General features: G+C 32.0%; 1 protein-coding gene across 4 annotated transcripts; it reads left to right on the forward strand.

The window, feature by feature from the left end:
• Window positions 1-49127: 49127 nt before the first annotated feature.
• On the forward strand, window positions 49128-59694 carry LOC145267719 (protein GVQW3-like). Of its 4 annotated transcripts, none has more exons than XM_080123320.1 (2): window positions 49277-49516; window positions 53222-59694. In XM_080123320.1, the coding sequence occupies exon 2, from the start codon at window positions 53358-53360 to the stop codon at window positions 54591-54593; it is 1236 nt and encodes a 411-aa protein (XP_079979446.1). In that variant the 5' UTR covers window positions 49277-49516; window positions 53222-53357; the 3' UTR covers window positions 54594-59694. The 4 variants fall into 3 exon arrangements, with proteins under 4 accessions (XP_079979447.1, XP_079979446.1, XP_079979448.1 ...); XM_080123321.1 differs by lacking the exon at window positions 49277-49516 and adding an exon at window positions 49128-49265; XM_080123323.1 differs by having other exon boundaries at window positions 56329-59694.
• Window positions 59695-65169: the final 5475 nt, after the last annotated feature.

Below are 65169 nucleotides of genomic sequence, written 5' to 3' on the forward strand. Positions count from 1 at the left end.
AAATAATAAAATAAATAAAAATACTTAACGTTTTTGCACTAGAGATTCCGCCAGCGGGTTTTTTATCAACTGTTAGCTAGCATATGGCTTACTAGAGTGACAGGAGATTTCTATTTCCGGATGACTTGATCGAGTGCCTATCTACAGAATAAAAGTCGTAACGTTTCTATGTGTAAACAATATGTAATTTACATTTTTTTTTTGTTAAAAAAAAGAAGAAAAAAATTCTAGCTTTTTTTTTTTAATAAAGTCCTAAGTTTATCTACTCTAGAGAATAATTTCCGGCATTTTTTTTTTTTTATCGTTAGTTGCCGGCATTTTGTTTGTTTTAAAACGTTCAGCTTTGTAGCAGGAGGGCTGGACGGATAATACGGAATACAGACAAAAAGACAGGAGAAATACAGACAAAATACATAAAACACGAAAAGCAAATTTAAAACAATGTAACAAAACATTTAGGATTAGTTTAGAAAAAAAAAATAAATAAATAAATAAAAATACTTAACGTTTTTGCACTAGAGATTCCGCCAGCGGTTTTTTTTATCAACTGTTAGCTAGCATATGGCTTACTAGAGTGACAGGAGATTTCTATTTCCGGATGACTTGATCGAGTGCCTATCTACAGAATAAAAGTCGTAACGTTTCTATGTGTAAACAATATCTAATTTCCATTTTTTTTTGTTAAAAAAAAAAAAAAAAATTCTAGCTTTTTTTTTTATAAAGTCCTAAGTTTATCTACTCTAGAGAATAATTTCCGGCATTTTTTTTTTATCGTTAGTTGCCGGCATTTTGTTTGTTTTAAAACGTTCAGCTTTGTAGCAGGAGGGCTGTACGGATAATACGGAATACAGACAAAAAGACAGGAGAAATACAGACAAAATACATAAAACACGAAAAGCAAATTTAAAACAATGTAACAAAACATTTAGGATTAGTTTAGAAAAAAAAATAAAATAAATAAAAATACTTAACGTTTTTGCACTAGAGATTCCGCCAGCGGTTTTTTTATCAAATGTTAGCTAGCATATGGCTTACTAGAGTGACAGGAGATTTCTATTTCCGGATGACTTTATCGAGTGCCTATCTACAGAATAAAAGTCGTAACGTTTCTATGTGTAAACAATATCTAATTTACATTTTTTTTTGTTAAAAAAAAAAAAAAAATTCTAGCTTTTTTTTTTTTTTATAAAGTCCTAAGTTTATCTACTCTAGAGAATAATTTCCGGCATTTTTTTTTTTTTTTTAATCGTTAGTTGCCGGCATTTTGTTTGTTTTAAAACGTTCAGCTTTGTAGCAGGAGGGCTGGACGGATAATACGGAATACAGACAAAAAGACAGGAGAAATACAGACAAAATACATAAAACACGAAAAGCAAATTTAAAACAATGTAACAAAACATTTAGGATTAGTTTAGAAAAAAAAAAAAAATAAATAAAAATACTTAACGTTTTTGCACTAGAGATTCCGCCAGCGGTTTTTTTTATCAACTGTTAGCTAGCATATGGCTTACTAGAGTGACAGGAGATTTCTATTTCCGGATGACTTGATCGAGTGCCTATCTACAGAATAAAAGTCGTAACGTTTCTATGTGTAAACAATATCTAATTTACATTTTTTTTTGTTAAAAAAAAAAAAAAAATTCTAGCTTTTTTTTTTTTTTATAAAGTCCTAAGTTTATCTACTCTAGAGAATAATTTCCGGCATTTTTTTTTTATCGTTAGTTGCCGGCATTTTGTTTGTTTTAAAACGTTCAGCTTTGTAGCAGGAGGGCTGGACGGATAATACGGAATACAGACAAAAAGACAGGAGAAATACAGACAAAATACATAAAACACGAAAAGCAAATTTAAAACAATGTAACAAAACATTTAGGATTAGTTTAGAAAAAAAAATAATAAAATAAATAAAAATACTTAACGTTTTTGCACTAGAGATTCCGCCAGCGGTTTTTTTATCAACTGTTAGCTAGCATATGGCTTACTAGAGTGACAGGAGATTTCTATTTCCGGATGACTTGATCGAGTGCCTATCTACAGAATAAAAGTCGTAACGTTTCTATGTGTAAACAATATCTAATTCACATTTTTTTTTGTTAAAAAAAAAAAAAAAAAAATTCTAGCTTTTTTTTTTATAAAGTCCTAAGTTTATCTACTCTAGAGAATAATTTCCGGCATTTTTTTTTTTTATCGTTAGTTGCCTGCATTTTGTTTGTTTTAAAACGTTCAGCTTTTTAGCAGGAGGGCTGGACGGATAATACGGAATACAGACAAAAAGACAGGAGAAATACAGACAAAATACATAAAACACGAAAAGCAAATTTAAAACAATGTAACAAAACATTTAGGATTAGTTTAGAAAAAAAAAATAAAATAAATAAAAATACTTAACGTTTTTGCACTAGAGATTCCGCCAGCGGTTTTTTCTATCAACTGTTAGCTAGCATATGGCTTACTAGAGTGACAGGAGATTTCTATTTCCGGATGACTTGATCGAGTGCCTATCTACAGAATAAAAGTCGTAACGTTTCTATGTGTAAACAATATCTAATTTACATTTTTTTTTTTGTTAAAAAAAAAAAAAAAAAAATTCTAGCTTTTTTTTTTTTATAAAGTCCTAAGTTTATCTACTCTAGAGAATAATTTCCGGCATTTTTTTTTTTTATCGTTAGTTGCCGGCATTTTGTTTGTTTTAAAACGTTCAGCTTTGTAGCAGGAGGGCTGGACGGATAATACGGAATACAGACAAAAAGACAGGAGAAATACAGACAAAATACATAAAACACGAAAAGCAAATTTAAAACAATGTAACAAAACATTTAGGATTAGTTTAGAAAAAAAAAATAAAATAAATAAAAATACTTAACGTTTTTGCACTAGAGATTCCGCCAGCGGTTTTTTTTGTTCAACTGTTAGCTAGCATATGGCTTACTAGAGTGACAGGAGATTTCTATTTCCGGATGACTTGATCGAGTGCCTATCTACAGAATAAAAGTCGTAACGTTTCTATGTGTAAACAATATCTAATTTACATTTTTTTTTGTTAAAAAAAAAAAAAATTCTAGCTTTTTTTTTTTTTTATAAAGTCCTAAGTTTATCTACTCTAGAGAATAATTTCCGGCATTTTTTTTTTTTATCGTTAGTTGCCGGCATTTTGTTTGTTTTAAAACGTTCAGCTTTGTAGCAGGAGGGCTGGACGGATAATACGGAATACAGACAAAAAGACAGGAGAAATACAGACAAAATACATAAAACACGAAAAGCAAATTTAAAACAATGTAACAAAACATTTAGGATTAGTTTAGATAAAATAAAATAAAATAAAAAATACTTAACGTTTTTGCACTAGAGATTCCGCCAGCGGTTTTTTTTATCAACTGTTAGCTAGCATATGGCTTACTAGAGTGACAGGAGATTTCTATTTCCGGATGACTTGATCGAGTGCCTATCTACAGAATAAAAGTCGTAACGTTTCTATGTGTAAACAATATCTAATTTACATTTTTTTTTTGTTAAAAAAAAAAAAAAAAAAAAATTCTAGCTTTTTTTTTTTATAAAGTCCTAAGTTTATCTACTCTAGAGAATAATTTCCGGCATTTTTTTTTTATCGTTAGTTGCCGGCATTTTGTTTGTTTTAAAACGTTCAGCTTTGTAGCAGGAGGGCTGGACGGATAATACGGAATACAGACAAAAAGACAGGAGAAATACAGACAAAATACATAAAACACGAAAAGCAAATTTAAAACAATGTAACAAAACATTTAGGATTAGTTTAGAAAAAAAAAAATAAAATAAATAAAAATACTTAACGTTTTTGCACTAGAGATTCCGCCAGCGGTTTTTTTATCAAATGTTAGCTAGCATATGGCTTACTAGAGTGACAGGAGATTTCTATTTCCGGATGACTTGATCGAGTGCCTATCTACAGAATAAAAGTCGTAACGTTTCTATGTGTAAACAATATCTAATTTACATTTTTTTTTGTTAAAAAAAAAAAAATTCTAGCTTTTTTTTTTTTTATAAAGTCCTAAGTTTATCTACTCTAGAGAATAATTTCCGGCATTTTTTTTTTTTATCGTTAGTTGCCGGCATTTTGTTTGTTTTAAAACGTTCAGCTTTGTAGCAGGAGGGCTGGACGGATAATACGGAATACAGACAAAAAGACAGGAGAAATACAGACAAAATACATAAAACACGAAAAGCAAATTTAAAACAATGTAACAAAACATTTAGGATTAGTTTAGAAAAAAAAAAAATAAATAAAAATACTTAACGTTTTTGCACTAGAGATTCCGCCAGCGGTTTTTTTTATCAACTGTTAGCTAGCATATGGCTTACTAGAGTGACAGGAGATTTCTATTTCCGGATGACTTGATCGAGTGCCTATCTACAGAATAAAAGTCGTAACGTTTCTATGTGTAAACAATATCTAATTTACATTTTTTTTTTGTTAAAAAAAAAAAAAAAAAAAAAATTCTAGCTTTTTTTTTTTTTATAAAGTCCTAAGTTTATCTACTCTAGAGAATAATTTCCGGCATTTTTTTTTTTTATCGTTAGTTGCCGGCATTTTGTTTGTTTTAAAACGTTCAGCTTTGTAGCAGGAGGGCTGGACGGATAATACGGAATACAGACAAAAAGACAGGAGAAATACAGACAAAATACATAAAACACGAAAAGCAAATTTAAAACAATGTAACAAAACATTTAGGATTAGTTTAGAAAAAATAAAATAAAATAAAAAAATACTTAACGTTTTTGCACTAGAGATTCCGCCAGCGGTTTTTTTTATCAACTGTTAGCTAGCATATGGCTTACTAGAGTGACAGGAGATTTCTATTTCCGGATGACTTGATCGAGTGCCTATCTACAGAATAAAAGTCGTAACGTTTCTATGTGTAAACAATATCTAATTTACATTTTTTTTTGTTAAAAAAAAAAAAAAAAATTCTAGCTTTTTTTTTTTTATAAAGTCCTAAGTTTATCTACTCTAGAGAATAATTTCCGGCATTTTTTTTTTTTTATCGTTAGTTGCCGGCATTTTGTTTGTTTTAAAACGTTCAGCTTTGTAGCAGGAGGGCTGGACGGATAATACGGAATACAGACAAAAAGACAGGAGAAATACAGACAAAATACATAAAACACGAAAAGCAAATTTAAAACAATGTAACAAAAAATTTAGGATTAGTTTAGAAAAAAATAAATAAAATAAAAAATACTTAACGTTTTTGCACTAGAGATTCCGCCAGCGGTTTTTTTTATCAACTGTTAGCTAGCATATGGCTTACTAGAGTGACAGGAGATTTCTATTTCCGGATGACTTGATCGAGTGCCTATCTACAGAATAAAAGTCGTAACGTTTCTATGTGTAAACAATATCTAATTTACATTTTTTTTTGTTAAAAAAAAAAAAAAAAAATTCTAGCTTTTTTTTTTTTATAAAGTCCTAAGTTTATCTACTCTAGAGAATAATTTCCGGCATTTTATTTTTTATCGTTAGTTGCCGGCATTTTGTTTGTTTTAAAACGTTCAGCTTTGTAGCAGGAGGGCTGGACGGATAATACGGAATACAGACAAAAAGACAGGAGAAATACAGACAAAATACATAAAACACGAAAAGCAAATTTAAAACAATGTAACAAAACATTTAGGATTAGTTTAGAAAAAAAAAAATAAAATAAATAAAAATACTTAACGTTTTTGCACTAGAGATTCCGCCAGCGGTTTTTTTATCAAATGTTAGCTAGCATATGGCTTACTAGAGTGACAGGAGATTTCTATTTCCGGATGACTTGATCGAGTGCCTATCTACAGAATAAAAGTCGTAACGTTTCTATGTGTAAACAATATCTAATTTACATTTTTTTTTGTTAAAAAAAAAAAAAAAAATTCTAGCTTTTTTTTTTTTTATAAAGTCCTAAGTTTATCTACTCTAGAGAATAATTTCCGGCATTTTTTTTTTTTTATCGTTAGTTGCCGGCATTTTGTTTGTTTTAAAACGTTCAGCTTTGTAGCAGCAGGGCTGGACGGATAATACGGAATACAGACAAAAAGACAGGAGAAATACAGACAAAATACATAAAACACGAAAAGCAAATTTAAAACAATGTAACAAAACATTTAGGATTAGTTTAGAAAAAAAAAAAAAATAAATAAAAATACTTAACGTTTTTGCACTAGAGATTCCGCCAGCGGTTTTTTTTATCAACTGTTAGCTAGCATATGGCTTACTAGAGTGACAGGAGATTTCTATTTCCGGATGACTTGATCGAGTGCCTATCTACAGAATAAAAGTCGTAACGTTTCTATGTGTAAACAAAATCTAATTTACATTTTTTTTTTGTTAAAAAAAAAAAAAAAAATTCTAGCTTTTTTTTTTTTTATAAAGTCCTAAGTTTATCTACTCTAGAGAATAATTTCCGGCATTTTTTTTTTTTTATCGTTAGTTGCCGGCATTTTGTTTGTTTTAAAACGTTCAGCTTTGTAGCAGGAGGGCTGGACGGATAATACGGAATACAGACAAAAAGACAGGAGAAATACAGACAAAATACATAAAACACGAAAAGCAAATTTAAAACAATGTAATAAAACATTTAGGATTAGTTTAGAAAAAAAAATAAATAAATAAAAATACTTAACGTTTTTGCACTAGAGATTCCGCCAGCGGTTTTTTTTGTTCAACTGTTAGCTAGCATATGGCTTACTAGAGTGACAGGAGATTTCTATTTCCGGATGACTTGATCGAGTGCCTATCTACAGAATAAAAGTCGTAACGTTTCTATGTGTAAACAATATCTAATTTACATTTTTTTTTGTTAAAAAAAAAAAAAATTCTAGCTTTTTTTTTTTTTATAAAGTCCTAAGTTTATCTACTCTAGAGAATAATTTCCGGCATTTTTTTTTTTTATCGTTAGTTGCCTGCATTTTGTTTGTTTTAAAACGTTCAGCTTTGTAGCAGGAGGGCTGGACGGATAATACGGAATACAGACAAAAAGACAGGAGAAATACAGACAAAATACATAAAACACGAAAAGCAAATTTAAAACAATGTAACAAAACATTTAGGATTAGTTTAAATAAAATAAAATAAAATAAAAAATACTTAACGTTTTTGCACTAGAGATTCCGCCAGCGGTTTTTTTTATCAACTGTTAGCTAGCATATGGCTTACTAGAGTGACAGGAGATTTCTATTTCCGGATGACTTGATCGAGTGCCTATCTACAGAATAAAAGTCGTAACGTTTCTATGTGTAAACAATATCTAATTTACATTTTTTTTTGTTAAAAAAAAAAAAAAAAAAAATTCTAGCTTTTTTTTTTTTATAAAGTCCTAAGTTTATCTACTCTAGAGAATAATTTCCGGCATTTTTTTTTTTTATCGTTAGTTGCCGGCATTTTGTTTGTTTTAAAACGTTCAGCTTTGTAGCAGCAGGGCTGGACGGATAATACGGAATACAGACAAAAAGACAGGAGAAATACAGACAAAATACATAAAACACGAAAAGCAAATTTAAAACAATGTAACAAAACATTTAGGATTAGTTTAGAAAAAAAAAAAAAAATAAATAAAAATACTTAACGTTTTTGCACTAGAGATTCCGCCAGCGGTTTTTTTTATCAACTGTTAGCTAGCATATGGCTTACTAGAGTGACAGGAGATTTCTATTTCCGGATGACTTGATCGAGTGCCTATCTACAGAATAAAAGTCGTAACGTTTCTATGTGTAAACAATATCTAATTTACATTTTTTTTGTTAAAAAAAAAAAAAAAAAAAATTCTAGCTTTTTTTTTTTTTTATAAAGTCCTAAGTTTATCTACTCTAGAGAATAATTTCCGGCATTTTTTTTTTTTTATCGTTAGTTGCCGGCATTTTGTTTGTTTTAAAACGTTCAGCTTTGTAGCAGGAGGGCTGGACGGATAATACGGAATACAGACAAAAAGACAGGAGAAATACAGACAAAATACATAAAACACGAAAAGCAAATTTAAAACAATGTAATAAAACATTTAGGATTAGTTTAGAAAAAATAAAATAAAATAAATAAAAATACTTAACGTTTTTGCACTAGAGATTCCGCCAGCGGTTTTTTTTATCAACTGTAAGCTAGCATATGGCTTACTAGAGTGACAGGAGATTTCTATTTCCGGATGACTTGATCGAGTGCCTATCTACAGAATAAAAGTCGTAACGTTTCTATGTGTAAACAATATCTAATTTACATTTTTTTTTGTTAAAAAAAAAAAAAAAATTCTAGCTTTTTTTTTTTATAAAGTCCTAAGTTTATCTACTCTAGAGAATAATTTCCGGCATTTTTTTTTTTTTATCGTTAGTTGCCTGCATTTTGTTTGTTTTAAAACGTTCAGCTTTGTAGCAGGAGGGCTGGACGGATAATACGGAATACAGACAAAAAGACAGGAGAAATACAGACAAAATACATAAAACACGAAAAGCAAATTTAAAACAATGTAACAAAACATTTAGGATTAGTTTAGATAAAATAAAATAAAATAAAAAATACTTAACGTTTTTGCACTAGAGAATCCGCCAGCGGGTTTTTTTATCAACTGTTAGCTAGCATATGGCTTACTAGAGTGACAGGAGATTTCTATTTCCGGATGACTTGATCGAGTGCCTATCTACAGAATAAAAGTCGTAACGTTTCTATGTGTAAACAATATCTAATTTACATTTTTTTTTTTGTTAAAAAAAAAAAAAAAATTCTAGCTTTTTTTTTTTTCATAAAGTCCTAAGTTTATCTACTCTAGAGAATAATTTCCGGCATTTTTTTTTTATCGTTAGTTGCCGGCATTTTGTTTGTTTTAAAACGTTCAGCTTTGTAGCAGCAGGGCTGGACGGATAATACGGAATACAGACAAAAAGACAGGAGAAATACAGACAAAATACATAAAACACGAAAAGCAAATTTAAAACAATGTAACAAAACATTTAGGATTAGTTTAGAAAAAAAAAATAATAAAATAAACTAAAATACTTAACGTTTTTGCACTAGAGATTCCGCCAGCGGTTTTTTTATCAACTGTTAGCTAGCATATGGCTTACTAGAGTGACAGGAGATTTCTATTTCCGGATGACTTGATCGAGTGCCTATCTACAGAATAAAAGTCGTAACGTTTCTATGTGTAAACAATATCTAATTTACATTTTTTTTTTGTTAAAAAAAAAAAAAAAATTCTAGCTTTTTTTTTTTTTTATAAAGTCCTAAGTTTATCTACTCTAGAGAATAATTTCCGGCATTTTTTTTTTTTTATCGTTAGTTGCCGGCATTTTGTTTGTTTTAAAACGTTCAGCTTTGTAGCAGGAGGGCTGGACGGATAATACGGAATACAGACAAAAAGACAGGAGAAATACAGACAAAATACATAAAACACGAAAAGCAAATTTAAAACAATGTAACAAAACATTTAGGATTAGTTTAGAAAAAAAAAAAAAAATAAATAAAAATACTTAACGTTTTTGCACTAGAGATTCCGCCAGCGGTTTTTTTTATCAACTGTTAGCTAGCATATGGCTTACTAGAGTGACAGGAGATTTCTATTTCCGGATGACTTGATCGAGTGCCTATCTACAGAATAAAAGTCGTAACGTTTCTATGTGTAAACAATATCTAATTTACATTTTTTTTGTTAAAAAAAAAAAAAAAAAAAAATTCTAGCTTTTTTTTTTTTTTATAAAGTCCTAAGTTTATCTACTCTAGAGAATAATTTCCGGCATTTTTTTTTTTTTATCGTTAGTTGCCGGCATTTTGTTTGTTTTAAAACGTTCAGCTTTGTAGCAGGAGGGCTGGACGGATAATACGGAATACAGACAAAAAGACAGGAGAAATACAGACAAAATACATAAAACACGAAAAGCAAATTTAAAACAATGTAATAAAACATTTAGGATTAGTTTAGAAAAAATAAAATAAAATAAATAAAAATACTTAACGTTTTTGCACTAGAGATTCCGCCAGCGGTTTTTTTTATCAACTGTAAGCTAGCATATGGCTTACTAGAGTGACAGGAGATTTCTATTTCCGGATGACTTGATCGAGTGCCTATCTACAGAATAAAAGTCGTAACGTTTCTATGTGTAAACAATATCTAATTTACATTTTTTTTTGTTAAAAAAAAAAAAAAATTCTAGCTTTTTTTTTTTATAAAGTCCTAAGTTTATCTACTCTAGAGAATAATTTCCGGCATTTTTTTTTTTTTATCGTTAGTTGCCTGCATTTTGTTTGTTTTAAAACGTTCAGCTTTGTAGCAGGAGGGCTGGACGGATAATACGGAATACAGACAAAAAGACAGGAGAAATACAGACAAAATACATAAAACACGAAAAGCAAATTTAAAACAATGTAACAAAACATTTAGGATTAGTTTAGATAAAATAAAATAAAATAAAAAATACTTAACGTTTTTGCACTAGAGAATCCGCCAGCGGGTTTTTTTATCAACTGTTAGCTAGCATATGGCTTACTAGAGTGACAGGAGATTTCTATTTCCGGATGACTTGATCGAGTGCCTATCTACAGAATAAAAGTCGTAACGTTTCTATGTGTAAACAATATCTAATTTACATTTTTTTTTTTGTTAAAAAAAAAAAAAAAATTCTAGCTTTTTTTTTTTTCATAAAGTCCTAAGTTTATCTACTCTAGAGAATAATTTCCGGCATTTTTTTTTATCGTTAGTTGCCGGCATTTTGTTTGTTTTAAAACGTTCAGCTTTGTAGCAGCAGGGCTGGACGGATAATACGGAATACAGACAAAAAGACAGGAGAAATACAGACAAAATACATAAAACACGAAAAGCAAATTTAAAACAATGTAACAAAACATTTAGGATTAGTTTAGAAAAAAAAAATAATAAAATAAACTAAAATACTTAACGTTTTTGCACTAGAGATTCCGCCAGCGGTTTTTTTATCAACTGTTAGCTAGCATATGGCTTACTAGAGTGACAGGAGATTTCTATTTCCGGATGACTTGATCGAGTGCCTATCTACAGAATAAAAGTCGTAACGTTTCTATGTGTAAACAATATCTAATTTACATTTTTTTTTTGTTAAAAAAAAAAAAAAAATTCTAGCTTTTTTTTTTTTTTATAAAGTCCTAAGTTTATCTACTCTAGAGAATAATTTCCGGCATTTTTTTTTTTTTAATCGTTAGTTGCCGGCATTTTGTTTGTTTTAAAACGTTCAGCTTTGTAGCAGGAGGGCTGGACGGATAATACGGAATACAGACAAAAAGACAGGAGAAATACAGACAAAATACATAAAACACGAAAAGCAAATTTAAAACAATGTAACAAAACATTTAGGATTAGTTTAGATAAAATAAAATAAAATAAAAAATACTTAACGTTTTTGCACTAGAGATTCCGCCAGCGGTTTTTTTTATCAACTGTTAGCTAGCATATGGCTTACTAGAGTGACAGGAGATTTCTATTTCCGGATGACTTGATCGAGTGCCTATCTACAGAATAAAAGTCGTAACGTTTCTATGTGTAAACAATATCTAATTTACATTTTTTTTTGTTAAAAAAAAAAAAAAAAAAAAATTCTAGCTTTTTTTTTTATAAAGTCCTAAGTTTATCTACTCTAGAGAATAATTTCCGGCATTTTTTTTTTTTTATCGTTAGTTGCCGGCATTTTGTTTGTTTTAAAACGTTCAGCTTTGTAGCAGCAGGGCTGGACGGATAATACGGAATACAGACAAAAAGACAGGAGAAATACAGACAAAATACATAAAACACGAAAAGCAAATTTAAAACAATGTAACAAAACATTTAGGATTAGTTTAGAAAAACAAAAAATAAAATAAATAAAAATACTTAACGTTTTTGCACTAGAGATTCCTCCAGCGGTTTTTTTTATCAACTGTTAGCTAGCATATGGCTTACTAGAGTGACAGGAGATTTCTATTTCCGGATGACTTGATCGAGTGCCTATCTACAGAATAAAAGTCGTAACGTTTCTATGTGTAAACAAAATCTAATTTACATTTTTTTTTTGTTAAAAAAAAAAAAAAAATTCTAGCTTTTTTTTTTTTTTATAAAGTCCTAAGTTTATCTACTCTAAAGAATAATTTCCGGCATTTTTTTTTTTTTTATCGTTAGTTGCCGGCATTTTGTTTGTTTTAAAACGTTCAGCTTTGTAGCAGCAGGGCTGGACGGATAATACGGAATACAGACAAAAAGACAGGAGAAATACAGACAAAATACATAAAACACGAAAAGCAAATTTAAAACAATGTAACAAAACATTTAGGATTAGTTTAGAAAAAAAAATAAAATAAATAAAAATACTTAACGTTTTTGCACTAGAGATTCCGCCAGCGGTTTTTTTTATCAACTGTTAGCTAGCATATGGCTTACTAGAGTGACAGGAGATTTCTATTTCCGGATGACTTGATCGAGTGCCTATCTACAGAATAAAAGTCGTAACGTTTCTATGTGTAAACAATATCTAATTTACATTTTTTTTTGTTAAAAAAAAAAAAAAAAAAAATTCTAGCTTTTTTTTTTTTTTATAAAGTCCTAAGTTTATCTACTCTAGAGAATAATTTCCGGCATTTTTTTTTTTATCGTTAGTTGCCGGCATTTTGTTTGTTTTAAAACGTTCAGCTTTGTAGCAGGAGGGCTGGACGGATAATACGGAATACAGACAAAAAGACAGGAGAAATACAGACAAAATACATAAAACACGAAAAGCAAATTTAAAACAATGTAACAAAACATTTAGGATTAGTTTAGAAAAAAAAAATAATAAAATAAACTAAAATACTTAACGTTTTTGCACTAGAGATTCCGCCAGCGGTTTTTTTATCAACTGTTAGCTAGCATATGGCTTACTAGAGTGACAGGAGATTTCTATTTCCGGATGACTTGATCGAGTGCCTATCTACAGAATAAAAGTCGTAACGTTTCTATGTGTAAACAATATCTAATTTACATTTTTTTTTTGTTAAAAAAAAAAAAAAAATTCTAGCTTTTTTTTTTTTTATAAAGTCCTAAGTTTATCTACTCTAGAGAATAATTTCCGGCATTTTTTTTTTTTTATCGTTAGTTGCCGGCATTTTGTTTGTTTTAAAACGTTCAGCTTTGTAGCAGGAGGGCTGGACGGATAATACGGAATACAGACAAAAAGACAGGAGAAATACAGACAAAATACATAAAACACGAAAAGCAAATTTAAAACAATGTAACAAAACATTTAGGATTAGTTTAGAAAAAAAAAATAATAAAATAAATAAAAATACTTAACGTTTTTGCACTAGAGATTCCGCCAGCGGTTTTTTTATCAACTGTTAGCTAGCATATGGCTTACTAGAGTGACAGGAGATTTCTATTTCCGGATGACTTGATCGAGTGCCTATCTACAGAATAAAAGTCGTAACGTTTCTATGTGTAAACAATATCTAATTTACATTTTTTTTTGTTCAAAAAAAAAAAAAAAAAATTCTAGCTTTTTTTTTTTTATAAAGTCCTAAGTTTATCTACTCTAGAGAATAATTTCCGGCATTTTTTTTTTATCGTTAGTTGCCGGCATTTTGTTTGTTTTAAAACGTTCAGCTTTGTAGCAGGAGGGCTGGACGGATAATACGGAATACAGACAAAAAGACAGGAGAAATACAGACAAAATACATAAAACACGAAAAGCAAATTTAAAACAATGTAACAAAACATTTAGGATTAGTTTAGAAAAAAAAAAATAAATAAATAAAAATACTTAACGTTTTTGCACTAGAGATTCCGCCAGCGGTTTTTTTTATCAACTGTTAGCTAGCATATGGCTTACTAGAGTGACAGGAGATTTCTATTTCCGGATGACTTGATCGAGTGCCTATCTACAGAATAAAAGTCGTAACGTTTCTATGTGTAAACAATATCTAATTTACATTTTTTTTTTGTTAAAAAAAAAAAAAAAATTCTAGCTTTTTTTTTTTATAAAGTCCTAAGTTTATCTACTCTAGAGAATAATTTCCGGCATTTTTTTTTTTATCGTTAGTTGCCGGCATTTTGTTTGTTTTAAAACGTTCAGCTTTGTAGCAGGAGGGCTGGACGGATAATACGGAATACAGACAAAAAGACAGGAGAAATACAGACAAAATACATAAAACACGAAAAGCAAATTTAAAACAATGTAACAAAACATTTAGGATTAGTTTAGAAAAAAAAATAATAAAATAAATAAAAATACTTAACGTTTTTGCACTAGAGATTCCGCCAGCGGTTTTTTTATCAACTGTTAGCTAGCATATGGCTTACTAGGGTGACAGGAGATTTCTATTTCCGGATGACTTGATCGAGTGCCTATCTACAGAATAAAAGTCGTAACGTTTCTATGTGTGAACAATATGTAATTTACATTTTTTTTTGTTAAAAAAAAAAAGAAAAAAATTCTTGCTTTTTTTTTTTTATAAAGTCCTAAGTTTATCTACTCTAGAGAATAATTTCCGGCATTTTTTTTTTTTATTGTTAGTTGCCGGCATTTTGTTTGTTTTAAAACGTTCAGCTTTGTAGCAGGAGGGCTGGACGGATAATACGGAATACAGACAAAAAGACAGGAGAAATACAGACAAAATACATAAAACACGAAAAGCAAATTTAAAACAATGTAACAAAACATTTAGGATTAGTTTAGAAAAAAAAAAATAAAATAAATAAAAATACTTAACGTTTTTGCACTAGAGATTCCGCCAGCGGTTTTTTTTATCAACTGTTAGCTAGCATATGGCTTACTAGAGTGACAGGAGATTTCTATTTCCGGATGACTTGATCGAGTGCCTATCTACAGAATAAAAGTCGTAACGTTTCTATGTGTAAACAATATCTAATTTACATTTTTTTTTGTTAAAAAAAAAAAAAAAAAAATTCTAGCTTTTTTTTTTTTATAAAGTCCTAAGTTTATCTACTCTAGAGAATAATTTCCGGCATTTTTTTTTTATCGTTAGTTGCCGGCATTTTGTTTGTTTTAAAACGTTCAGCTTTGTAGCAGGAGGGCTGGACGGATAATACGGAATACAGACAAAAAGACAGGAGAAATACAGACAAAATACATAAAACACGAAAAGCAAATTTAAAACAATGTAACAAAACATTTAGGATTAGTTTAGAAAAAAAAATAAAATAAATAAAAATACTTAACGTTTTTGCACTAGAGATTCCGCCAGCGGTTTTTTATCAACTGTTAGCTAGCATATGGCTTACTAGAGTGACAGGAGATTTCTATTTCCGGATGACTTGATCGAGTGCCTATCTACAGAATAAAAGTCGTAACGTTTCTATGTGTAAACAATATCTAATTTACATTTTTTTTTGTTAAAAAAAAAAAAAAAATTCTAGCTTTTTTTTTTATAAAGTCCTAAGTTTATCTACTCTAGAGAATAATTTCCGGCATTTTTTTTTTTTTATCGTTAGTTGCCGGCATTTTGTTTGTTTTAAAACGTTCAGCTTAGTAGCAGGAGGGCTGGACGGATAATACGGAATACAGACAAAAAGACAGGAGAAATACAGACAAAATACATAAAACACGAAAAGCAAATTTAAAACAATGTAACAAAACATTTAGGATTAGTTTAGAAAAAAAAATAAAATAAATAAAAATACTTAACGTTTTTGCACTAGAGATTCCGCCAGCGGTTTTTTTATCAAATGTTAGCTAGCATATGGCTTACTAGAGTGACAGGAGATTTCTATTTCCGGATGACTTGATCGAGTGCCTATCTACAGAATAAAAGTCGTAACGTTTCTATGTGTGAACAATATGTAATTTACATTTTTTTTTGTTAAAAAAAAAAAGAAAAAAATTCTTGCTTTTTTTTTTTTATAAAGTCCTAAGTTTATCTACTCTAGAGAATAATTTCCGGCATTTTTTTTTTTTTATTGTTAGTTGCCGGCATTTTGTTTGTTTTAAAACGTTCAGCTTTGTAGCAGGAGGGCTGGACGGATAATACGGAATACAGACAAAAAGACAGGAGAAATACAGACAAAATACATAAAACACGAAAAGCAAATTTAAAACAATGTAACAAAACATTTAGGATTAGTTTAGAAAAAAAAAATAAAATAAATAAAAATACTTAACGTTTTTGCACTAGAGATTCCGCCAGCGGTTTTTTTTATCAACTGTTAGCTAGCATATGGCTTACTAGAGTGACAGGAGATTTCTATTTCCGGATGACTTGATCGAGTGCCTATCTACAGAATAAAAGTCGTAACGTTTCTATGTGTAAACAATATCTAATTTACATTTTTTTTTGTTAAAAAAAAAAAAAAAAAAATTCTAGCTTTTTTTTTTTTTTATAAAGTCCTAAGTTTATCTACTCTAGAGAATAATTTCCGGCATTTTTTTTTTTATCGTTAGTTGCCGGCATTTTGTTTGTTTTAAAACGTTCAGCTTTGTAGCAGGAGGGCTGGACGGATAATACGGAATACAGACAAAAAGACAGGAGAAATACAGACAAAATACATAAAACACGAAAAGCAAATTTAAAACAATGTAACAAAACATTTAGGATTAGTTTAGAAAAAAAAAATAAAATAAATAAAAATACTTAACGTTTTTGCACTAGAGATTCCGCCAGCGGTTTTTTATCAACTGTTAGCTAGCATATGGCTTACTAGAGTGACAGGAGATTTCTATTTCCGGATGACTTGATCGAGTGCCTATCTACAGAATAAAAGTCGTAACGTTTCTATGTGTAAACAATATCTAATTTACATTTTTTTTTGTTAAAAAAAAAAAAAAAAAAAAATTCTAGCTTTTTTTTTTATAAAGTCCTAAGTTTATCTACTCTAGAGAATAATTTCCGGCATTTTTTTTTTTTATCGTTAGTTGCCGGCATTTTGTTTGTTTTAAAACGTTCAGCTTAGTAGCAGGAGGGCTGGACGGATAATACGGAATACAGACAAAAAGACAGGAGAAATACAGACAAAATACATAAAACACGAAAAGCAAATTTAAAACAATGTAACAAAACATTTAGGATTAGTTTAGAAAAAAAAATAAAATAAATAAAAATACTTAACGTTTTTGCACTAGAGATTCCGCCAGCGGTTTTTTTATCAAATGTTAGCTAGCATATGGCTTACTAGAGTGACAGGAGATTTCTATTTCCGGATGACTTGATCGAGTGCCTATCTACAGAATAAAAGTCGTAACGTTTCTATGTGTAAACAATATCTAATTTACATTTTTTTTTGTTAAAAAAAAAAAAAAATTCTAGCTTTTTTTTTTTTATAAAGCCCTAAGTTTATCTACTCTAGAGAATAATTTCCGGCATTTTTTTTTTTATCGTTAGTTGCCGGCATTTTGTTTGTTTTAAAACGTTCAGCTTTGTAGCAGGAGGGCTGGACGGATAATACGGAATACAGACAAAAAGACAGGAGAAATACAGACAAAATACATAAAACACGAAAAGCAAATTTAAAACAATGTAACAAAACATTTAGGATTAGTTTAGAAAAAAAAAATAAAATAAATAAAAATACTTAACGTTTTTGCACTAGAGATTCCGCCAGCGGTTTTTTTATCAACTGTTAGCTAGCATATGGCTTACTAGAGTGACAGGAGATTTCTATTTCCGGATGACTTGATCGAGTGCCTATCTACAGAATAAAAGTCGTAACGTTTCTATGTGTAAACAATATCTAATTTACATTTTTTTTTGTTAAAAAAAAAAAAAAAAAATTCTAGCTTTTTTTTTTTTTATAAAGTCCTAAGTTTATCTACTCTAGAGAATAATTTCCGGCATTTTTTTTTTTTATCGTTAGTTGCCGGCATTTTGTTTGTTTTAAAACGTTCAGCTTTGTAGCAGGAGGGCTGGACGGATAATACGGAATACAGACAAAAAGACAGGAGAAATACAGACAAAATACATAAAACACGAAAAGCAAATTTAAAACAATGTAACAAAACATTTAGGATTAGTTTAGAAAAAAAAAATAAAATAAATAAAAATACTTAACGTTTTTGCACTAGAGATTCCGCCAGCGGTTTTTTTATCAACTGTTAGCTAGCATATGGCTTACTAGAGTGACAGGAGATTTCTATTTCCGGATGACTTGATCGAGTGCCTATCTACAGAATAAAAGTCGTAACGTTTCTATGTGTAAACAATATCTAATTTACATTTTTTTTTGTTAAAAAAAAAAAAAAAAAAATTCTAGCTTTTTTTTTTATAAAGTCCTAAGTTTATCTACTCTAGAGAATAATTTCCGGCATTTTTTTTTTTTTTATCGTTAGTTGCCGGCATTTTGTTTGTTTTAAAACGTTCAGCTTAGTAGCAGGAGGGCTGGACGGATAATACGGAATACAGACAAAAAGACAGGAGAAATACAGACAAAATACATAAAACACGAAAAGCAAATTTAAAACAATGTAACAAAACATTTAGGATTAGTTTAGAAAAAAAAATAAAATAAATAAAAATACTTAACGTTTTTGCACTAGAGATTCCGCCAGCGGTTTTTTTATCAAATGTTAGCTAGCATATGGCTTACTAGAGTGACAGGAGATTTCTATTTCCGGATGACTTGATCGAGTGCCTATCTACAGAATAAAAGTCGTAACGTTTCTATGTGTAAACAATATCTAATTTACATTTTTTTTTGTTAAAAAAAAAAAAAAATTCTAGCTTTTTTTTTTATAAAGTCCTAAGTTTATCTACTCTAGAGAATAATTTCCGGCATTTTTATTTTATCGTTAGTTGCCGGCATTTTGTTTGTTTTAAAACGTTCAGCTTTGTAGCAGGAGGGCTGGACGGATAATACGGAATACAGACAAAAAGACAGGAGAAATACAGACAAAATACATAAAACACGAAAAGCAAATTTAAAACAATGTAACAAAACATGTAGGATTAGTTTAGAAAAAAAAAATAAAATAAATAAAAATACTTAACGTTTTTGCACTAGAGATTCCGCCAGCGGTTTTTTTTATCAACTGTTAGCTAGCATATGGCTTACTAGAGTGACAGGAGATTTCTATTTCCGGATGACTTTATCGAGTGCCTATCTACAGAATAAAAGTCGTAACGTTTCTATGTGTAAACAATATCTAATTTACATTTTTTTTTTGTTAAAAAAAAAAAAAAAATTCTAGCTTTTTTTTTTTTATAAAGCCCTAAGTTTATCTACTCTAGAGAATAATTTCCGGCATTTTTTTTTTATCGTTAGTTGCCGGCATTTTGTTTGTTTTAAAACGTTCAGCTTTGTAGCAGGAGGGCTGGACGGATAATACGGAATACAGACAAAAAGACAGGAGAAATACAGACAAAATACATAAAACACGAAAAGCAAATTTAAAACAATGTAACAAAACATTTAGGATTAGTTTAGAAAAAAAAAAAATAAATAAATAAAAATACTTAACGTTTTTGCACTAGAGATTCCGCCAGCGGTTTTTTTATCAACTGTTAGCTAGCATATGGCTTACTAGAGTGACAGGAGATTTCTATTTCCGGATGACTTGATCGAGTGCCTATCTACAGAATAAAAGTCGTAACGTTTCTATGTGTAAACAATATCTAATTTACATTTTTTTTTGTTAAAAAAAAAAAAAAAAAAAAAAATTCTAGCTTTTTTTTTTTTATAAAGTCCTAAGTTTATCTACTCTAGAGAATAATTTCCGGCATTTTTTTTTTATCGTTAGTTGCCGGCATTTTGTTTGTTTTAAAACGTTCAGCTTTGTAGCAGGAGGGCTGGACGGATAATACGGAATACAGACAAAAAGACAGGAGAAATACAGACAAAATACATAAAACACGAAAAGCAAATTTAAAACAATGTAACAAAACATTTAGGATTAGTTTAGAAAAAAAAAATAAAATAAATAAAAATACTTAACGTTTTTGCACTAGAGATTCCGCCAGCGGTTTTTTTATCAACTGTTAGCTAGCATATGGCTTACTAGAGTGACAGGAGATTTCTATTTCCGGATGACTTGATCGAGTGCCTATCTACAGAATAAAAGTCGTAACGTTTCTATGTGTAAACAATATCTAATTTACATTTTTTTTTGTTAAAAAAAAAAAAAAAAAAAATTCTAGCTTTTTTTTTTTTATAAAGTCCTAAGTTTATCTACTCTAGAGAATAATTTCCGGCATTTTTTTTTTTATCGTTAGTTGCCGGCATTTTGTTTGTTTTAAAACGTTCAGCTTTGTAGCAGGAGGGCTGGACGGATAATACGGAATACAGACAAAAAGACAGGAGAAATACAGACAAAATACATAAAACACGAAAAGCAAATTTAAAACAATGTAACAAAACATTTAGGATTAGTTTAGAAAAAAAAAATAAAATAAATAAAAATACTTAACGTTTTTGCACTAGAGATTCCGCCAGCGGTTTTTTTATCAACTGTTAGCTAGCATATGGCTTACTAGAGTGACAGGAGATTTCTATTTCCGGATGACTTGATCGAGTGCCTATCTACAGAATAAAAGTCGTAACGTTTCTATGTGTAAACAATATCTAATTTACATTTTTTTTTGTTAAAAAAAAAAAAAAATTCTAGCTTTTTTTTTTATAAAGTCCTAAGTTTATCTACTCTAGAGAATAATTTCCGGCATTTTTATTTTATCGTTAGTTGCCGGCATTTTGTTTGTTTTAAAACGTTCAGCTTTGTAGCAGGAGGGCTGGACGGATAATACGGAATACAGACAAAAAGACAGGAGAAATACAGACAAAATACATAAAACACGAAAAGCAAATTTAAAACAATGTAACAAAACATGTAGGATTAGTTTAGAAAAAAAAAATAAAATAAATAAAAATACTTAACGTTTTTGCACTAGAGATTCCGCCAGCGGTTTTTTTTATCAACTGTTAGCTAGCATATGGCTTACTAGAGTGACAGGAGATTTCTATTTCCGGATGACTTTATCGAGTGCCTATCTACAGAATAAAAGTCGTAACGTTTCTATGTGTAAACAATATCTAATTTACATTTTTTTTTTGTTAAAAAAAAAAAAAAAATTCTAGCTTTTTTTTTTTTATAAAGCCCTAAGTTTATCTACTCTAGAGAATAATTTCCGGCATTTTTTTTTTATCGTTAGTTGCCGGCATTTTGTTTGTTTTAAAACGTTCAGCTTTGTAGCAGGAGGGCTGGACGGATAATACGGAATACAGACAAAAAGACAGGAGAAATACAGACAAAATACATAAAACACGAAAAGCAAATTTAAAACAATGTAACAAATTATTTAGGATTAGTTTAGAAAAAAAAAAAAAATAAATAAAAATACTTAACGTTTTTGCACTAGAGATTCCGCCAGCGGTTTTTTTATCAACTGTTAGCTAGCATATGGCTTACTAGAGTGACAGGAGATTTCTATTTCCGGATGACTTGATCGAGTGCCTATCTACAGAATAAAAGTCGTAACGTTTCTATGTGTAAACAATATCTAATTTACATTTTTTTTTTGTTAAAAAAAAAAAAAAAAAAAAAATTCTAGCTTTTTTTTTTTTATAAAGTCCTAAGTTTATCTACTCTAGAGAATAATTTCCGGCATTTTTTTTTTATCGTTAGTTGCCGGCATTTTGTTTGTTTTAAAACGTTCAGCTTTGTAGCAGGAGGGCTGGACGGATAATACGGAATACAGACAAAAAGACAGGAGAAATACAGACAAAATACATAAAACACGAAAAGCAAATTTAAAACAATGTAACAAAACATTTAGGATTAGTTTAGAAAAAAAAAATAAAATAAATAAAAATACTTAACGTTTTTGCACTAGAGATTCCGCCAGCGGTTTTTTTATCAACTGTTAGCTAGCATATGGCTTACTAGAGTGACAGGAGATTTCTATTTCCGGATGACTTGATCGAGTGCCTATCTACAGAATAAAAGTCGTAACGTTTCTATGTGTAAACAATATCTAATTTACATTTTTTATTTGTTAAAAAAAAAAAAAAAAAAAAAAATTCTAGCTTTTTTTTTTTTTATAAAGTCCTAAGTTTATCTACTCTAGAGAATAATTTCCGGCATTTTTTTTTTTTTATCGTTAGTTGCCGGCATTTTGTTTGTTTTAAAACGTTCAGCTTTGTAGCAGGAGGGCTGGACGGATAATACGGAATACAGACAAAAAGACAGTAGAAATACAGACAAAATACATAAAACACGAAAAGCAAATTTAAAACAATGTAACAAAACATTTAGGATTAGTTTAGAAAAAAAAATAAAATAAATAAAAATACTTAACGTTTTTGCACTAGAGATTCAGCCAGCGGTTTTTTTTATCAACTGTTAGCTAGCATATGGCTTACTAGAGTGACAGGAGATTTCTATTTCCGGATGACTTGATCGAGTGCCTATCTACAGAATAAAAGTCGTAACGTTTCTATGTGTAAACAATATCTAATTTACATTTTTTTTTTGTTAAAAAAAAAAAAAAAAATTCTAGCTTTTTTTTTTATAAAGTCCTAAGTTTATCTACTCTAGAGAATAATTTCCGGCATTTTTTTTTATCGTTAGTTGCCGGCATTTTGTTTGTTTTAAAACGTTCAGCTTTGTAGCAGGAGGGCTGGACGGATAATACGGAATACAGACAAAAAGACAGGAGAAATACAGACAAAATACATAAAACACGAAAAGCAAATTTAAAACAATGTAACAAAACATTTAGGATTAGTTTAGAAAAAAAAAATAAAATAAATAAAAATACTTAACGTTTTTGCACTAGAGATTCCGCCAGCGGTTTTTTTTATCAACTGTTAGCTAGCATATGGCTTACTAGAGTGACAGGAGATTTCTATTTCCGGATGACTTTATCGAGTGCCTATCTACAGAATAAAAGTCGTAACGTTTCTATGTGTAAACAATATCTAATTTACATTTTTGTTTGTTAAAAAAAAAAAAAAAAATTCTAGCTTTTTTTTTTTTATAAAGTCCTAAGTTTATCTACTCTAGAGAATAATTTCCGGCATTTTTTTTTTTTTTGTATCGTTAGTTGCCGGCATTTTGTTTGTTTTAAAACGTTCAGCTTTGTAGCAGGAGGGCTGGACGGATAATACGGAATACAGACAAAAAGACAGGAGAAATACAGACAAAATACATAAAACACGAAAAGCAAATTTAAAACAATGTAACAAAACATTTAGGATTAGTTTAGAAAAAAAAAATAAAATAAATAAAAATACTTAACGTTTTTGCACTAGAGATTCAGCCAGCGATTTTTTTTATCAACTGTTAGCTAGCATATGGCTTACTAGAGTGACAGGAGATTTCTATTTCCGGATGACTTGATCGAGTGCCTATCTACAGAATAAAAGTCGTAACGTTTCTATGTGTAAACAATATCTAATTTACATTTTTTTTTGTTAAAAAAAAAAAAAAAAAAATTCTAGCTTTTTTTTTTTATAAAGTCCTAAGTGTATCTACTCTAGAGAATAATTTCCGGCATTTTTTTTTTTTATCGTTAGTTGCCGGCATTTTGTTTGTTTTAAAACGTTCAGCTTTGTAGCAGGAGGGCTGGACGGATAATACGGAATACAGACAAAAAGACAGGAGAAATACAGACAAAATACATAAAACACGAAAAGCAAATTTAAAACAATGTAACAAAACATTTAGGATTAGTTTAGAAAAAAAAAATAAAAAAAATAAAAATACTTAACGTTTTTGCACTAGAGATTCCGCCAGCGGTTTTTTTTATCAACTGTTAGCTAGCATATGGCTTACTAGAGTGACAGGAGATTTCTATTTCCGGATGACTTGATCGAGTGCCTATCTACAGAATAAAAGTCGTAACGTTTCTATGTATAAACAATATCTAATTTATATTTTTTTTTTTGTAAAAAAAAAAAAAAAAAAAAATTCTAGCTTTTTTTTTTTATAAAGTCATAAGTTTATCTACTCTAGAGAATAATTTCCGGCATTTTTTTTTTTTATCGTTAGTTGCCGGCATTTTGTTTGTTTTAAAACGTTCAGCTTTGTAGCAGGAGGGCTGGACGGATAATACGGAATACAGACAAAAAGACAGGAGAAATACAGACAAAATACATAAAACACGAAAAGCAAATTTAAAACAATGTAACAAAACATTTAGGATTAGTTTAGAAAAAAAAAATAATAAAATAAATAAAAATACTTAACGTTTTTGCACTAGAGATTCCGCCAGCGGTTTTTTTATCAACTGTTAGCTAGCATATGGCTTACTAGAGTGACAGGAGATTTCTATTTCCGGATGACTTGATCGAGTGCCTATCTACAGAATAAAAGTCGTAACGTTTCTGTGTAAACAATATCTAATTTACATTTTTTTTTTGTTAAAAAAAAAAAAAATTCTAGCTTTTTTTTTTTATAAAGTCCTAAGTTTATCTACTCTAGAGAATAATTTCCGGCATTTTTTTTTTATCGTTAGTTGCCGGCATTTTGTTTGTTTTAAAACGTTCAGCTTTGTAGCAGGAGGGCTGGACGGATAATACGGAATACAGACAAAAAGACAGGAGAAATACAGACAAAATACATAAAACACGAAAAGCAAATTTAAAACAATGTAACAAAACATTTAGGATTAGTTTAGAAAAAAAAAATAAAATAAATAAAAATACTTAACGTTTTTGCACTAGAGATTCCGCCAGCGGTTTTTTTATCAACTGTTAGCTAGCATATGGCTTACTAGAGTGACAGGAGATTTCTATTTCCGGATGACTTGATCGAGTGCCTATCTACAGAATAAAAGTCGTAACGTTTCTATGTGTAAACAATATCTAATTTACATTTTTTTTTGTTAAAAAAAAAAAAAAAAAAATTCTAGCTTTTTTTTTTTATAAAGTCCTAAGTGTATCTACTCTAGAGAATAATTTCCGGCATTTTTTTTTTTATCGTTAGTTGCCGGCATTTTGTTTGTTTTAAAACGTTCAGCTTTGTAGCAGGAGGGCTGGACGGATAATACGGAATACAGACAAAAAGACAGGAGAAATACAGACAAAATACATAAAACACGAAAAGCAAATTTAAAACAATGTAACAAAACATTTAGGATTAGTTTAGAAAAAAAAAAATAAAATAAATAAAAATACTTAACGTTTTTGCACTAGAGATTCCGCCAGCGGTTTTTTTATCAACTGTTAGCTAGCATATGGCTTACTAGAGTGACAGGAGATTTCTATTTCCGGATGACTTGATCGAGTGCCTATCTACAGAATAAAAGTCGTAACGTTTCTATGTGTAAACAATATCTAATTTACATTTTTTTTTGTTAAAAAAAAAAAAAAAAAAAAATTCTAGCTTTTTTTTTTTTATAAAGTCCTAAGTTTATCTACTCTAGAGAATAATTTCCGGCATTTTTTTTTATCGTTAGTTGCCGGCATTTTGTTTGTTTTAAAACGTTCAGCTTTGTAGCAGGAGGGCTGGACGGATAATACGGAATACAGACAAAAAGACAGGAGAAATACAGACAAAATACATAAAACACGAAAAGCAAATTTAAAACAATGTAACAAAACATTTAGGATTAGTTTAGAAAAAAAAATAATAAAATAAATAAAAATACTTAACGTTTTTGCACTAGAGATTCCGCCAGCGGTTTTTTTATCAACTGTTAGCTAGCATATGGCTTACTAGAGTGACAGGAGATTTCTATTTCCGGATGACTTGATCGAGTGCCTATCTACAGAATAAAAGTCGTAACGTTTCTATGTGTAAACAATATCTAATTTACATTTTTTTTTTGTTAAAAAAAAAAAAAAATTCTAGCTTTTTTTTTTTTATAAAGTCCTAAGTTTATCTACTCTAGAGAATAATTTCCGGCATTTTTTTTTATCGTTAGTTGCCGGCATTTTGTTTGTTTTAAAACGTTCAGCTTTGTAGCAGGAGGGCTGGACGGATAATACGGAATACAGACAAAAAGACAGGAGAAATACAGACAAAATACATAAAACACGAAAAGCAAATTTAAAACAATGTAACAAAACATTTAGGATTAGTTTAGAAAAAAAAATAATAAAATAAATAAAAATACTTAACGTTTTTGCACTAGAGATTCCGCCAGCGGTTTTTTTATCAACTGTTAGCTAGCATATGGCTTACTAGAGTGACAGGAGATTTCTATTTCCGGATGACTTGATCGAGTGCCTATCTACAGAATAAAAGTCGTAACGTTTCTATGTGTAAACAATATCTAATTTACATTTTTTTTTTGTTAAAAAAAAAAAAAAAATTCTAGCTTTTTTTTTTTTATAAAGTCCTAAGTTTATCTACTCTAGAGAATAATTTCCGGCATTTTTTTTTATCGTTAGTTGCCGGCATTTTGTTTGTTTTAAAACGTTCAGCTTTGTAGCAGGAGGGCTGGACGGATAATACGGAATACAGACAAAAAGACAGGAGAAATACAGACAAAATACATAAAACACGAAAAGCAAATTTAAAACAATGTAACAAAACATTTAGGATTAGTTTAGAAAAAAAAAATAAAATAAATAAAAATACTTAACGTTTTTGCACTAGAGATTCCGCCAGCGGTTTTTTTATCAACTGTTTGCTAGCATATGGCTTACTAGAGTGACAGGAGATTTCTATTTCCGGATGACTTGATCGAGTGCCTATCTACAGAATAAAAGTCGTAACGTTTCTATGTGTAAACAATATCTAATTTACATTTTTTTTTTGTTAAAAAAAAAAAAAAAAAAAATTCTAGCTTTTTTTTTTTTTATAAAGTCCTAAGTTTATCTACTCTAGAGAATAATTTCCGGCATTTTTTTTTTTTTTTATCGTTAGTTGCCGGCATTTTGTTTTTTTTAAAACGTTCAGCTTTGTAGCAGGAGGGCTGGACGGATAATACGGAATACAGACAAAAAGACAGGAGAAATACAGACAAAATACATAAAACACGAAAAGCAAATTTAAAACAATGTAACAAAACATTTAGGATTAGTTTAGAAAAAAAAATAATAAAATAAATAAAAATACTTAACGTTTTTGCACTAGAGATTCCGCCAGCGGTTTTTTATCAACTGTTAGCTAGCATATGGCTTACTAGAGTGACAGGAGATTTCTATTTCCGGATGACTTGATCGAGTGCCTTTCTACAGAATAAAAGTCGTAACGTTTCTATGTGTAAACAATATCTAATTTACATTTTTTTTTGTAAAAAAAAAAAAAAAAAAAAAAAAATTCTAGCTTTTTTTTTTTTATAAAGTCCTAAGTTTATCTACTCTAGAGAATAATTTCCGGCATTTTTTTTTTTATCGTTAGTTGCCGGCATTTTGTTTGTTTTAAAACGTTCAGCTTTGTAGCAGGAGGGCTGGACGGATAATACGGAATACAGACAAAAAGACAGGAGAAATACAGACAAAATACATAAAACACGAAAAGCAAATTTAAAACAATGTAACAAAACATTTAGGATTAGTTTAGAAAAAAAAAAATAAATAAATAAAAATACTTAACGTTTTTGCACTAGAGATTCTGCCAGCGGTTTTTTTATCAACTGTTAGCTAGCATATGGCTTACTAGAGTGACAGGAGATTTCTATTTCCGGATGACTTGATCGAGTGCCTATCTACAGAATAAAAGTCGTAACGTTTCTATGTGTAAACAATATCTAATTTACATTTTTTTTTGTTAAAAAAAAAAAAAAAAAAAAATTCTAGCTTTTTTTTTTTATAAAGTCCTAAGTTTATCTACTCTAGAGAATAATTTCCAGGATTTTTTTTTTTATCGTTAGTTGCCGGCATTTTGTTTGTTTTAAAACGTTCAGCTTTGTAGCAGGAGGGCTGGACGGATAATACGGAATACAGACAAAAAGACAGGAGAAATACAGACAAAATACATAAAACACGAAAAGCAAATTTAAAACAATGTAACAAAACATTTAGGATTAGTTTAGAAAAAAAAAAAAAATAAATAAAAATACTTAACGTTTTTGCACTAGAGATTCCGCCAGCGGTTTTTTTATCAACTGTTAGCTAGCATATGGCTTACTAGAGTGACAGGAGATTTCTATTTCCGGATGACTTGATCGAGTATTTATCTACAGAATAAAAGTCGTAACGTTTCTATGTGTAAACAATATCTAATTTACATTTTTTTTTGGTAAAAAAAAAATAAAAAAAAATTCTAGCTTTTTTTTTTTTATAAAGTCCTAAGTTTATCTACTCTAGAGAATAATTTCCGGCATTTTTTTTTTTTATCGTTAGTTGCCGGCATTTTGTTTGTTTTAAAACGTTCAGCTTTGTAGCAGGAGGGCTGGACGGATAATACGGAATACAGACAAAAAGACAGGAGAAATACAGACAAAATACATAAAACACGAAAAGCAAATTAAAAACAATGTAACAAAACATTTAGGATTAGTTTAGAAAAAAAAAAAAAAATAAATAAAAATACTTAACGTTTTTGCACTAGAGATTCCGCCAGCGGTTTTTTTATCAACTGTTAGCTAGCATATGGCTTACTAGAGTGACAGGAGATTTCTATTTCCGGATGACTTGATCGAGTGCCTATCTACAGAATAAAAGTCGTAACGTTTCTATGTGTAAACAATATCTAATTTACATTTTTTTTTGTTAAAAAAAAAAAAAAAAAAAATTCTAGCTTTTTTTTTTTATAAAGTCCTAAGTTTATCTACTCTAGAGAATAATTTCCGGCATTTTTTTTTTTATCGTTAGTTGCCGGCATTTTGTTTGTTTTAAAACGTTCAGCTTTGTAGCAGGAGGGCTGGACGGATAATACGGAATACAGACAAAAAGACAGGAGAAATACAGACAAAATACATAAAACACGAAAAGCAAATTTAAAACAATGTAACAAAACATTTAGGATTAGTTTAGAAAAAAAAAATAATAAAATAAATAAAAATACTTAACGTTTTTGCACTAGAGATTCCGCCAGCGGTTTTTTTATCAACTTTTAGCTAGCATATGGCTTACTAGAGTGACAGGAGATTTCTATTTCCGGATGACTTGATCGAGTGCCTATCTACAGAATAAAAGTCGTAACGTTTCTATGTGTAAACAATATCTAATTTACATTTTTTTTTTGTTAAAAAAAAAAAAAAAAAATTCTAGCTTTTTTTTTATAAAGTCCTAAGTTTATCTACTCTAGAGAATAATTTCCGGCATTTTTTTTTTTTTTTTATCGTTAGTTGCCGGCATTTTGTTTGTTTTAAAACGTTCAGCTTTGTAGCAGGAGGGCTGGACGGATAATACGGAATACAGACAAAAAGACAGGAGAAATACAGACAAAATACATAAAACACGAAAAGCAAATTTAAAACAATGTAACAAAACATTTAGGATTAGTTTAGAAAAAAAAAATAAATAAATAAAAATACTTAACGTTTTTGCACTAGAGATTCCGCCAGCGGTTTTTTTTATCAACTGTTAGCTAGCATATGGCTTACTAGAGTGACAGGAGATTTCTATTTCCGGATGACTTGATCGAGTGCCTATCTACAGAATAAAAGTCGTAACGTTTCTATGTGTAAACAATATCTAATTTACATTTTTTTTTTGTTAAAAAAAAAAAAAAAATTCTAGCTTTTTTTTTTTTTTTTTGTAAAGTCCTAAGTTTATCTACTCTAGAGAATAATTTCCGGCATTTTTTTTTTTTTTTATCGTTAGTTGCCGGCATTTTGTTTGTTTTAAAACGTTCAGCTTTGTAGCAGGAGGGCTGGACGGATAATACGGAATACAGACAAAAAGACAGGAGAAATACAGACAAAATACATAAAACACGAAAAGCAAATTTAAAACAATGTAACAAAACATTTAGGATTAGTTTAGAAAAAATAAAAAAATAAAATAAATAAAAATACTTAACGTTTTTGCACTAGAGATTCCGCCAGCGGTTTTTTTTATCAACTGTTAGCTAGCATATGGCTTACTAGAGTGACAGGAGATTTCTATTTCCGGATGACTTGATCGAGTGCCTATCTACAGAATAAAAGTCGTAACGTTTCTATGTGTAAACAATATCTAATTTACATTTTTTTTTTGTTAAAAAAAAAAAAAAAAAAAAAAATTCTAGCTTTTTTTTTTATAAAGTCCTAAGTTTATCTACTCTAGAGAATAATTTCCGGCATTTTTTTTTTTTTTTTTATCGTTAGTTGCCGGCATTTTGTTTGTTTTAAAACGTTCAGCTTTGTAGCAGGAGGGCTGGACGGATAATACGGAATACAGACAAAAAGACAGGAGAAATACAGACAAAATACATAAAACACGAAAAGCAAATTTAAAACAATGTAACAAAACATTTAGGATTAGTTTAGAAAAAAAAAATAAAATAAATAAAAATACTTAACGTTTTTGCACTAGAGATTCCGCCAGCGGTTTTTTTATCAACTGTTTGCTAGCATATGGCTTACTAGAGTGACAGGAGATTTCTATTTCCGGATGACTTGATCGAGTGCCTATCTACAGAATAAAAGTCGTAACGTTTCTATGTGTAAACAATATCTAATTTACATTTTTTTTTTGTTAAAAAAAAAAAAAAAAAAAATTCTAGCTTTTTTTTTTTTTATAAAGTCCTAAGTTTATCTACTCTAGAGAATAATTTCCGGCATTTTTTTTTTTTTTATCGTTAGTTGCCGGCATTTTGTTTTTTTTAAAACGTTCAGCTTTGTAGCAGGAGGGCTGGACGGATAATACGGAATACAGACAAAAAGACAGGAGAAATACAGACAAAATACATAAAACACGAAAAGCAAATTTAAAACAATGTAACAAAACATTTAGGATTAGTTTAGAAAAAAAAATAATAAAATAAATAAAAATACTTAACGTTTTTGCACTAGAGATTCCGCCAGCGGTTTTTTATCAACTGTTAGCTAGCATATGGCTTACTAGAGTGACAGGAGATTTCTATTTCCGGATGACTTGATCGAGTGCCTTTCTACAGAATAAAAGTCGTAACGTTTCTATGTGTAAACAATATCTAATTTACATTTTTTTTTGTAAAAAAAAAAAAAAAAAAAAAAAAATTCTAGCTTTTTTTTTTTTATAAAGTCCTAAGTTTATCTACTCTAGAGAATAATTTCCGGCATTTTTTTTTTTATCGTTAGTTGCCGGCATTTTGTTTGTTTTAAAACGTTCAGCTTTGTAGCAGGAGGGCTGGACGGATAATACGGAATACAGACAAAAAGACAGGAGAAATACAGACAAAATACATAAAACACGAAAAGCAAATTTAAAACAATGTAACAAAACATTTAGGATTAGTTTAGAAAAAAAAAAATAAATAAATAAAAATACTTAACGTTTTTGCACTAGAGATTCTGCCAGCGGTTTTTTTATCAACTGTTAGCTAGCATATGGCTTACTAGAGTGACAGGAGATTTCTATTTCCGGATGACTTGATCGAGTGCCTATCTACAGAATAAAAGTCGTAACGTTTCTATGTGTAAACAATATCTAATTTACATTTTTTTTTGTTAAAAAAAAAAAAAAAAAAAAATTCTAGCTTTTTTTTTTTATAAAGTCCTAAGTTTATCTACTCTAGAGAATAATTTCCAGGATTTTTTTTTTTATCGTTAGTTGCCGGCATTTTGTTTGTTTTAAAACGTTCAGCTTTGTAGCAGGAGGGCTGGACGGATAATACGGAATACAGACAAAAAGACAGGAGAAATACAGACAAAATACATAAAACACGAAAAGCAAATTTAAAACAATGTAACAAAACATTTAGGATTAGTTTAGAAAAAAAAAAAAAATAAATAAAAATACTTAACGTTTTTGCACTAGAGATTCCGCCAGCGGTTTTTTTATCAACTGTTAGCTAGCATATGGCTTACTAGAGTGACAGGAGATTTCTATTTCCGGATGACTTGATCGAGTATTTATCTACAGAATAAAAGTCGTAACGTTTCTATGTGTAAACAATATCTAATTTACATTTTTTTTTGGTAAAAAAAAAATAAAAAAAAATTCTAGCTTTTTTTTTTTTATAAAGTCCTAAGTTTATCTACTCTAGAGAATAATTTCCGGCATTTTTTTTTTTTATCGTTAGTTGCCGGCATTTTGTTTGTTTTAAAACGTTCAGCTTTGTAGCAGGAGGGCTGGACGGATAATACGGAATACAGACAAAAAGACAGGAGAAATACAGACAAAATACATAAAACACGAAAAGCAAATTAAAAACAATGTAACAAAACATTTAGGATTAGTTTAGAAAAAAAAAAAAAAATAAATAAAAATACTTAACGTTTTTGCACTAGAGATTCCGCCAGCGGTTTTTTTATCAACTGTTAGCTAGCATATGGCTTACTAGAGTGACAGGAGATTTCTATTTCCGGATGACTTGATCGAGTGCCTATCTACAGAATAAAAGTCGTAACGTTTCTATGTGTAAACAATATCTAATTTACATTTTTTTTTGTTAAAAAAAAAAAAAAAAAAAAAATTCTAGCTTTTTTTTTTTATAAAGTCCTAAGTTTATCTACTCTAGAGAATAATTTCCGGCATTTTTTTTTTTATCGTTAGTTGCCGGCATTTTGTTTGTTTTAAAACGTTCAGCTTTGTAGCAGGAGGGCTGGACGGATAATACGGAATACAGACAAAAAGACAGGAGAAATACAGACAAAATACATAAAACACGAAAAGCAAATTTAAAACAATGTAACAAAACATTTAGGATTAGTTTAGAAAAAAAAAATAATAAAATAAATAAAAATACTTAACGTTTTTGCACTAGAGATTCCGCCAGCGGTTTTTTTATCAACTTTTAGCTAGCATATGGCTTACTAGAGTGACAGGAGATTTCTATTTCCGGATGACTTGATCGAGTGCCTATCTACAGAATAAAAGTCGTAACGTTTCTATGTGTAAACAATATCTAATTTACATTTTTTTTTTGTTAAAAAAAAAAAAAAAAAATTCTAGCTTTTTTTTTATAAAGTCCTAAGTTTATCTACTCTAGAGAATAATTTCCGGCATTTTTTTTTTTTTTTTATCGTTAGTTGCCGGCATTTTGTTTGTTTTAAAACGTTCAGCTTTGTAGCAGGAGGGCTGGACGGATAATACGGAATACAGACAAAAAGACAGGAGAAATACAGACAAAATACATAAAACACGAAAAGCAAATTTAAAACAATGTAACAAAACATTTAGGATTAGTTTAGAAAAAAAAAATAAATAAATAAAAATACTTAACGTTTTTGCACTAGAGATTCCGCCAGCGGTTTTTTTTATCAACTGTTAGCTAGCATATGGCTTACTAGAGTGACAGGAGATTTCTATTTCCGGATGACTTGATCGAGTGCCTATCTACAGAATAAAAGTCGTAACGTTTCTATGTGTAAACAATATCTAATTTACATTTTTTTTTTGTTAAAAAAAAAAAAAAAATTCTAGCTTTTTTTTTTTTTTTTTGTAAAGTCCTAAGTTTATCTACTCTAGAGAATAATTTCCGGCATTTTTTTTTTTTTTTATCGTTAGTTGCCGGCATTTTGTTTGTTTTAAAACGTTCAGCTTTGTAGCAGGAGGGCTGGACGGATAATACGGAATACAGACAAAAAGACAGGAGAAATACAGACAAAATACATAAAACACGAAAAGCAAATTTAAAACAATGTAACAAAACATTTAGGATTAGTTTAGAAAAAATAAAAAAATAAAATAAATAAAAATACTTAACGTTTTTGCACTAGAGATTCCGCCAGCGGTTTTTTTTATCAACTGTTAGCTAGCATATGGCTTACTAGAGTGACAGGAGATTTCTATTTCCGGATGACTTGATCGAGTGCCTATCTACAGAATAAAAGTCGTAACGTTTCTATGTGTAAACAATATCTAATTTACATTTTTTTTTTGTTAAAAAAAAAAAAAAAAAAAAAATTCTAGCTTTTTTTTTTATAAAGTCCTAAGTTTATCTACTCTAGAGAATAATTTCCGGCATTTTTTTTTTTTTTTTTATCGTTAGTTGCCGGCATTTTGTTTGTTTTAAAACGTTCAGCTTTGTAGCAGGAGGGCTGGACGGATAATACGGAATACAGACAAAAAGACAGGAGAAATACAGACAAAATACATAAAACACGAAAAGCAAATTTAAAACAATGTAACAAAACATTTAGGATTAGTTTAGAAAAACAAAAAATAAAATAAATAAAAATACTTAACGTTTTTGCACTAGAGATTCCGCCAGCGGTTTTTTATCAACTGTTAGCTAGCATATGGCTTACTAGAGTGACAGGAGATTTCTATTTCCGGATGACTTGATCGAGTGCCTATCTACAGAATAAAAGTCGTAACGTTTCTATGTGTAAACAATATCTAATTTACATTTTTTTTTTGTTAAAAAAAAAAAAAAAAAAAATTCTAGCTTTTTTTTTTTTATAAAGTCCTAAGTTTATCTACTCTAGAGAATAATTTCCGGCATTTTTTTTTTTTTTTTATCGTCAGTTGCCGGCATTTTGTTTTTTTTAAAACGTTCAGCTTTGTAGCAGGAGGGCTGGACGGATAATACGGAATACAGACAAAAAGACAGGAGAAATACAGACAAAATACATAAAACACGAAAAGCAAATTTAAAACAATGTAACAAAACATTTAGGATTAGTTTAGAAAAAAAAATAATAAAATAAATAAAAATACTTAACGTTTTTGCACTAGAGATTCCGCCAGCGGTTTTTTATCAACTGTTAGCTAGCATATGGCTTACTAGAGTGACAGGAGATTTCTATTTCCGGATGACTTGATCGAGTGCCTTTCTACAGAATAAAAGTCGTAACGTTTCTATGTGTAAACAATATCTAATTTACATTTTTTTTTGTAAAAAAAAAAAAAAAAAAAAAAATTCTAGCTTTTTTTTTTTATAAAGTCCTAAGTTTATCTACTCTAGAGAATAATTTCCGGCATTTTTTTTTTATCGTTAGTTGCCGGCATTTTGTTTGTTTTAAAACGTTCAGCTTTGTAGCAGGAGGGCTGGACGGATAATACGGAATACAGACAAAAAGACAGGAGAAATACAGACAAAATACATAAAACACGAAAAGCAAATTTAAAACAATGTAACAAAACATTTAGGATTAGTTTAGAAAAAAAAAAATAAATAAATAAAAATACTTAACGTTTTTGCACTAGAGATTCTGCCAGCGGTTTTTTTATCAACTGTTAGCTAGCATATGGCTTACTAGAGTGACAGGAGATTTCTATTTCCGGATGACTTGATCGAGTGCCTATCTACAGAATAAAAGTCGTAACGTTTCTATGTGTAAACAATATCTAATTTACATTTTTTTTTGTTAAAAAAAAAAAAAAAAAAAATTCTAGCTTTTTTTTTTTATAAAGTCCTAAGTTTATCTACTCTAGAGAATAATTTCCAGGATTTTTTTTTTTATCGTTAGTTGCCGGCATTTTGTTTGTTTTAAAACGTTCAGCTTTGTAGCAGGAGGGCTGGACGGATAATACGGAATACAGACAAAAAGACAGGAGAAATACAGACAAAATACATAAAACACGAAAAGCAAATTTAAAACAATGTAACAAAACATTTAGGATTAGTTTAGAAAAAAAAAAATAAATAAATAAAAATACTTAACGTTTTTGCACTAGAGATTCCGCCAGCGGTTTTTTTATCAACTGTTAGCTAGCATATGGCTTACTAGAGTGACAGGAGATTTCTATTTCCGGATGACTTGATCGAGTATTTATCTACAGAATAAAAGTCGTAACGTTTCTATGTGTAAACAATATCTAATTTACATTTTTTTTTGGTAAAAAAAAAATAAAAAAAAATTCTAGCTTTTTTTTTTTTATAAAGTCCTAAGTTTATCTACTCTAGAGAATAATTTCCGGCATTTTTTTTTTTTATCGTTAGTTGCCGGCATTTTGTTTGTTTTAAAACGTTCAGCTTTGTAGCAGGAGGGCTGGACGGATAATACGGAATACAGACAAAAAGACAGGAGAAATACAGACAAAATACATAAAACACGAAAAGCAAATTAAAAACAATGTAACAAAACATTTAGGATTAGTTTAGAAAAAAAAAAAAAAATAAATAAAAATACTTAACGTTTTTGCACTAGAGATTCCGCCAGCGGTTTTTTTATCAACTGTTAGCTAGCATATGGCTTACTAGAGTGACAGGAGATTTCTATTTCCGGATGACTTGATCGAGTGCCTATCTACAGAATAAAAGTCGTAACGTTTCTATGTGTAAACAATATCTAATTTACATTTTTTTTTGTTAAAAAAAAAAAAAAAAAAAAAATTCTAGCTTTTTTTTTTTTATAAAGTCCTAAGTTTATCTACTCTAGAGAATAATTTCCGGCATTTTTTTTTTATCGTTAGTTGCCGGCATTTTGTTTGTTTTAAAACGTTCAGCTTTGTAGCAGGAGGGCTGGACGGATAATACGGAATACAGACAAAAAGACAGGAGAAATACAGACAAAATACATAAAACACGAAAAGCAAATTTAAAACAATGTAACAAAACATTTAGGATTAGTTTAGAAAAAAAAAATAATAAAATAAATAAAAATACTTAACGTTTTTGCACTAGAGATTCCGCCAGCGGTTTTTTTATCAACTGTTAGCTAGCATATGGCTTACTAGAGTGACAGGAGATTTCTATTTCCGGATGACTTGATCGAGTGCCTATCTACAGAATAAAAGTCGTAACGTTTCTATGTGTAAACAATATCTAATTTACATTTTTTTTTTGTTAAAAAAAAAAAAAAAAAATTCTAGCTTTTTTTTTATAAAGTCCTAAGTTTATCTACTCTAGAGAATAATTTCCGGCATTTTTTTTTTTTTTTATCGTTAGTTGCCGGCATTTTGTTTGTTTTAAAACGTTCAGCTTTGTAGCAGGAGGGCTGGACGGATAATACGGAATACAGACAAAAAGACAGGAGAAATACAGACAAAATACATAAAACACGAAAAGCAAATTTAAAACAATGTAACAAAACATTTAGGATTAGTTTAGAAAAAAAAAATAAATAAATAAAAATACTTAACGTTTTTGCACTAGAGATTCCGCCAGCGGTTTTTTTTATCAACTGTTAGCTAGCATATGGCTTACTAGAGTGACAGGAGATTTCTATTTCCGGATGACTTGATCGAGTGCCTATCTACAGAATAAAAGTCGTAACGTTTCTATGTGTAAACAATATCTAATTTACATTTTTTTTTTGTTAAAAAAAAAAAAAAAATTCTAGCTTTTTTTTTTTTTTTTTGTAAAGTCCTAAGTTTATCTACTCTAGAGAATAATTTCCAGCATTTTTTTTTTTTTTTATCGTTAGTTGCCGGCATTTTGTTTGTTTTAAAACGTTCAGCTTTGTAGCAGGAGGGCTGGACGGATAATACGGAATACAGACAAAAAGACAGGAGAAATACAGACAAAATACATAAAACACGAAAAGCAAATTTAAAACAATGTAACAAAACATTTAGGATTAGTTTAGAAAAAATAAAAAAATAAAATAAATAAAAATACTTAACGTTTTTGCACTAGAGATTCCGCCAGCGGTTTTTTTTATCAACTGTTAGCTAGCATATGGCTTACTAGAGTGACAGGAGATTTCTATTTCCGGATGACTTGATCGAGTGCCTATCTACAGAATAAAAGTCGTAACGTTTCTATGTGTAAACAATATCTAATTTACATTTTTTTTTTGTTAAAAAAAAAAAAAAAAAAAAAAAATTCTAGCTTTTTTTTTTATAAAGTCCTAAGTTTATCTACTCTAGAGAATAATTTCCGGCATTTTTTTTTTTTTTTTTTTATCGTTAGTTGCCGGCATTTTGTTTGTTTTAAAACGTTCAGCTTTGTAGCAGGAGGGCTGGACGGATAATACGGAATACAGACAAAAAGACAGGAGAAATACAGACAAAATACATAAAACACGAAAAGCAAATTTAAAACAATGTAACAAAACATTTAGGATTAGTTTAGAAAAAAAAAAATAAAATAAATAAAAATACTTAACGTTTTTGCACTAGAGATTCCGCCAGCGGTTTTTTTATCAACTGTTAGCTAGCATATGGCTTACTAGAGTGACAGGAGATTTCTATTTCCGGATGACTTGATCGAGTGCCTATCTACAGAATAAAAGTCGTAACGTTTCTATGTGTAAACAATATCTAATTTACATTTTTTTTTGTTAAAAAAAAAAAAAAAAAAATTCTAGCTTTTTTTTTTTTATAAAGTCCTAAGTTTATCTACTCTAGAGAATAATTTCCGGCATTTTTTTTTTTATCGTTAGTTGCCGGCATTTTGTAATTTTTAAAACGTTCAGCTTTGTAGCAGGAGGGCTGGACGGATAATACGGAATACAGACAAAAAAGACAGGAGAAATACAGACAAAATACATAAAACACGAAAAGCAAATTTAAAGCAATGTAACAAAACATTTAGGATTAGTTTAGAAAAAAAAAAATAAATAAATAAAAATACTTAACGTTTTTGCACTAGAGATTCCGCCAGCGGTTTTTTTATCAACTGTTAGCTAGCATATGGCTTTCTAGAGTGACAGGAGATTTCTATTTCCGGATGACTTGATCGAGTGCCTATCTACAGAATAAAAGTCGTAACGTTTCTATGTGTAAACAATATCTAATTTACATTTTTTTTTTGTTAAAAAAAAAAAAAAAAAAAAAATTCTAGCTTTTTTTTTATAAAGTCCTAAGTTTATCTACTCTAGAGAATAATTTCCGGCATTTTTTTTTTTTTTTATCGTTAGTTGCCGGCATTTTGTTTGTTTTAAAACGTTCAGCTTTGTAGCAGGAGGGCTGGACGGATAATACGGAATACAGACAAAAAGACAGGAGAAATACAGACAAAATACATAAAACACGAAAAGCAAATTTAAAACAATGTAACAAAACATTTAGGATTAGTTTAGAAAAAATAAAAAAATAAAATAATAAAAAATACTTAACGTTTTTGCACTAGAGATTCCGCCAGCGGTTTTTTTTATCAACTGTTAGCTAGCATATGGCTTACTAGAGTGACAGGAGATTTCTATTTCCGGATGACTTGATCGAGTGCCTATCTACAGAATAAAAGTCGTAACGTTTCTATGTGTAAACAATATCTAATTTACATTTTTTTTTTTGTTAAAAAAAAAAAAAAAAAAAAAAATTCTAGCTTTTTTTTTTTATAAAGTCCTAAGTTTATCTACTCTAGAGAATAATTTCCGGCATTTTTTTTTTTTTTTTATCGTTAGTTGCCGGCATTTTGTTTGTTTTAAAACGTTCAGCTTTGTAGCAGGAGGGCTGGACGGATAATACGGAATACAGACAAAAAGACAGGAGAAATACAGACAAAATACATAAAACACGAAAAGCAAATTTAAAACAATGTAACAAAACATTTAGGATTAGTTTAGAAAAAAAAAATAAATAAATAAAAATACTTAACGTTTTTGCACTAGAGATTCCGCCAGCGGTTTTTTTTATCAACTGTTAGCTAGCATATGGCTTACTAGAGTGACAGGAGATTTCTATTTCCGGATGACTTGATCGAGTGCCTATCTACAGAATAAAAGTCGTAACGTTTCTATGTGTAAACAATATCTAATTTACATTTTTTTTTTGTTAAAAAAAAAAAAAAAAAAATTCTAGCTTTTTTTTTTTTTTTGTAAAGTCCTAAGTTTATCTACTCTAGAGAATAATTTCCGGCATTTTTTTTTTTATCGTTAGTTGCCGGCATTTTGTTTGTTTTAAAACGTTCAGCTTTGTAGCAGGAGGGCTGGACGGATAATACGGAATACAGACAAAAAGACAGGAGAAATACAGACAAAATACATAAAACACGAAAAGCAAATTTAAAACAATGTAACAAAACATTTAGGATTAGTTTAGAAAAAATAAAAAAATAAAATAAATAAAAATACTTAACGTTTTTGCACTAGAGATTCCGCCAGCGGTTTTTTTTATCAACTGTTAGCTAGCATATGGCTTACTAGAGTGACAGGAGATTTCTATTTCCGGATGACTTGATCGAGTGCCTATCTACAGAATAAAAGTCGTAACGTTTCTATGTGTAAACAATATCTAATTTACATTTTTTTTTTATTAAAAAAAAAAAAAAAAAAATTCTAGCTTTTTTTTTATAAAGTCCTAAGTTTATCTACTCTAGAGAATAATTTCCGGCATTTTTTTTTTTTTTTTATCGTTAGTTGCCGGCATTTTGTTTGTTTTAAAACGTTCAGCTTTGTAGCAGGAGGGCTGGACGGATAATACGGAATACAGACAAAAAGACAGGAGAAATACAGACAAAATACATAAAACACGAAAAGCAAATTTAAAACAATGTAACAAAACATTTAGGATTAGTTTAGAAAAAAAAAAATAAATAAATAAAAATACTTAACGTTTTTGCACTAGAGATTCCGCCAGCGGTTTTTTTTATCAACTGTTAGCTAGCATATGGCTTACTAGAGTGACAGGAGATTTCTATTTCCGGATGACTTGATCGAGTGCCTATCTACAGAATAAAAGTCGTAACGTTTCTATGTGTAAACAATATCTAATTTACATTTTTTTTTTGTTAAAAAAAAAAAAAAAAAATTCTAGCTTTTTTTTTTTTTTTGTAAAGTCCTAAGTTTATCTACTCTAGAGAATAATTTCCGGCATTTTTTTTTTTATCGTTAGTTGCCGGCATTTTGTTTGTTTTAAAACGTTCAGCTTTGTAGCAGGAGGGCTGGACGGATAATACGGAATACAGACAAAAAGACAGGAGAAATACAGACAAAATACATAAAACACGAAAAGCAAATTTAAAACAATGTAACAAAACATTTAGGATTAGTTTAGAAAAAATAAAAAAATAAAATAAATAAAAATACTTAACGTTTTTGCACTAGAGATTCCGCCAGCGGTTTTTTTTATCAACTGTTAGCTAGCATATGGCTTACTAGAGTGACAGGAGATTTCTATTTCCGGATGACTTGATCGAGTGCCTATCTACAGAATAAAAGTCGTAACGTTTCTATGTGTAAACAATATCTAATTTACATTTTTTTTTTGTTAAAAAAAAAAAAAAAAAAAAAAATTCTAGCTTTTTTTTTTTATAAAGTCCTAAGTTTATCTACTCTAGAGAATAATTTCCGGCATTTTTTTTTTTTTATCGTTAGTTGCCGGCATTTTGTTTGTTTTAAAACGTTCAGCTTTGTAGCAGGAGGGCTGGACGGATAATACGGAATACAGACAAAAAGACAGGAGAAATACAGACAAAATACATAAAACACGAAAAGCAAATTTAAAACAATGTAACAAAACATTTAGGATTAGTTTAGAAAAAAAAAAAAAAATAAATAAAAAATACTTAACGTTTTATCAGCGTATTGTTTTTTTTTTTACTTGGGTGTTATGCTACCTAATGCTAGAGTCTCCAGCTATAGGTGTGACCAGGTGTAGCAGGTGTTTTTTAATAGTCCGACTAAATAGGATTGAGGCCTAGGATACGTTTGTGGTAAAGAGGTGATGTTCAATAATCCAGCAGAAATTTGATAATTTCTGATTCCAACTTCGACCTTTGATTAGGGTCTTATCAATGTGGAACAAATGTCTGATGAAACCACTCGGTGTATGCTGAAGAAAAATAAAAGAAACTCCAAAATACAACAAACCTAATCATTAAAATTTGTAATTTTCAAAGATGAAGATAACTGTCAACTACAAATAGGCCTTGTTGGGATAAAACAGAAGAACTTCCACCATGTCGCCGCAGTCAACATAGAGAAAAACTATAAGGAGGTGTTTGATGATCAACTCAGCAAACTGCCGGATGTTGCCACTCTCTAGCTCACTCGCCAGATACAATACCTGTTGTAATGCCTAATCACAGAATACCTATAACCATACGTTCTGGACTGAAAAAGGAGTTAAGTCGATTAACCAAATTAGGAATAATTAAACCAGTAGAAAAACCATTCTGTGGGTTAGCCAACTTATCATTACAAGAAAGAAAAATGGGATGATGAGAATATGCCTGGATCCTCATGAGCTCAACAATGCACTCATGCAAGAGCACTACGCCATGCCAATTCTTGACGATGTCCTTCATGACATGAGAGATGCAAAATATATTCACAAAAACGGACCTCGGATCAGGATATTGGCATGTTGAGCTCGATGATGCATCCAGTGACCGGACCACCTTTCAGATATGCTTTGGCCGATACTGAACTCCAGAAATGCCAAACAATAGAAGTAAAACTTCACCCAGAAAAACTACAGACCGAACTAAATGTGATCACTTTCATGGGGCATTGCATCAACAAAGATGGCATTAGAGTCGACCAAAAAAATGTAAGGGCTATCATTGATATGCCAGCACTAGGAAACGTTGGAGCTCTCCACAGATTCCTAGGCATGAAAAAGGAAAATTTATTCCAAATCTAACAACAATGACAAAACCCTTCCAGAACCTGACCAAAAAAGATGTTCCGTGGACATGGTCAGATACCCAATACATAGCTTTCAATACTGTAAAAGAAGCAATCACAAAATCACCCATCCTTACGTACTATGACCCTCACAAGGAACTGACTCTCGAGAATGATGCATGTGAGTATGGGTTAGGAGTAACGCTAACACAGGTTGACAAACCAGTTGCATTTGTAAGTAGATCCCTATCAGATGCCGAACAAAGATATGCACAAATTGGGATGGAGATGCTAGTAGTTGTATATGGCCTAGAAAAAATTCACCACTAACCCTAACCCTACCGTAACCCACGGAAGAGAAGGAGTAGTTTTGACTGATCACAAGCCCCTTGTCTCAATCAGCAAAAAGCCTCTATCAAAAGCACCAAAACGGATACAGAACCTCCTGCTATGAGCCCAGCAATACAACTACACACTCAATTAATGAAGCATGAAGAAAACAGGAGAGGAAGCTTAGACACCATAACATGGGGAAAGAGCTGAAAGGCCTCAACGTTGGAGAAAATGTCCGAGTTCAGCCATCCAATCCCTACACAAGAAAGTGGAGGGAAACAACAGTCTGCAAATGAATGGCTGGTAGGTCCTATGAAGTAGAAGCAAGAGACGGACAACTATACCGCCAAACAGGTGATTCCTGCACAAAACACCCAAGTCAAAACATCAGGACACCATCAGACTACATGCACGGTTGATGTCCCAGTCTCAAATACAGTCTGACAAACCCATACTACTCTTAAGAGAAAGAATTACAAAAGAAAATGAGTCTGTTGAAGAAAGCATTTATAAAAGGAATGAAAGCCGATAACTGACTACATGTTCAGGATACATTATTTGAAAACCTGCATGCTACAACAAATGAACAATCAACCCTCCCCATGTTGCCATTCAAAACTCTGTCCCTACACCTTCCACCTAAGAAGGAAACAAAATGAACAAACCCTCTTCCTGACGGGGAGGGGATATTACATATAACGATCCCTCCCACTACCACCACTAGGTGTATCAGTATTTTAGGGGAATTTTTGACACTCCTAACACCAAACTGCGAATAAAATATAAAAAACTCGTAATTTTTGTTTAAAGTGGGTTATTTATTTTCTTTATGGAATATACTTCCAAAATAAACTATTAAAGTTGTTTAAAAAATAATAGAAATATTATTTTTTAAAAAACAGTGTTTACAAAATGTTTACAAAATGCCGGCACGCCTTCATGTAGCCATTTTTTTACGTAATGAAATCAATTGAATTTTACGAGTTAAATATTTTTCAATCTTTAAACTTTAAAAATCTATCAAAATTTTTCTATTGGTTAAATTTTTACAATATTTTCAGGGTCAATGTGAAATTTTATGCTCTTTCCAATAAACCGAATAATATTTTAGACAAATGTTTTGTTTTAAATTCACCCCCACCCCATTTTGAAATGTCTATTAAAATTTTAATAATTAATTTACTCAATAATGTCTTATATATCACAAATTGAAGATAAAAAAATCAATAAATAATATATTGTAATTTAAAACAAAAAAAGAAGTGTTTTTTGGAAATTTACCCGTAAAGTCCAAAGTGTAAAACATTTTATTTTTTAAACCACGTTCATTTTTTTTTTTGAATTGGAACCTTATGTTCTGCTTATATTGTCCAGTAAGTATTGGACGCTGACGGCAATTTTTTCTATCTCATTCAATGTTTTCTTTTTCAGATATTTAAAAAAAACTTCACTCGATAAAGTAGAATTAAAATATATTGAATCAAAAATTCATGTATTTCTTTAAGAGAATAAAAAAAAATCGACATTTGGTCGAGCCAATTTTTAGTAATCAAGCAAAATGCCTGAATGAAATGTTACTATTTTGCAAGTATGGTAGCACATACTGGCCACTTTGTAGTTGAAACGAAATATGTCAAAAATACAAAAGGGAGATAAGGTTGCCTGGATAAGGACAAAGGGAAGACAACTGAAACTTATTACCGTTCTGTCACACACAGCTTCCATGAAGAAATGCACAGTTAATGTCGGCGCGTTCGCGTTACTTATGTTAAAACGGTTAATTAAACTAAGCACCTCCCTCTTGAAAAACATTAACCGGCAGCCCCCACCCATGCTTCATGGAAACGACTTGTTTCCTGGAATGTTAAACGTTAGTAGTATTTTACGTTAAATTGTGTTCATTGTACATTGCCCACCCCCAATGTGGCCATAAAGTGGGTGCCCATTTGACGTTACATTATTATAGACAAGTGAACACCCACTTTTAGATCACTAACATTTCTTCATATCTTGGAAACTACTCGTTTGCCGTATATTTAAAAGGTTATTTCCATTTACAGCGCCCCAAAAAACCTATAAAAGTGGAAATTTTAAAGGAATTTTCGAGGGTGGAGTAATTATTCATATTTACCCTAACGAGATTACTAATGTGTTTATTATAGGATTATCAGACAATTATGGTACATGTATACGTATTTGTTTATTAGTCACATGTGTACTTATTGCAGTTTCTGTTTCTGTTATTTTCAGATCTTGATCATTGTTTAATCAACGAATAAAGATTGACAAATAGAGCAGACTCTTATTTATGATCAGATACAGTGACGATCGCAACGATGCCTGCAGTACGGTGTCCAATCTCTGATTGTGATTACATCACTGACGACCTGGATCCAGCTATCGTTGCAGCACTCATCACAGCTCACAGTGCTGTTCACAGATCTGCTCCGACTGTTACTGCAACAATGGAGAAAGTCAAGCGACCCACTGTAACTGCCGCTGGCACAAGTGAGGACTGAGCATACTTTCTATCCCGCTGGACAGAATACATGACTGCAACAAAACTGAACGGTCATGACAAAGTTATACAGCTGCTCGAGTGTTGTGACGAACCTCTTCACAGAGACCTCACCAGGACAATAGGTGGCAAACTAGCTGAAAAATCGGTGGACGACATCTTGGCTGCCATTCGTAAGCTGGCTGTTCGTGAAGAAAACACAATGGTAGCCCGTGTAGCATTGCATAATATGCGACAAGACCGTGACGAGTCAGTCAGAAACTTCGGCACACGTCTCAGGGGACAAGCGGACATTTGTAAATTTGTTATTGACTGTCCTAACTGTGACGCAAAAGTGAACTACACAGACACAATTATGCGGAACGTTCACACACGAGGTGTTGTAGACCCTAACATTCAATTAGACCTGCTTCCATAGAGGAAGTATTCCAGTTCATCGAAGCTAAGGAAGCAGGAAAACGATCAGCATCAAGGCTACTTGATTCACATTCGGTTGAGGTGGCTAGTTCATATAGAAAATCAAAGCAAATGCCAAGCACAGACAATCAAGTAAATACGGCCATGGCGACAGAAGTGTTGCACAAATCCGTAAGACTCGGTGTCCTGCTTATGGTCATCGGTGTGAACTTTGCCATCGAGAACATCACCTGGAAAGTGTCTGCCGTAGCAAGAACTACCCAAAACGTCAAGCACAACCAAAGCCACGAAACTATGACAAAGAAAGTGCATTGTTTGATTCATTGTGCATGTTAAACTCTTCTAAGTCACAGAATGACAACACGAACACTACCGACACTCACAAGCAGAAGAGACAACAGCAAAGTGTCCCACTAGATCATCATGTTTACGACAGCATGACAGACACATGGGTACGCAGAAACTCAGCCTTCGGAATTGCGCTGTCAGCTCCGTCAGTGTCTGCAAATATACCTGCTATGGCTGACACAGGATGCCAGAGCTGCCTCGCCGGTCTAAAAGTGGTTCACTGCTTGGATTATTCCAGTGACAATGCGTATGCGCACAGCAAATAATGATGGAATCAAGATCCTCAGAGCCATGATACTGAGATATTCATACACAATCAACGGTACTAAAGTGGAGACAAGGCAAATGACCTATGTAACAGACTCGTCAGACAAACTGTTTCTTAGCAGAGAAACTTGTGTGAATCTTAGAATCATTGGCGACAACTTTCCTAGAGTATGGCTTCCACAACACCATGCAGCAGCCGTGCAAGGAGAGAACAAAGCACCATGCGGTTGTCCTCTTTGCCAACGACCATCCCCGCCTCTGAGTGCTCCACCATTTCCACCAATAGAAGAGAATCGCCAAAAACTACAAGAGTACCTGCTTGATTACTACAGGTCTACCACATTCAACACATGTGAACATCAGCTGCTGCCTCTGATGGATGGACCACCAATAAAACTGATGGTCGACCCCAACACTGAGCCTCTTGTCCACCATACACCAGTGCCTGTCCCGCTACACTGGCGAGATGCAGTTAAAAAAAGGCCTCGATCAAGATATACGACTAGGTGTTCTGGAACCAGTCCCCATTGGGGAACCTGTCACATGGTGTCATCGAATGGTGATATGTGCAAAAAAGAATGGCCAGTCTAGACGTACAGTGGACTTTTAGGCACTCAATGCTCATGCCACCCGTGAGACACATCACACACCGTGCCCATTTTTTCAAGCTCGATCGGTGCCTAATGGCAAGAAGAAGACAGTCTTTGATGCTTGGAATGGCTACCACAGTGTCCCTCTACGCAAAGAAGATCGACATCTGACTACATTTATAACACCATGGAGGAGATACCGATACAAAACGGCGCCACAGGGTTACATAGCTTCAGGTGATGGCTACACAAGACATAGAATTTAAAATATAAATATAGATAACTTCTTATACAGGAAGAATAGAAGCACCCATAGCTTAGTAATTTGGAACAGATGATTTTTTGACAGTTATATATATATATTAGATCTCGATTCAAGTTAATTTTTGTTGCTTTTTGTGAAATCTTTTTTTAAAGAAAACCGATGAAAAAAAATATTGTATATTTTTCGATTAACCTTTTATGATTTTAAAATTTGGTCTTTGCTCATTTTATTGAAATAAAAATTAGGGTTTGAAATTACATTTTCATATTGTTATAACCTTGTAGACATGGAGAGTCTATTTAATCAAATGTTTTGCAATGGCGACTTGTTGAAAAATTCTGATACACCTACCCCATCACCACTGCCTTCCCTAGCCCTCTCCCCTTTCTACATAACTCTCTTATAAAAAGAGGAAGACTTCTCATGGTAAGATGACCGCTTACTCTTAGTTCTGTGTCGTTTTCATTCCAATACTAACCCATGAATGTAACATCACCTTAAGTTTTTTTGTTTTTTTTAATTGATGTATGCTTCGTGCCCCACTCTCAGAATTTACCGCCTCTTTTTGAAAAGTGATATGTGTTGCGAACCAAGATATAAATACCCTAACTCGCTACAAGAAAAAATAATGAAACAAATTGAATGAAGGAAACAAAGAACTCAAATGCTGGAATAAAATAAACATCTCGTTTATTTTCTGTTGAGAAATGAAAGTCTTGGGTATACACGTGTTCATTCGCCCATTGATGACTACGCGCGTGGAAGGAAAGGGGAATGCAATAGAGAAACACGAAGTGGCAAGCCGGCCTGTAGAAAGAGAGGGTTAAGCTCAGTAGAGAGTCGCGCACATGTCTGTATTGATGGGACAAAACAAAAGGAAAGATAATGATAAAGTCAATCCAGTTCATGGAGAGAGAAAGCGTATAAAGTGTACGTGCGCTTATCTCACATTACAGTAGCAGGGAAAGTGACGTTAGGGCGGTCGGTCGGTTCGTCGACTCAACAGGTCGAACGCTGGTCTGGACAAAAAACGGAAGTTAACAGGTTTTGTTGACTTTTATACTGGAGTTAGTGTTCTGACTGCGCATATCTGGCTTTCACTTTAAAGGAAGTGACGTCACAGCTCGGGTGTGTGTGTGTGTGCACGTTAGCGTGTGTGTGTGTGTATGCGCATGAATGTGAATGTATGTATGAGGATGTGTATATGCGTGCGTGCGTGCGTGTGTGCGTATGTGCGTGTGTACGTGTGGATGTGTATATGTGAAGAAAAGCATGTTCGAACATATGTTTATTGCTAATCACTTAGGGCATCCCTATCGAGGAATATCAACAGGGCTGTTAAGCCGTTTTTGTGCACTGGATTTTCAATCCTCACCTTTCGACTTTGTATCACATCCTCCTCACATCATTTCATGAGGGGACGGAGGTAAATTTCAACTTTAACGTTGGTTAATAAAGCAGCAGTAGCCAGTACATATACTGCTATTGCTTAGTGCTTTTCTGCATATTACGGCTGTTGTTTTCAAACATACACATACATACATTGAATTTGGCAACTTCTATTTGGCTTTTTATGACGCCACATTGCTTGGCCTTTTTATGACGCCACACTACTTGGCCTTCGGGTCAAGATCAAAGTGTAGTATCTGTTCTTCAGATGCTGCAAGCTATGACTAGCTATGACTAGCAAAGACCAGATGTGGGGGCAACCCCACATGCCTGACCATTAACCAGCTCCCACTTCCCACCTCTCGGGAGCTGGTCCCCTTTTTCCCTTCCCCCTCCCTTCACTCCTCACATTAAAAATCGGCCTTGTGCCTAATTTGCTCGGTGGGGGAGCAAATAAATACCATCTGTTCTTCAGATGCTGCACTTCATTTCAATTTCTTGTTCTCTGTCAGTGGAGGAGAAATCCTTCACGACTGAGACAATTTTTATTTTTGTTCCTTTTCTCCACATTAAAAAAAAACGACCCTGGTGTCTAACTCTGTCCCGCGCCCCCGCGGGGAGACATTAAATAGGAACTACAATTTATGATTTATTTCGTCACATTGCTTTTAGCAACTGATATTCCTCCTTTATGGCGTCATACATTTTCAAATAAATATATATTCTTTAACAACGCAGTATACAGATAGTTTTTTTTTCTTTGTTTAAAGTACAAAAGATGCAACAACATTGTATAAACCAGGTTATATGCGATAACTATGAGAAGTGGCGGAACTTTTCACGTTAGGGATTGCATAACGTCTTACACCGGTTAGTTATCTTTTCTTTTTTTTTTTAATTTCTTTTATTATATCGGATTTTACGTTTTTCATTGTGTTTTCCCCTATCGTACATTCCTTTTCCACTTGGACACGTTTTATGGACGAATCGAAGAAAGCAAATGGAACTTGTTTATATACTGTGAAAGAAAATACTTTGGATTTCAAAAGAAAAAAAAAATGAATAAATCAACCTCATTTTCCCTCGTTGAAGTTTTTGGCTTGAATAATAATAAATAAATGGTAAGTGGAAAATACGGTTTTATTAAACATACAAAACCTCGTATCATGCCTGCCAGGTTTATAAGAGTTAGTAGTGGAGGAATCTTAAAAAATACCACTTAAGAATCAGAATTACTTGATTGAATAATTATATTAAACGTATTTTTTGTAAACAAAACCGTTAAATATGGTTTTTGCAATAATAGCGTCTTTTTGAAATATAATGTCCACCTTATTTTTAGGATTTATCAAAAATTAATGTGAACTCATTTACCTCAGGCTCAGCAGCGAGCAGCGAGCAGCGCTAGGTTCATGGTCATTATATTGTATTAAAATATTTCTTTTATTATTATTATTATTATTATTATTATTATTATTATTATTATTATTATTATTATTTCCGACAATTGTGTTCTAAACTTTGAAATTAACAATAATTTACAGGTTTTTAGGTAGCATTTTTTTTGTTTTGTTTTTCATTATGGTAGCGTAATTCGAAATTCGTAAATCGAAATATTGAATTTCAAGTAAAAACCAATCGTATCTACTTAATTCTCATGTCGCAGTTATAAACATACCCCAAAATGACGAAAAACGATAAAGTAGAAAATAAATTATCAATGAAAGTAGTTTTCAAAGATAATTAGCGAAAATTGAGTTTTGCTAAATTGGATTAAGATTTTCACTTTTCAGAAAATATAATTACCTCCCTTGTTACGAGTCAAACTCTCCATTTGTTTTTGTTTTTTTTTCGTTCTTTTTTTATTTTGTTTTTTTTTTTTTTTGTGAAGAAAATGCATAGAGTTGAAAAACTGTCGAAGATATGAGATTTGCAAAGTGTGAACATTTACTTTTAAATGGATTTCTCAATTCAATCTGTATTTTCTTACGATGCTCCTTAGCATACTCTCATGGTTGGTAGATAATACATCCTTCTTGACTGAGGCAAAGCAAGAAATTGGAAGAATAGTGATTATTTATATTACTGTATTGGTTGAAAGCTTGACAGGAATTGAGTTGAATCTGTAATTTTTTTACAAGTTCCCAAGTGGGAATTAATTTAAACTCCCCAAAATGGGGGATTCATCCACAGAAAGCATGAGTTTCCAAGAATGATTTCTGCAGAAATAAGACGAGAAAAGATCCCTTGAATTAGAGACGAATAACACGTCCTTTCACATCGAAAAATCATTAGAAACTGAAATTGCCTTTATTTCGTGCATCACGCATGATTAAAAAAATAGAAAATCAACATTCGAAAGCAACTCCCAAAATGCAACAGTAGAAGTGCTCGAGACGATGCAAATTTCACCATTTTTTGCAGTACTCAATTTTCCCTTAATTGTCTTTGAAAACTATTCAAAATACTAGAAGAAGAAAAAAACAGCAATTATCGTACAGTAATTTTAATGAAGAAAAATAGAAATGCAATAAATAAAAATATAACAATAAATTATGGTAAATTTTATGGATAAATTTTTTTTTAAATAATGTGCAGCAACAATGAAAAAAATTTTTTGTAAGAAAATCTTGGAAAACATATTTTCTTGTATATTTTTGTAAAAAGGATTTATTTATGTATCTGGGGGAGGGGGCAGGGGAATTTGGGGAGATTTTTTCCCGAATTTTTATCTCCACATGAATTCTAAGTTGTAACTATCAAGTAGCACCTGCTGGTTTCGCATTTTTTCTTTTTATTTTATTTTGCCTCCTTCCACATCCCCTTCACATAATTTGTTGTAGCCTTCATTGTAGGATTTATGAAATAAGGACTGTGGTTCACCATTAGGTGTTGGAACACTTCGGCGTCTAACAATCAGATCTGCCTATGGTCCCTGGCAGAATATGCTTATTTATTATGTAAAGGAGGACTTTGGCATTACAGTTTAATACTATTATTCTCCTTGGTGGGGTCATATTCTACAAAGATCTAGCACAGGTCAAGGAACCTCTAAACTTTGTGTTTCCTCCTGTTGAAGTGGGGAGGGAATCATCAAATTTAACAGTGTGTCCTGGGACTATGAACTGCCAGGAATTTGTAAGGAAATATTTCGTTGTCTGGTTAAGCGATTTTATTATTATTTTTTTTTTTGGCTGAGCCGTTTGGCAATATTCTGATAATTTACATAAGCTGCCAAGGCAACATTCATAGAAAAACAGGATGTTCAATACAGAAGTACTAATTTTAAGGAGGAATGTCAAAGTATTTAAATGTAACCACCTAAAAATTCAGTGTTTCACTCAGGTTTTTTTCCACCAAAAACACGTGATTGGAGATAAGAATGCTTCTATATAATTACTGAATTTTATTCCTGTTTGACTCGATTTCGTAATCTGATTTTCATACTAGTGTTTGAAAGTGTTCCCAAATTTCTAGCTATTTTCTGATCTTAGAAAAATAACTTAACATCCAAATTTTTACAAATAAAATTGGATCAGGACAATTAACTATGCAAGAAATTATTTATCAACATAGCTGGCTAAAAGCTGGGTGCTAGTGTACAAAATGGGCCCCAAATTTCTAGCCTCTTTCTGATCTCAGAAAATTTAGGTCACATGATACTAGCTGACCAGTGTCACATCAAAGGACATAGCCTTCTCTCATTAGATATGTAAGATTTAGATTTTTTAATTATTTTATTTGTTATGTCATTGTTTTGTACATATTCACAGACCCAGAATTAATGAAAATGTAAATCATTTGACTATAATTTTTGCTTTACTAGAAATAACCAATAATCAATCATTTCATTTGTCTTCGAAATAAATTACAATAGAAATTTTTAGGCAGAGGAAGGTATTTTCTATAATCTAGTAAATGATTTGAACACTTGTTATTTAGTTCTGTTATGTTTTCACTGGTAATGTGGTTTAGCGTAATGATTCCACCTTATTTTTAAGATTTAAATGTTGTAAATATTTTATTTATATTGTCACCTTTCTTACATTCCAAAAAATATGCTGATGGCGCCCAGAATTAAGTACACTGTTTTATAAAAGTCTTAAATAAGCTAACAATATCTTTTAATTTGCTAGAAATAAAATCTTTAACCATCCAACCAATCATTTTATTTGCCTTGGAGATCAATTATATGAGAAGATTTTATACTTTAGTGAATAAGTAGATATTAACGCATGTGAGTGTCTTTTTTTAATATGATATTTATGTAATATTTTTTAAATTAATTTGCAGATAAAAATAGCGGTAAAAATAAATGGATTCATCTAATTTTATTGTGGAAATATTAAAATTAAGTAACATTTACAGTTGAAACTCTTATTCTTCAAAAAGGGGCAGATCAATATTTTCTAAATATTTTTATTTTTATTAAGAATATGTTGATGGGAATGTTTTTATGCTGAAGAAATTTTTTTTATTAATCCCATACCTTTACTTGATTTAAGTTTTATTTCCTTTGTTACTGTATTACACATACTATTTCCCAATTCACATGTCTACACACATCTGGGACCCAAAATTATTGTTTTATCAGAGACGTAAATTATCTAACAATGTAGACGTAAATTATCTAACAAGCTAATAACGATGGCTTTGCTAGAATAACCAATAACCAACCATTTTATTTCCTTTTGAAATAAATTATACTGTAAATTTTTGTATGTAGAAAAAGCTATTTTCTATTAACCCAGAAACTTGATTTAAATATTTATTATTTATTTCTGTAATGTGGTATATGTTTAATGATGATTTTTATTCATTGTCAGATAACACAATGAAGAATAAATGGATCCATCTAAAGGATGAAAGATGAAATATCCAGTCATATTTACCGCTGATATATCTTAATTTTCTACAGTTGGTGGACAGAATTTTCCAAATGTTCACAGAAAAAAAATACTCATGGAAACTCAGAGTGAAAGGAAAGCCTATTCTTGTAACGTCTGTGCATTTTCATGTACAGGCAGTTCTGATTTAGAAAGACATGTTCGTGTACATACTGGAGAAAAACCTTATTCGTGTAAAGAATGTGGTTCTGCATTTTCAATGAATTCTCACTTGAAAATACATATGCGAACACACACAGGAGAAAAGCCATTTGCATGTGAAGTATGCGGTAGTGCATTTGCACAAAAAGCTCATTTAAAAATACATGTAAGGAAAAAACACAGTGGAGAAAAACCTTATTTATGCGAAGAATGTAGCACTGCATTTTCAGAAAGTTCAAGCCTAAAACAACACATGACTGTACACACTGGAGAAAAACGTTACTCTTGTGAAATATGCGAGTCCAAATTTTCACAGAACTGTTCTTTAAAGATACATATGCAAACACATACTGGAGAAAAACCATATTCTTGTGACACGTGTTTGTCTAAATTTTCCAGTAGTACACATTTAAAAATACATATGCGAACACATAGTGGAGAAAAACCATATTCTTGCAACACATGTGGCTTTTCATTTTCAGAAAATTCAAGCCTAAGACAACACATGAGAACACACACTGGCGAGAAACCATATTCTTGTGAAATATGTGGATCTTCCTTCTCACAGAATTGCACTCTGAAAATACACCTGAGGACTCACAGTGGAGAAAAACCATATTCTTGCAAAGTATGTACGGCTTCATTCTCAAGCAGTACTCATTTAAAAGTCCACATGCGAACACATACTGGAGAGAAACCTTATTCTTGTAATATTTGTAGATCAGCATTTTCAGATGGGTCTGGCTTAAGACAACACCTGCGAATACACAGTGGAGAAAAACCATTTTCTTGTAAAGAATGTGGATCGGAATTCTCCAAGAATTCTAACTTAAAACAACACATGCGAACACATACTGGAGAAAAGCCATATTCCTGCAAAGTCTGCAGCTGTGCATTTTCTCAGAGTCCTCATTTAAAAATACATATGCGAACCCATACTGGGGAGAAACCATATTCTTGTAAAGTATGTGGGTGTACGTTCTCACAGACGTCCAGTGTAAGAACTCACATGAGGACACATACTGGAGAAAAACCCTATTCTTGTAAAGTGTGTGGGTCTGCATTTTCGCAGACATCAAGCTTGAAGACTCACATGCAAACACATATTGTAGAAAAAGATACTGTAAACCGAGCTGAGAGGGAAAGGTAATGTAATAACAATGGTAAGATGTATTAAATAAAACAAAACTTGAATCTTAAGAAGATCTTGATCATTTCAGATATCATGGGACCAAACGAATTTATGAAGAAGAATTTAAAAAACTACATGGAAAATATACCTGGTGAACCAAGTGCAAGAGAAATGCAAATTCTTGCACTTAAAGGGATGGTTAAAATTTAATAAACATCTTTCAGCTCAAATGTATGAGATAGTGGATAAGTTGTTGGCATTTAGTGGGATGCCCCATCCTCAGTTAGAACAATATGATAAGAAATTAAAAAGAAACAAAAACAAAAATACTACTCTAATAACAAATGTAGATCTGCATTTCTAGATAATTGAAGCAGAGACAAAATATGTAAATTTAATTTTTTTCTCTCCCATTTGTTATATTGGTATTTGAGCGGAGAATTAACATTTCTTTTCATTTTGAGAATTTGTTTTAGTTTTCAATTACTAACACAGCGGAGAACTTAACTTGTTTTTTTCTCCCATTTCTTATTTTGCGCGGAGAATTTATTTTCTTTTCATTTTGAGTTCTTTTTCCGATCCAGCGTTACCTTTTATAGGTACTCCTGCACTTTAAATTTAAATTAAATTCGCTACTGTGTTGGTAATTAAAAAGTAAAACAAATTATTTTTTACTTGTAAACTGGTTTATTAATTGTAGAAAACAAAAACAAACGGGAGAAAAAAGGAGCTCAAAATGAAAGAAAAATAAAACAAATTATTTTTACAATTGTAGCCATCCGTATTATAAGATTTGTGTGACATCACTTCCGAGGTAAACAAAGGAGTGCGGAGCGTCAGGATAACCATATATATATATAAAATTATATATATATATATATGAATGAGAGTCGTTCCAAAAGTAAGGTCTCCTATTTTTTAACTAGAAAATTAAAACTTTGAAAATTTATGAAGACAGGGGTAGTACCATTAAAACGAGTGACCTTTTGTGTTTCAAAGTTTTTTTTTTTTAGGTAGTCGCCCCTATTCTTAATGCACTCTTTCCAGCCTCTTTTGATACTTTAGTCGTACAATTCCAGACCACACTTTGTCACTCACATCTCTGTCGCCACTCTGAAATAGAGGCACCCATCTCTTAACTGTATGGACATCAACAACTTTGCAAACGTTTAACAGGCATCAGTGAATGTTGATTAGTTCATTGTTTTCTGCATGGAAGAATTCAGTGATGCATCTATACTTCTAACGCACGTCCATGACGAGTTGCTTTCTTATAGTCTCACACCATCAATATTTGCAACAGAGATGAAACTTTCAGGTCATGAATGCATGAGTTCATTCATCATAACAATGCTATTTGCAATCCATTTCGCTTTAGTATATTCAGGCTAAATAAAAATAGAAAAATTACTTTTTGAATGTCCTTTGTGTGCATATATATATATATATATATATATATATATATATATATATTCATAAAAATATTGATTAATAAATATTGAAAATAAAATCTGCGCATTTTTTTTTCCGTTCAGCTAAAAAATATCAAGAAATAAAATAGGTATGGCGCTATAATCTGTATGAATATTATTTGCAAATTTTGTAGACCTACGAGCGGCGTGCAATAAGTAATGCCCCTGACCCACTTCCAGTTTTCTGATCTAGCTGAAATTTTCCATGTGCAATGATTTATATCTCTATGGGTTATGTGGCAAATTACAGCTCTGTACTAATTGTGGTTTCTGTTTTACAGGTGTTTGAACTGAGTCAGGTGTAAAATGGAGCCTGTTGAATGTCGAGCAGTGATCCAGTATTTGAAAGGACGTACACCACAGGAAACTTTTGATGAAATGAAAGAAACTTATGGTGATAATGCCCCATCATATGACCTTGTAAAACGCTGGCATCGTGAATTCAAACATGGTCGGAAGTCTGTGGAAACAGCTCCCAGATCTGGTCGCCTCTCTTCTGCCATTGATGAGGCATCTGTCTGTCATGTTGAGGCTGCTATTTTGGAAGATCGGCGCATTACTATTCGCCAAATAGCCCAAGATGTCAAGATTAGTACAGGGTCTGTGGAAACTATCATTCATGACCATTTGCATATGCATAAGGTGTCTGCCAGATGGATTCCCAGGTTGTTCACACCATTCCAGAAGCGAGAACGCGTCAAGTGCTCGAGAATGAATTTGGAGATGTGCCAAGAAGATGAGTCAAAGTTTTTCAAAAAACTGATTACACAGGATGAAACCTGGGTCCATCACTATGATCCAGAGACCAAAGCCCAATCAATGTAGTGGAACCACTGGGGCTCACCACCTCCAAAGAAGGCAAGGGTGTAGTCATCCACTGGCAAGGTCATGCTCACAGTCTTCTGGGACCAAGACGGAGTAGTGATCACAGATTTCCTGGTAAAGGGTACCACAATTACAGGAGCCTATTATGCTTCACTTTTGAGGAAATTAAGGTAAGCTATCAAAATCAATAGGCGGGGCAAGATCAGCAAAGGTACCCTCCTCCTGCAGGACAACGCTCCGGTTCACAACTCGCATGTCGCCAGATCAGAAGCACGGGCGTATGGTTATGTAATTTTCCTCCATCCTCCCTACTGTCCTGACCTTGCACCCTCTGACTTTCACCTCTTCCCAGCCATGAAGTTGTTTTTGAAAGGAAAGCGTTCCCCAAACGATGCAACCTTGATTTCTGAAGTCACGTCGTGGTTGGAGGACCAACCTGGGGTGTTCTACAAAAACGGTCTCCAGAACTGCATCAAACGATGGGAGAAATGTATAACTCTGGGTGGTTCATATGTAGAGAAAAACTAATAACTGTGCCAAGTTTCGTTGCTCTACTGCTATGGGAAGTGGGCCAGGGGCATTACTTATTGCTTGCCCCTCGTACATCGTCACTAGACACATTAACATCATAATCTTTTTCTATTGGCGATAGTATTTTTATAAGTTTATAAGAATGATCTCTCTCATACAAAATAATTGTAATGATATTGAATCAACAATAAAGGCAGCATCATTTGATTTTAAAAGTTGTCAGATTTTCTTTCGATTTTCTTTTTTGAATCTTGAACCATTTTAATTTTATGTAAAATATATACAGGACAGTTGATATTTTTATTTTATTTTATTTTAATATTTAATTTGTCTGATATATAAAAAAAGACATCCTGAAACGTTCAAAGGTTAAACATCTGCTTTATTTTTGTTAGGAGTAATAAGTAATAAACAACGTCAGAATTACAAGGTTATCTCCCTGGATAAAAATCAAGAACATTGGGATGAGGAACAAAATGCATGTGCAAATGTGTTGGAGATGTATCCGCAAAGAAGATCAAAGTGAGTAATGCAAGTGGTTCTTTAGAAGAAAACAGGAATGCAAGTTAATGTTTTGTATGTTTGATGTCAGTAGTGCAAGTGAGTGTTGAACAGTTTCAGTGCACTGTTGGTATGTGTTGCCTGCAAGCGATTCTTCAAATTCAAAGTGAAGGTCGCATGGGAGTCTGTATGATTATTGGCGATGGGAGCAAGTACATTTACACTGTTTTTGGTTGTGTTGTGACCTGAAAATAAAAGAACTCTTCTTTTTCTTTCCTACCCTGAATTACCTCCCCTGTTTCTCTCTCCCTCTGGGAGACAGGAGTAGCAGCGATCGGCCATCTTTCTTTCCCCTTGTTTTTTTGCTGGCGCTCTTTTTAGCTGAATAAATTGTTGTGTATATATATAACGAAATGAGACTAAAGCTTTATACAAGCTATATAAATCTTCAGTCTCATTTCGTCATACATCTACACAACATGTTGCTAAAGTTGAACAGTTATCGACGGAGTTATTCAATGGATTTTCATATCAGCAGGATTTGTGGTGTACTATGATTATAGTCAAATGAGCAATTTAGCATGTAATCTTGTTGGGTTCACATGCTGCAACATGAAGCAACAAACTTCGAATTGTTAAGTAATTTGATAATGCATATGCAGCTATACTGCTTTTAAACTGATCAGACTTATTCCATAGTATTTTTAGGGATGATTTTGTTTGCAGAATTTCCTGGCACCCTTTAGTACTGAATAGATGTCTGTAAAGGTTTGGTTATAACATCGTTGTTAGAGAGTACTGGTGGTCCTTGAAAGGTGATGATTTTGCCGGCCAGTTTTCAGGGCATTTTTTTAGTATTAGATAGATGTATGGGAAGGTTTGGTTTCAGCATCGTTGCTAGATTGTATTGACAGTCCTTAAAAGCTGCTGCTGATGTTTCCTAAGCCTGATTTTTTTTTAACAAACTGTATTACGCGTTTTTGGCTGTTTTTGAAATGTTCAAAATCATAGTGTGTTATATCTGCACGATCTTTCATTTTCTTTGCTGCATCATTGCCTGTATTAATATCATGTCAGGATATCTCCACTTGCATAATGAGGCTGGCAAAGAAAGGGAAACAAAAAGTAACAAATATGTGATTGTAACAAGAGTTCATAAATCAGTGAGTTGACAAGAAAGGTGATTGATCGCTAGCATAGTATGGTGTTGCTGAATGAAGTATCCTTGTTTTTACTCACTTAGAACCGTAGCTTTTGCCATAGCTGTTGTAGAAGTCAGAGATGCTGCTGCTGTTCATGATGATCATGCATGAATCTGTTGGGGGCTTCTTTAGTTGCTGTGACGATAGTGATTATGATAGCAATCATTGTTGATGTTCTGTTGTTGAAAGGGGCTAAACTGCTGTTGATTGTTTCCATCAAGCAAAGATTTGAGGAAAAATAGTTACTGCTTTAGCTGTTGAAAGTCATTGTTGCAGTACTGAAATATTAATATAATATCTCGCAATGATTTGTGGAGAAGATGCGATGTCCAGATACCAGAAGACAAGGTAGTTGCTGTTGATCTGACACTTTGATACGTTGGATCGTGTGGCAATACCCCAGAAAGAAACTGTGTTGATTTCTGTTACACACCAACGGGTTAAAAACCCTTTTTTCTATTTATTTTTTAAAAAAATACAACATTGTTATATATGGGTCGTGGAATTGCATTCATCTTCAAAAGATTTATCTAATTTGCATCATAGTGGCTTGTAGTTCTCAATAAAATAAAGCTTCTTTTAACCATCCTAAGACTTGGTCTTTTTCATTATAATTTTAGCTTATTCTCCATATTTAGAAACTTTTCCTTTGTACATTCTGATCGTGGAACTGCTTTTATGTCGAAAAGAACTAAAGAAATTCTTGCTTTCTCAAGGCATGACTACTAGTCGAAAGACTGCTTTCAAGTAGAAAGATATAATGATATCATCTAGCAAACGGTTAGCCTGTCTCTACAATTGAGAAACCTCTATATTACAAATTGGGAAAGAGTACTGGATGTAGCCCTCCACAGCATTCACTCGTTGCTTTCCACCTCCACTAATTGTACTCTCCATGAAGTCTTTTTAATTTTCGAAGGAAATCGACCACTCGAGATACCATGCCCACATGGATAACAAACGCTAAGTCTGTCCTTTTAAAGCAATATGTACACGGAAGTAAATTTGAGCCCCTAGTCGAGACCATAAATCTACTTAAACTTAATCTTGACTATGTTCATGTTCATTTCAATAATGGACGAGAAACGACAGTGCCTATAGAAATGAGAAACAACGCAATGGAGTTTCATTCTATATTAATAAAACTTTATTTGTTATCTTCGTTAGTAGCGTGTACACAAGAGAAAAAGGTTAGTAGGTTGAAGTGTTCTTGTGTGAAGATAGAATTAATATCATGCCAACTGGTTGAAGAAGAGAACAGTTCAGTTCTGTTTACACATGTTTATAGCTAGTAGTCGCTGGAACAAAGGAAGTCAGTTAAAAGAGAGAAAGAAAGGGCAAAGTCTTGAGTGTGTTGATGTGTTGTCTTGTGTGTGTGTGAGTTGTATGTTCTTTAGCATGACAAAGAATGTTCGTTTGGGTAGTCCCATAGAATGATAAAGTCTGTGTGGGTACAGCACGTGGAAATACATAGTAGTTAGAAGGGAGCCATTGTTAGCTCGTAGTACTCACATTCAGCCTGGGGCCTAAGCCCCAGGCGAAGTCTGCTCCCATGCAGGGTCAGGTTAAAAGAGGAGTAAAGGTTTGTGATTTCGCCTTTTATATATTCTGTCACGTGATTGAGGGCTGGCTTGTGCCCCTACCTTACTTATCTCCATTGGGTGATAGGACGATCAGTTTAGAGGCAGAACTAGATCCTGTGTCGGCGAAACAACTGCTAAAAAATGCACCTCTGCAGTCCAACAATTCAGATCCTCTACCAAATGCGATCGAACACTGTATCCTTGAAAATTTGACTGCTACTCCTCCCTACTCAGCTAATCAACAGAAGAAATCTTCAGAGGATGATGAGGTACTGAGGTACTGAATCTTTAATGCTCTACTAGAGTTCGTCGAATCTCCCCATACTTAGCTGAAAACTATCAGCTTTGAACTTTTGTTTCTTTTCTCTTTATTTTTTCATTTTAAACCCACGCCTGAGATTTGATGTAGCCTGACGTCTCAACCTTACAAACTTGACTGAGTGGCAGAGAATGGGTTGAAAAAAAACCCTTTTAACTTCCGCTTATGCTCACTTTCTTTGAGTTTTCTTTCTTTCCTTAAATCAACTGTAGTACTCATAGTCGTCCCTATGTAATTCTCAGTAAAAAATAAAACTTCTTTCGAGCATTCTCAGACTTGGGCTTTTTCATGAAACTAAAATATGAAAAATGGTAATGTTAAGTCATAAAAAAATCATATGCCGTTGCTTAATCCTACCACTAATCCTAAGTCTGAGTGGCAATATTAAAAACAAATAAAACTTAAATATTAATGAATAAATAATAAATAATAAATAAATATAATAAATATAATAAATAAATAAACAAATAAATAAATAAACGGAAAAATTGCATGTATCAAGAAAATCAATTTATTATCTAAAAACCATTACATGTCATTAGTGTTTTGGATATGGTTGTTTAGAATAAAATCGAGATGAAGATAGCCATTTGGTCGTGTTGACCGCCCTGGATGTAAAGATTTGTGAAATAAATCTATGTATTAGTTCTATCTAAATTAAACGTTGCATAAAAGGAAAGATAAAACTTCTTTTAATGCAAGTGAAAGTATTTATTTGAAAGGGAGAAAGCTGGACAGTGTCTGAATAAGGAAAATATAAAGAGTTGAAATTTCTTTGGGCTGTCGAAAGTTAGTAAGCAGTTATTTTTAAGTAAAGATCGTCGACGCTGGAGAGTCCAATGGAAAGGGAGGGAGAGAGAGAGAGAGAGAGAGAGAGAGAGAGAGAGAGAGAGAGGATGTATTTCCTCGTTGCTTCCAGAATTCTCTCTGCTGATCGATCGTGATTCCCACAGAGATTAAGATTGTTTTTCAGGGGACAGACGAAATTAATGCTCCCTGCAAGATAAGGGAGTAGCCAAATCGCCTAGTAGAGATATTTATCCACGATACACAGAAAGTGCTTTCCCAAAATTGTGCAAGCCTGTTCTAGTCTCACACAAAACACACGTTCACATCTCAAGCCACTTTTCTTGTCATACACATACGTGCACACTAACATATGCGCGCACATACATACATGTACATATATTCATGTTCACGTACATACACTCACATTCACGTGCATACACTCATATGCTAACGTACATATATGTACGCACATATAAGCGCACATGTACGCACACATGGACAACGTAACTTCCCTTTAAAGGAAATCCACACATGTGCAAAAGACCACCGGAAACAACTACAAAAGCCAGAGACCTGAGCTGTTTCCTTCTTTTCGATTCGGCTCCCGAGCTGAGCGGCTGAGCGGTCGACGGACCAACCGCTCTCTTTTGGGGCACGTGCCCGCGCGCTTCACATCCCCTGCTACTATGTGACGGCAAGAGCCAACAGACAGTACGTACACCTGACACACTTTCTTTCTCCATGGCCTGGATTGACTTTCTCAGTCTCTCTCTCTCTCTCTCTCTCTCTCTCTCTCTCTCTCTCTCTCTCTCTCTCTCTCTCTCTACAACAATAGACTTTCCCTCTCACCAGTTAACAGTGAGAGACGCACACCAAACTAAACACGTGTTGTACCCTTTTCTTTCATTTGTTTCTTCATGAAATAAATTCCAGTTCGTTTATTCAATAAACGCGTTGTTTGTTTCTTTCTCAATTCAATTCATTTTTCCTATTTTGTACGACTGGGGGATATATATAATATATCCACCAGTCTACTACAAAATCTAATATTTAAAAATTATCTCACAAATCTATAGATGTATCCGAAGTGTAATTGAATAATAAAAATGGGCCACTATTTTCCAAGCAAAATACCAACATCTTCACTAAAATGTAAATCAACTTTATTTAAAAAGGAATATCGAAATATAAAGAGTGTTGTTCAACGTACTGACATTGGCTAAAAACAGTGTTGAATCTTGGAGTTTCAACGCCTTCCGAGAAAAAGCATTGAGTGAACTCAGTAACTTTGATACCATTGGAGTACTTATGGTAAGTATTTCATTTGGTGCAAGTATTCACCTCTGGAGTGAAAGTCACTCTGAAGTTTTCAGGACTTCTGGTCCTATATCTCCTTGTCTCCACGTTTAAGTCAAACGGAGATTATTATTTAAGCAAAAGTTTGGTGAATTCAGACCCCACTAGGGAGGGTTACCGGTCACTAAATTCTGAGGTGTTTGTTGGCAACCTGCGTAGTTCAGTCCCCAGAAAAATCTGCAAGAATGTAGATTATGTTCTGCAGAAGCCTTCTACTGAATCATGTCTGCACGAGACTTACGGAATTCATCTCTCTCAAGAAAAATGACAGATAATCGAATGATGTGTAAGCAGTATTCTATCACTAAATTCTGAGGTGTTTGTTGGTAACCTGCGTAGTTCAGTCCCCAGAAAAATCTGCAAGAATGCAGATTATGTTCTGCAGAAGCCTTCTACTGAATCATGTCTGCATGAGACTTACGGAATTCATCTCTCTCAAGAAAAATGACAGATAATCGAATGATGTGTAAGCAGTATTCTATCGGAGTCTTGCTGCCGTCACAGCGAGATCTACTCAAACAGAATAATGGCATGCAGCCCCCAACTATAAAATCCAGTTGCGCACACAGCTGTGTAAAAATCATTTCAGCTACGTGCACATTTCCTTTCTACACCCATGCAAATTCTGTGGGCATATAAACTAAACTCGGCCTTTTACCACGGGCGTCTTTGAAAGCATCTTATGTCACAAAGATGTTTGTTTCATCCAATCGGATTATGAAGAAAGCAATTTGAAAATTTATTTTTCCTGACAATCTTTGTTAAGCCGGTTGGAAATCTATAAAAGGGGCATTTTTGCGCCAAAACCAGTCAGTCGATGCGAAAACAGCAAACTTTCTCAAAGAATTGATATCCGATTAAGGAAATACTTTTTAGAAAGCGAAAGACGTGTATTCACGCAAGTACAAAGACTTTTGATATCCTTATTGCCGTTTTTCTTTGAACTTTCTGAAAAGTTGACGTCATATCGGCCTGTTTTGAAAAGCGATTCGGGGGTGTTTTGTTTTCGGTTAATGCGATAAAACGAATTGTACAGTGGAAATCGTTTTTCTGTCATAAAAAAATTCTTAAAAGAAGTTTACGTGTATTTGAAAAAGACGAAAAGGATCTGAAAATTTGTAAACTATTGATATTTTGTATGGTGAATTTTTTTTTTCTCTTCGAACATTTCTCAAGTGCTGACAATTTTTTTTTTTTTTTCGTGATGAGATCTGAAGGGGAACATCTGCAGAGGACTAGGACATATATAAATCCTAATCCCGTTACAAAAGAAAATAATGAAACGAATGGAATTGAAGGAAACAAAGACTCAATTGATGGATAAGATAAACGTGTCGTTTATTTACTGTTGAAAGAATGAATGTTTTAGATAGTACACGTATTCATGTCCGCGCGGGTGTAACCATCGTTTGTTGTGGGACTGGTGGTGTAGAAAGAAAAGGAAATGTGTGTTCATCTCACTATCGTTTGTTCGCACGTGGAAAAAGAAGTGAGTAATATAGTAGAAATGAGAATGATAGTCCAGCGTGTAGACAAAGAAGAGGATAGAGGGTTGACATCAGTTAGCAGTCAGCTACGCAAAGGTATTCTCAGGGACAAGTTGTATATATAGAGAGAGAAAGAGTGAGAATGTCAATCCAGGTTATGGAGATAGAAAGCGTATAAAGTGTACGTACGGTATGATAGCTTTTTGTCCCACATAGTAGCAAGTGGTGTGAGGTATGCGCGTATGCGCATGCCGAAAAGGCACGCTGTCGGTCTGTAGACCATCCAGCTAGGAGGCTTCTAGGTGTTTCTGCTGGTCTTTTGAGAATGTGTGGATTTCCTTTGAAAGGGGAAGTGACGTTGTCCTTGTGTGCATACGTGTGCGCGTGTGTGAGTACATGTGTGTACGTTAACGTGTGCGCGTATACACGTGAATGTGAGTATATGTACGTGTGTGGACGTATGTTTGTGTGTGCGTATGTATGTGACAAGTAATATAGCTTGAGATGTGACCGCGTGTTTTTGTGTGAG

Source organism: Euprymna scolopes, chromosome 4, assembly GCF_053919585.1.
Source record: "Euprymna scolopes isolate OS-2025 chromosome 4, ASM5391958v1, whole genome shotgun sequence".
NCBI lineage: Eukaryota > Metazoa > Mollusca > Cephalopoda > Sepiida > Sepiolidae > Euprymna > Euprymna scolopes.

What these genes read in the sequence shown, in the direction of transcription:
- LOC145267719 (XM_080123321.1), top strand. Translation starts at nt 53,358, where the DNA reads ATGGAAACTCAGAGTGAAAGGAAAGCCTATTCTTGTAACGTCTGTGCA.